Raw genomic sequence first — 72,089 nt, 5'->3', positions numbered from 1 at the left:
TGGGCTGAAATGACAAATTCCAGAATCGCAAGCTGGCATCAGAGAAAGCGAGAGAGAGAGAGAGAGAGAGAGAGAGAGAGAGAGAGAGAGAGAGAGAGAGAGAGAGAGAGAGAGAGAGAGAGAGAGAGAGAGAGAGAGAGAGAGAGAGAGAGAGAGAGAGAGAGAGAGAGAGAGAGAGAGAGAGAGTTAAATATTGTTACACCCTGTATATCATTAAGCGCCAGATAAATATGCAATGCACACTGTTTAGCATCACACTGTTTATGGTGTTGCTGTTCCACGTGCTGTTTAAATGAAATGCTTAACATCAATAATCGATTAAATGAGAAGTGTGTATTGTGCACAAACCGTGTTTCCTTGAGTGGGGTTGACGATGGAAGGCTAAGGGCTCACTTTCTGATGGTTGTAATGGACCATTGTCCTATACGTCCACAGTGGAGCACATTGATCGGTTTTCCCAGTCGCCCCCAGTATTATTCCCTGGGATTGTGATGGCGTGACAACCACAGAGTGTTAATGTATAACACTCTGTTATGAATACCTCCTGTAATGACGAAACCCGGATACAGGTAACTTTGAACATACATTTCGTTTTCGTAAACAATTTGGACGTAAACATTTTTGTTAGCTGTCTTTATTAATAACGTATTTCTTTATCCAGTGAGTTTTGTGCTTCTAAAAAGTTCGGCTTCTGGTTCTCGATGATTATCTTCTAGAACGTGTTTATGGTATACTAACACTAATACCTATATCATGAAATTACCTGAAATGAAACAACGGCAAACTGTGGATCTTGTTTCGTCTATAGTTTGAGATTAACTGTACATGTACCCAATAACGGCAAACTGTGGATCTTGTTTTACGTCAATGGCAAGCTTATAGTAGGGTCATGTTTTGTTGTTTGTACAGTACCCAACAACGGCAAGCTTATTAACTGTACATGTACCCAACAACGGCAAACTGTGGATCTTGTTTCGTCTATATTTTGAAGTTAACTGTACATGTACCCAACAACGGCAAGCTTATAGTAGGATCATGTTTCGTCTATAGTTTGAAGTTGACTGTACATGTACCCAACAACGGCAAGCTTATAGTAGGGATCATGTTTCGTCTATAGTTTGAAGTTGACTGTACATGTACCCAACAACGGCAAGCTTATAGTAGGATCATGTTTCGTCTATAGTTTGAGGTTGACTGTACATGTACCCAACAACGGCAAGCTTATAGTAGGATGTTTCGTCATGTTTCGTCTATAGCTTGATATTTCGTCTATAGCTTGAGGTTAACTGTACATGTACCCAACAACGGCAAGCTTATAGTAGGGTCATGTTTCGTCTAGTTTGAGTTTAACTGTACATGTACCCAACATTCAAGAAAAGCTTATAGTTAACTGTACATGTACCCAACAACGGCAAGCTTATAGTAGGATCATGTTTCGTCTATAGTTGATGTACATGTACCCAACAACGGCAAGCTTATAGTAGGATCATGTTTCGAAGTTAACATGTTTCGTCTATAGTTTGTACATGTACCCAACAACGGCAAGCTTATAGTAGGATCATGTTTCGTCTATAGTTTGAGGTTGACTGTACATGTACCCAACAACTGGCAAGCAAGTTTATAGTAGGATCATGTTTCGTCTATAGTTTGAGGTTAACTGTACATGTACCCAACAACGGCAAGCTTATAGTAGGATCATGTTTCGTCTATAGCTTGAAGTTGACTGTACATGTACCCAACAACGGCAAGCTTATAGTAGGGTCATATTTCGTCTATAGCTTGAGGTTAACTGTACATGTACCCAACAACGGCAAGCTTATAGTAGGCAAGCTTATATCATGTTTCGTCTATAGTTTGAGGTTGACTGTACATGTACATGTACCCAACAACGGCAAGCTTATAGTAGGGTCATGTTTCATGTTTCGTCTATAGTTTGAAGTTAACTGTACATGTACCCAACAACGGCAAGCTTATAGTAGGATCATGTTTCGTCTATAGCTTGAGGTTAACTGTACATGTACCCAACAACGGCAAGCTTATAGTAGGATCATGTTTCGTCTATAGTTTGAGGTTGACTGTACATGTACCCAACAACGGCAAGCTTATAGTAGGATCATGTTTCGTCTATAGTTTGAGGTTAACTGTACATGTACCCAACAACGGCAAGCTTATAGTAGGATCATGTTTCGTCTATAGTCTATTGAGGTTAACTGTACATGTACCCAACAACGGCAAGCTTATAGTAGGATCATGTTTCGTCTATAGCTTGAGGTTAACTGTACATGTACCCAACAACGGCAAGCTTATAGTAGGATCATGTTTCGTCTATAGTTTGAAGTTAACTGTACATGTACCCAACAACGGCAAGCTTATAGTAGGATCATGTTTCGTCTATAGTTTGAGAGTTAACTGTACATGTACCCAACAACGGCAAGCTTATAGTAGGATCATGTTTCGTCTATAGTTTGAGGTTAACTGTACATGTACCCAACAACGGCAAGCTTATAGTAGGATCATGTTTCGTCTATAGCTTGAGGTTAACTGTACATGTACCCAACAACGGCAAGCTTATAGTAGGATCATGTTTCGTCTATAGTTTGAAGTTAACTGTACATGTACCCAACAACGGCAAGCTTATAGTAGGATCATGTTTCGTCTATAGCTTGAAGTTAACTGTACATGTACCCAACAACGGCAAGCTTATAGTAGGATCATATTTCGTGCAGTGGATTTTGTTACGTTACATGTTTGTAGTATATAGTAGGAGCATGTTTCGTGTATTTCTTTGTTGTGTACATGCGTGCAACGGCAAGCATGTGTCATGTTTCGTCTATAGCTCCACGAATCGGAATGTGTGTTCATCATCATGTCACATAGTAGGATCATGTTTCGTCTATAGTTTGAGGTTCGTCTATAGTCAGCGTAGCTTAACTGTACATGTTACCCAACAACGGCAAGCTTATAGTAGGATCATGTTTCGTCTATAGCTTGAATGTTAACTGTACATGTACCCAACAACGGCAAGCTTATAGTAGGATCATGTTTCGTCTATATTTGACGTTATCTGGGTTTGTGTACCCAACAACGGCAAGCTTATAGTAGGATCATGTTTCGTCTATATTGGTTAACTGTACATGTACCCAACAACGGCAAGCATAGTAGGATCATGTTTCGTAGCTTGTTAACTGTACATGTACCCAACAACGGCAAAGTTATAGTAGGATCATGTTTCGTCTATATATCGTGTTTACGTGTACATGTAGTAACAACGTATCGCGTGTTTCAGTGTTCTTTGTTTCGTGTAGTGGTGCGTGCATGTCTGTTTGTGTGTTCACGGCATAGTCACAGAATCGGGTTTGTGTGTTTACTATGTCACGTATCGGGTTTGTGTGTTCACTATGTGTCACATGTCGGGTTTGTGTGTTCACTATAGTCACATATCGGGTTTGTGTGTTCACTATAGTCACATATCGGGTTTGTGTGTTCACTATAGTCACATATCGGGTTTGTGTGTTCACTATAGTCACATATCGGGTTTGTGTGTTCACTATAGTCACGTATCGGGTTTGTGTGTTCACTATAGTCACATATCGGGTTTGTGTGTTCACTATAGTCACATATCGGGTTTGTGTGTTCACTATAGTCACATATCGGGTTTGTGTGTTCACTATAGTCACATATCGGGTTTGTGTGTTCACTATAGTCACATATCGGGTCTGTGTGTTCACTATAGTCACATGTCGGGTTTGTGTGTTCACTATAGTCACATATCGGGTTTGTGTGTTCACTATAGTCACATATCGGGTTTGTGTGTTCACTATAGTCACATATCGGGTTTGTGTGTTCACTATAGTCACATATCGGGTTTGTGTGTTCACTATAGTCACGTATCGGGTTTGTGTGTTCACTATAGTCACATATCGGGTTTGTGTGTTCACTATAGTCACATATCGGGTTTGTGTGTTCACTATAGTCACATATCGGGTTTGTGTGTTCACTATAGTCACATATCGGGTTTGTGTGTTCACTATAGTCACATATCGGGTTTGTGTGTTCACTATAGTCACATGTCGGGTTTGTGTGTTCACTATAGTCACATGTCGGGTTTGTGTGTTCACTATAGTCACATATCGGGTTTGTGTGTTCACTATAGTCACATATCGGGTTTGTGTGTTCACTATAGTCACGTATCGGGTTTATGTGTGTTCATCATCACGTTAAAATTCGGACATTTATGTATGTGGACGTGACATTTTGCATGGAAAATACAGAAGATACCTTATCTGCTTCAGCTTCAAAGCAGACATTTTGTTTATTAAAAATGTAATTCTGTTTGAGTTTGTGGATTGTTTTGTGTCCGACCAGCTTATTTTGTATCAACAATTTAAAGCAAAAATATTTTTCAAGCTTTTTCGACAACATATGTTTTTGTCGATGAAATCCCAGGACATCCCAACCCAAACCTTTCCTGTCCAGAACATCTAAAGATCAGTCCGTTCGACCACCCTTTTCAAATACTGGAATAAAGCAATTTATTGACGTTGCCACGTTATGAAAAACACACACCAATACTTCGATGAAAATCCTGAAACAAAAGCTTAGTAATAAAAATTAGATATGGAATAGAGAACGTTTCATCTGGGTAGGTTTATGTGTATGTGCCTGTTGTTAGCAGGCAAATATAATTAAAGCTCAATTAGCCATATATAAAGACGTCAGTTATAAACATCAAGTGTGGAGTCGCGGTATTTTCATATCGGTAAGTTTATGTGCTAAGTGGAAGCGTTTCATTACCAGCAACCTATAACAAATAGAAGATCGATTAGCTGTATGTAATGAGGGGTGTGTGAAGATAGGAAATAGGAAAGCGTGAAATCCATATCTGCTAACGTTAGCCCATATCCCCGCCACATACAACACACACCTTCATTATATCAGAGGTTGGTTTCTCGGCAGGACAGAGCCAACGGATATAAACTGTATCGGTTTGGATCATATACGAATAAAGATGCAAATATGAAAGGTCAGGTAGGTGCTTTTTTTAGTGTTTACAAACAAACATGGCATCGCCAATTGTCTCTGAATTAACTATCAGGAATTTCTAAAAACGTTATTGTTATTATCATCAGAACAACAGTCTGAGATATCAAGGCTGGGACGTAAGTCATTATACAAGTTTGGGCATAAGTTGCGTAGATATAGTGAAAACACTAACTTCGATCAATACCTGTGTTTGTAGAGCTCTGATGTTTGTGTCTTTTTCTCTCTGTTTGAATTGTTAGTTTGTTCTATTTTGTTGCCGTTTGTACATCTGGCTACACTTCCACTTCGTAACATTACGACCAGCTGTTAACAGGCCCAAACATGTGACGTCTCATAGCCTTAGGTTAATCCATCTTCTATGTATTTGTTTCCTTTTTGTAGGATGACCATAGTAGATATAAAATGCATATATACACATATCAAGCAACTACTTCTTATCAAAGTATATCAGTAACTGCAAACTCTGCAATGCACTTGTTCCTTCTAGCAATAAAGTGTTTCACTTGAACATAACATAATAATACTTGAATAAACTTTACATGTGTTACTTCATGTCCCAAACATCTGGTTTTGGACGCAATCACCGAACACTAAAACGAGATTAGGCATTAACTTGCGCTTGATGCGCCATCTACAGTCAACAGTAGCGCAGTGGATTCACTTTTTGATTTCATGGCAACATTGTCTCATTGTCTGCCCAAGACACGTCAACACAGCTTTAGGAAACCTGCGCCATTGCTGTACCAAAATGGCCCCAGCTCTTGAACATTCTGGGGTTGACATCTTAAGGCACGAAGATTTCTCCCAAGATCACCCCATACGCGTTCGATGGGACTGAGGTCAGGTGATCTCGGTGGCCATCCCATGACGTCAATGCCCGCATTTTGCAGGACATTTAGCCATCATTGAGGCAGGTGTAACTATTCATTACGGTTTACCTGTGTCAGAATCGGCCCAAATAACGGCAAAAAAAGATGGACAACGCGCATGCCCTTTCTATGATGTTGACAGTTACGCGACCACGAAACAGTGTGTTACTGGATGACGTGGCGGTAGTAACACGACTAACCAAATGAATTAACCGAATTGGATTGTCCTCGGCCTGTGACGTCACACGTGGCCGTCCTATCGTTGGCGATCGGAAGCGATTGATGCCCACAGTGCCCGTCTGGTCCATCTCATGGCACGTGCAACAGCTACAGTAGACTGGCCAGCCTGGAGCATGACAATTGCACGTTTACGTTCAACATTTGTAAAGCGTGGCATGAGATTTATTAATCTCTCAAGCATTCTGTGTGGGTTTTTCTAATCACCAGCATATTCCCTCTAAAACGGTCACCATTCGACCAACTGATAAACCTTGGTTTAATTCCGAACTTCGGAGAGAATGTAGAAAAAGAAATAGAAAGAGAAAAAAGGCCCAAAAGACAAACAGTCTATAGTCTGTTTGCATTGAAAACGTACCGATGAATGTCAAATTAAACAAAAAAGTAAATCGAATAAGATGAACTTAAGATTGCGAATCCTCATAATTTGACCTTGCCAACTGAACATTTAAATCTCAGAATTTTATTCAACTTAGGATAAAAGTTGTTTAACAAACGATCATAGTTTCAAATCGCTATTATTGGTTTGTATTACAAGGGTGTATGCACATTAAATGAAACACCGGTACATGTAGAGTTGGTCTAAGTTAACGCTCATCACGAACCGCGCGTGCATTTGTTTCGCTGTTCCAGCTACTGCTCTTGCCCCCTTGTAATGCAAACCAATAATAGCGATTGGAATGTATGATCGTTTGTTAAACAACTTTTGTCCTACAATGAATAAAAGGGGTGTCCTAAGTTGTGTACCTTGTACCCAATTCTTTTCTCATAAATAAAACATGTTTAAAACAAAAACAAACAAATTCAGCATCACAGGGTGACGAAATCTCTTTCTTTAAACTTGATCTGTTTTTCATCTGGAACAATTTCTCCGTTTTCTGAAACTTGACTTGAAACTAAATGACAAAAATACTCAGGAGGTATGCTGGCATGCTGCGAAAGGAAAATACAGTATGTGCAGGCAACTATGGATTTGCCAGTTTGTATACACGCCACATTGACTGAAGAACTGCTCAGGTTGGCTTTTTGTGACCCAAATAATTATAGGGGTATATCTCTTATTGATTCTATTTGTAAAACATTTTCCTATATTTAGAATAAGCGTTTAAAATCATGGTGCGATGCACATGAAATTATTAATGAGTCCCAGGCAGGCTTCAGAGCAGGGTATTCCACAATTCATCACATTTTCACTCTTCAGGCTTTAGTTCAAAAATATTCTGGTAAAAAGAGAGGTTAGGTTTTATTGCCTTTTTATTGATTTCTAAAAGGCTTTTGACACAATATGACATGATCTCTTGCAATCTTTAGCTCAAGTTGGTATTTCTGGTAAAAAATTTAATATAATATCATCAATGTACAGCAGTTTATCTGCATGTGTTAGAACCTCAATGGGTTTATCTTAGTGTTTTACATGTGACATTGGTGCCCGTCAGGGTTGTGTGTTAAGCCCACAGCTGTTTATCATATTTATTAATAAGTTGGGTTTTTTAATGGAACAGGAAGGTGGTATAGGTGTTAATGTTTCATCTGATTTTAACACTTTGTGTTCACTTATGCTGATGATGTTTCTGCACTTTCTGATACATTTAATCAGTTACAACAGAAGATAAATGCACTTGAATGTTTTTGTAAACAAACTGGAATGTCAATTAATCTTAGTAAAACAAAAATTCTTGATTTTAGAAATGGTGGGCCACTACGGGAATATGAAAAGTGGTTATATAATGGTAATATCCTATTGAAACTGTATCCTTTTATAAATATCTAGGACTTATATTTACACCAAAGCTTGTATGGAGTAAAGCTCAAAGCTGTCTGGTATCTCAAGCTAACAAGGCAATATTTTCTGTAAATGATTTTTAAAAAAAGATGGAAAGAGTAAACTGTAAAGACTTGAACTTGTTTAAGATTTTTAACTGTATGGTTTCGCCTATTTTGTGTTATGGGTCTGAGATTTGGGGTACTAAATATTGTAGCATCATTGAATCTGTTCAGGTACAATTTTGTAAACATTTCTTGAAAGTTTGTAAATCTACCTGTAATAACATGGCTCTTGGTGATTGTGGCAGACATCCTCTACACATTACTTATATGACTGAAGTAATTAATTACTGGTGTCATCTATTGTATATGCCTTATAATAGACTGCCAAAACATTGTTATATTATGCTCAAGTCCTTAGATGATGTTGGCCGCACTACTTGGGCAACTTGTGTCAGAAATATTTTATTAAAGTATGGTATTGGCTATGCATGGATCAGTCAGGATGTTGGCAATGTTGATTATTTCATATCCTTGTTTAAGCAGAGACTTTCGGATAATCTTAAACAATGTTGGTTCACTTCAATTCAAAAAATTCTAATAAATGTTTTTATTACTCCCAATTTAAGACATTTTTAAATGTGGAAAGGTATCTAAATTCTGATATTCCTTTACATCCCAGATCTGCACTCTCTAAATTTAGATGTGATAATTTTAATTTAGCTGTTGAAACTGGAAGATACAATAAAGTTAATTACAATGGGAGATTATGTTTATTTTGTAAATTGGATGACAAAAATGTTATTGAAGATGAGTTTCATGTACTCCTTAAGTGTGAACATGTTTCTGATTTAAGGTTAAGATTTGTTCAGAAATATTTGACTGATTTTGATCCAAATGCCAATTTTATTAACATTATAAAAACACATAATGACTGTATCATAAAAGATGTGAGTATTTTTCTGTATCATGTACTTCAGGGCATTAGAAATGTTCCTCTTACACAGCATGTGCACTAAACAATCTATATCATATGCAAATGACTGTATGATGGGCCTGTGGCTTTTTACTGAATAAACTTGTCTGTCTGTCTGTCATATTAGAAAAAATAATACATTGTACTCGTGAATGCATTCCGGAATGAGCATTAATGTGCACGTGCTGAATATTTGTATGACACAAGCATATTCCTTTCAGTAGTCGAGCTCCAACCTTCGTGTTGGTAAGCGCCCTATAGTACTTATCCTCAACGATGCTGATCACAGTTGGAATGGCATCGCTGTGTGTAGTTTAGGAAGCTGTATACGTCAGTCATACTTCGACAGATTTCGAATGGGATTTATTACTATGTTGTTCTGAGTTTTGTATGTAAATAAGTAGTTATGGGTTATTAACAAGTGAATCAAAATCGGAGCATTTATCGTCATTGCACTGCGAAGCATCACTATCTTAGAAACAGCTTTCAGTCGCATCTGTGTCTTTAACTGTTACTCCCAGGACATTTGCCATCTGAAAATACACAAGCGTGATAACCCCAATCTCTACAGTTATGATCAGTTTAAGTACTATGTTTTATCATTGCTTTAGATTTCATGGGTGAAGACTTGAGGAACTGAAGAGCTGCCTTGTGGAACGCCATGGATAATCTGCTGATTATTATGATCATTATTACGTGTAACAGAGGTGAGCGTTAGGATGTCCGTTGGCTACCAGCTTTCCTCCTTAAACAATGTATCGTATTTGCAAACGTTCGTGCTAGAGCGGCTCAACGATTTGTTAATTTCATTCAATTTAATCTTTGTAAAGTCAGATGTTATTTCAAAGTGATCTCGCGGGTTTACGTGTGGCATTCGTGTTTACTGTCATCGCACTAATTCTGTCTCTTAATTCAGGGTGCTTGGTGAAAGCTGGAACTGAGTTTGTGTTAGCCTTTACACAAGTATTCCATACAAGCGACAGCCCCGACTATCTGATCTTAACACCAACCACGAATCAGGGAGCAGAGGTGAGAGTTGTCGCCCCTGATTACCCTGACCTAGTCAGCACGACCATTACCATCGACCCAGGTGAAACACACACCCTGAAAATCAACGGAGCAATGGCAATGAACTACGGATCTTACATAGACAGGAAAGCTATACAGGTGACGTCAACATATGACATAACCGTTGTAGGCATGAACACGGAGACCTGGAAAGGAGCAGGATCCAGCTACGACACGTTCCTCGTCAGTCCAACGAATCTGTTAGGGAATGAGTATTACGCTGTTTGTTACTACACCACGCACAGTGGAGCCGGATCAACGTTTGCTGTTGTTGCCACAAGTAATGATACCGTTGTTTCCATCACTTTAACAACATCGGAAGATGTAACAACAGAGTTCGACAATGTCTCATACTCTGGTGGTGACGTTATAACGAAGACCCTGCAACAGTATGACGTGCTCCAGATACAGACTCGTTCTGATCTAACCGGGAGTCACGTGATTGCAAACAAGCCTATAGCCGCCTACAGTGGAGTCAACCGAACCCGTGTTCATAGTGGTAAATGTGCGTCCACCATGGTTGACCAACTTCCTCCAGTGAACGTTTGGGGGAAGGAGTATGTGACTGTGCCGTTTCCCAACAGAGACCTAGGAGACGTCTACAGAGTGCTGGCTAGGTGGCCCAACACGGCGGTGTACATACAGGGCGTGGACCCATTCCTCTTACTCGAACCAGGAGACTGGAGGGAGTTTTACCTGGAAAACGCGACATACGTTCGAGCTAACAAACCCGTACAGCTGGCCCAACTATCGGTCAGTGGTCAATCTGACGAAGGTGACCCGTCTTTGCTGATACTGTCCCCAGTTGATGCGGCCCGAACGTCATACGCAGTTGGTGTCAGTGGAACGGGTACATGGAGGTATTACACATCAGTTGTCATTCAAGAGTCTCAAATAGATGGTTTGATCTTCAATAACCAAAATGCCAGCACATATACCGTCTCTGTGGAACAAGTGCAAGGAACCCAGTATGCCATTGTGAACATGGAACTTTTGAAATCCTCCAACCTCAGTACTGTCTCACATTTGGGGAACACGTCATTCCTGGCCTATATGTATTCAAGCTATAAGTGTAGGGCTATGGCGAACTCTTTGGGAACTGCAGCGTCAACGCTCTTTGCCGTGAGTTATTCCTGTTGGTCTCGTTTTAGAGTTGTGTGTGTGCGTTTATAACTCTTGGTAACTCTATGGTGTAGTTTAGTAATAGCCTGCGTAGTCTTTTCGTGGTATTTATGTTTTAATTGTCTGTCTTTTTCACCGGAATGACAGGATAGATTTCCATGTCCCTGTCCACTGCTCATTTCCCCTTGGTGTTACCATTGGTCGCCAGTAACGTGTTCTGGTAGTGACAGGTGGTCAAATGGTCAGACTCCGGGATTGTGTTGCTGTTGTTCCATCCTACGGCTCGGATCGTTGGTCAGATTCCAGTATTTACCGGCCGCTGTCATATAGCTGGAATATTGCTTTGAGTGGCGTTAAACATCAATAATATCAGTTTTCGAGTGAATATTTCCTGTTAATTGTGATTTGACTATCAAAGTATGTTCCGGTGCTGAAAGGTGTCCTCGCAGGTGAAGAGGATTTTTGCATTTTACCTCAATATCCAGTCAAATGACCAACCTTTCAGGCCTGCGCACCAACCTCTGGTTACCCGGGAGACGGCGCGGACAACGACTGTGACGGTGACATTGACGAGGAGGCGTGTTGTGCCAACAGAGAAGGAATAGGTAGTATTATATGCTTTATTGCCTTTGGGCAATACGTGGGAAGTCGGGCTTCAGATGTACACTGTCTATTGTCGGCACGAGGCGCTCTTCAGAACCATGTTTCTCAATTCTTCAATGTTGGCTAAAGGAAAGAATTTTACATTCGTGACGAGACTTGGTTCTCGTAAACATTAGAATGTTGGGCAGACAAGCATATCAAGAGGATTTGTTTTTCAAATTTCTGACCGGGCACCAGATCAAAATTACCTACTATAATGCCTTCAGCGCTCAATGCGCCATTTTCGTTATCGTCAGTATCTGAATAAGTGGATTGTGTCACGCTGTGGAGTATATAACATTACTTATTGTTATTCCTAACGGTTTACAGTAGGAAGTGTTCTCATACTGCACACTAATGTTTCAGATGACGACCTGGACATGGTGGTTGACGAGGATTGCTACGCACCTCCAGGTACGTGCGTGTATCCTGCCTACATTCATTCATTCAATCAATCAACCAATCTTGCTTGACAACCGTATAAGAGCCTATACCGAAACATCGCATCATAATATTATGACGAAGGACCATTCCTATTATTCGTCAACTAAAATGCCAATCAAACAACTCCTGAACACCAGTGATGACACATTGTGTGCGTCGAAAGGACAAACGAGCTTATTGAGACTATACATAACGAAAAATGTATAAAATGTGCAGTCTGTTTCCCAGACCAAAGAGAAAAGTGTTGTGTTGGTATACCATGGTCACTCTGACTTCTCCACTAATGTACTGAATAGTGAATTAGCATTGTCTTAACCTGCAGAATCATCTGTTATCATAGTACCTGTATGAGTTTATGTTACAGGTGTACAGATGGGCAGTGGCTCGGAGTATGATGTATGCTGTGAAGGCAACACAACCTATTTGTGTAAAGGTAATTCCATACACTATGGAGAACTAGGTGTGAATATATATGTCTCTCTAATAGGACAATCGATTCCTTATTATTTATATTAGAATTTTTCATTTGATAATAATATATGCTTAATATCTATGCTTCAGGCTGTTAAAGAAAACAAAAGATTATCATAGAAAAAAAACACTTATGAGTTTTATCTTATTATACACATCAAGGCTCATAGTTTTAATAACAAGAATCTCTGGTTTTGCTGCTATAGCTCAAAACCTACGTGGTGTCTGTATTTTTCGCTTTGTTTCCCATCTCAAATCTGTCCTGAATACTGAGATACTAACAACATCCCCTCCGCTGTGGAAACAGATGCCCCAACGTGAAATACTCTCATTTTTGCACATATACATCTGTGCATAAAATAAGCACCGCCCTGTATTTTTACCAGTAAATTTGGTCTGAAATGAAATTCTAAACTCTTTCCACTATAATTTGATGGCGCAAGCATTTAACATTTCTAAAACGAAAACATCATTGAAATTACCATGTACTTTAATTAGAATAATTGCCTATATTTAAAACAGGTGTTTTTCTGTCCTAAAACAAGTTACCTTATTTTGAAAAGTGAAAGTAATAATTAACTGTTATGTGGCCTATATATTCGTTATTTATTGTGAATGGATGAAAGTTTGTAAACTAAGATTTAGGAAAAGTTACAGTGAAACTAAAAAAAGTAAAATGTAACAATGCAGTAAAAGTTGCTTTACAAAGAAAACAAACGGATTTTAGCTGTAATTATCAGTATCCCGCCAGGAAAAGTGTTCATTCAATACATAAAACTCAAAATCATAAAAGATTTATTCCAAAATCTTGTTAATGTGTCCTTTTTTAGTTTTTGTCAATTGCAATCTGAATTGTTGGAAAATGGTTTGATTCTTTGACATTCGGGTTCTTCCTGATTATGCATAATTAAAGCTTACTTGATGTGTAAATGCCATCTTGGTATATAACAGAATTGTTATTTTTAGTCAAAACGTAATTTAATTGTGACGTTTGAGCAGGAGAGGAATAGTTATTTTCGGTAAAAATTCAGTCCCATCACATTTTCATCAACATATTCTTTCATACGGAATAGAAAAGGTTATGGTATTTGTAAAACTGTCAATGGATAAAGCTTCTTTAACTATAGGTTGATTAAATTGATGGCTATACCCAAACTTTTCTGTAGCATCATATCTTATTTTCAAAAATGCAGGAGTGTATACATTAAAAACCCTGATCAGCTTGATCTTTCTTCGTCAGTATTTATTAAATAATTGTTTACAAAGCAAAGCGACTCCATCTACATCAAGAGTGAATTTAAAGACTATTACCTAGTGATCTAAATGGTAAAAATTCATAAAATAAACTATATATTTAGGGCAAAACATTTTAGTTTATATCAAGAAATATAATCTATACTCCGGAAACAAGGCCCACTGTTTTAACTCTGTCAAACACAAACTTGTGACTGAAACTAGACAAACTAATACTCATGGAAATTTCCAAACTCGTATTGTGTGCATAGTTGATCAGGAAATATTGAAAGGCGTTAAGCAATACCGCAGGGTAAGAGTGGCCTATAGTATGGTTGAAATTGAATGTAGATATTAAAGGATGTCTTGTTGGACCGCCGTGATGTTGCTGGAATATTGCTAAAAGCGGCGTAAAACCAAACTCAGTCAGTCTTGTTGGAGATTATATAACATACCTTTGTTTTCAAGAATTAACCCATATTATGTTACTCAAAGACCCACGAGCTGAAACATTGCTTTGCCGACTGAGAAAAAGTCTCTCAATGAACTGTACTAACAAACTTCATGCCCACATGTTTACTTGCACGTGGTATCCGTTCCCACAGAAAACATAAGAAATGGACATTTCAAAAGGATTGGTGCCAGAAAATACTTGGCCACTAACGTGTCAGCGTCTCACTCGCGCAACAAACAGCAGTGTTTCCTTAACTGTGGGAGAGACAGGGACTGTTGGGCTGTCAACTACCAGGTGCCATCGGGAGACGTCAACTGTGAGCTACTCCGTGGATCACTGACCAGCTACTCACTGGAAGAGAACTGGTCACACTATCAGCTGGACTGGTCCTGGTCCGTGTATGTCCCTCTCTGAGCACACCCTGCACAAATAGCGTGAGGAACATCTTAGTACACTGTGCTGTCTTGTACAAAGTCCATTACACGAATATACTTGTCATGTTGACATCGCTGTTTTAGTTGGTATCATTGTTGCAGTGTTCTTGAAAAACCTCGAAGCGATATAGATCTGGAATCTTCTGCCCTCAGATCGGTTAATAGCAAATCTCGTTAGCGAAGAGACAGAAAGCAATACCAGAATTCATACACGTTAAGTATAGCAGCTTAGGTATTTCAAACCACCTATCTTCAAATTCGTGTCGATAATAATTTTGAGGGCGTTTCTTCGTACTTTGCTGCAGACTCTGGTCTCTGGTTGTCGCTTGGTATAGTATTGTTTCTGAAATCTTGCTCTGAAATAGTGCCACACTGTGGCTTATCCGGAGAAAAGGTGAACAGGATAAAATATCAACTAAAACAACCCCTTATCAAAGCTTGGTATCAGATGATCAGAGCAGGTGATGCTGATAAGATAATTAACTTTGTTTCAAAGTTTCGAGTGTCAGATGGATCATTTAGTATAAAAATAAATCTAACATGTCTAAAACTGACATTTACTATATTACCGCCTGTATTATATCGTCTAATATCGTTGCCTTATATCACTTATTTTGGTCTTGGTTTTGAAAAGACAAACTTAACATTTTCTGGATTTTAATGTTACAGGGATTTATATGTATGTACATGAATGAAAAAATGTAGACCTTGTGGTTTTCGAGATGTTTCAAAAATATTGCAACACAGTTCATGTATATTTGATCTTCAAAATTACGAAAATATCTTTTATGGCGACAGCCAAATTTGAGTCACATTGCAGTGACATTATAAAGTCATACAGCCTGGAATGTTTATGGATAGCAAACAAATAATGCACTACAGGCTATGCAATAGTTGTCTTGGGGGTTCAGTCCTGTCCAGATGCAAACCAGGAAAGTGTTGTGAACATATGATTTGGAGGATCTGTAACCAGCATAATAGTTAATATACATTAACAAATTGTCTACACTTTTGTAACTGTGAGAACAGAAACACAATAAAAAATGTAATGATTATGTCTTCTTTTTCTGTCTACTCTTCTGCCCCCAAACACAAGAAACACACACAGAGTGTGACTTACCCCTCAGGTGACAGGTATAACACCTCAGCTAGTCAAGCAGTGGTAAACAGCCTGTGACAAACTGATCACAATAGGTCTCACCCAGGTTAGCTCCAGCAACGTGCAAGACCGACACTGAAGGATATAGTGGAGTCAAGAACAACTTGAACATCTCGACAAAGTATCAACAACAGTCAGATAGTAAACTAGACTACCATCAACAGTCAGATAGTAAACTAGACTACCATCAACAGTCAGATAGTAAACTAGACTACCATCAACAGTCAGATAGTAAACTAGACTACCATCAACAATCAGATAGTAAAATAGACTACCATCAACAGTCAGATAGTAAACTAGACTACCATCAACAGTCAGATAGTAAACTAGACTACCATCAACAATCAGATAGTAAACTAGACTACCATCAACAATCAGATAGTAAACTAGATCAACAGTAAGGCAAATATGTCTGTTTCCGGTTACCCGACCCTATCCTACTTTAATTGCACTGAATTAGGGTAAAGGGCTCTCACTGACAAAACCTGCAAATAAATAACATGAATAATAATTTGATATGATAATCTTTCAATGTTTCACCACAAGGCATTGTAACAACATGAATTGGTATCCTTGAAGACATTCTCAGGTGCCTACTGTACCTGGTGATAACAGTCTAAAATATTATTATAACATATTACACTAATGAAAAAATAATGAACACTGACAAACTGTTTTAAAACATTTATTTCATTCTTAGATACTCATTTAATCAATTTCATTGAAATAGCATTGAATAGATAGGTATTCCTATTTCTTTGTATATCGGTAAACCTTCCTGACATACGGCAAACCCTTCATGATTTATTTACTGCAACATCATGTCATGTAGTATATTCCCGACATACGGCGAACCCTTCACGATTTATTTACTGCAACATCATGTCATGTAGTATATGCAAGGTCAGGACAGCTGAGATCAGCAGAAAAGTCAGAAAAAAGCAGATCACAGATCATCTCAACACCTCTCACAGATATGTTGGGAATAAACATGTTGTCATTGAGTAACTTGCCACATATCAGAAAACTATCTTCATTGATAAGGAAGGAAGATATGGGACAGTGGCAAGACACAAACCTGAATGACTTCATCAGTTCAACCAGTCTCCTGTTACCACCACCAACTACAAGTTCAACACCTTACTAGTGGAATTCTCCATACACAACACCCAGAAACTAACATTAGAAAACTGCAACCATTTGATGCTTTTCCTATAGAAACATTAATAGAAGGATATGGAACAGCAAGTTGACCATTTGATAAACACACAAAGTTTATTGTGCTTCAACTTCTTTTTAACTAACCCTGTCATTCATTCTCCAGTCATTTGATACATATACACATATAAAGCTCAAACAATCATTGGCGTGTGGGAATTCATTTACTTTAGTGAGTTAGGTTTAATACTGCTTTTAACAGATATCCATTATATCAGATTGTGTAAGGTTATTGTCAGTGGAATATCCACAGAGAGGCAGGTCTGCTTTTACCACTGCAACAGAACCCAAAAGCTAGATATGGGTCCGACAAGCCAAGAAACATAGTCAGGGTGATTTGTCTGGGGGGTGTTCTGGTGGTATCTCTTTTCCACCAACTTCTAGAATGCCACTCAAACAAATCATTCGTCTCCATATAGTTTTGTCATCTCTATAATCAGGGTGAACGAGGATTCAAACCTACAATCATATGTTCCTGGCTCACCCAAGGGACGCAACTCTGCACAGGGAATTGCAGTTTCAGATGACAGTGCCTAATCATTTTAGAAAAATGTAACTGTCTGATATATCATGGAAGAAAAGAAAACAATATGCCTCATGATAAAAGTGTAATAATTGGCAGTCTGCTACACCCCGCAAGCTATTTACAAATAAGCATAAAATTGTATTTTTCGAAAATTACGTGTCAGAAAAAACATGCTGTCATTGTGTCAGTGTATGTGCTGAGGGTTCACGTAACCCAGGTTCGCTGTGGGTTCACGTAACCCAGGTTCGCTGTGGGTTCACGTAACCCAGGTTCGCTGTGGGTTCACGTAACCCAGGTTCGCTGTGGGTTCACGTAACCCAGGTTCGCTGTGGGTTCACGTAGCCCCAGTTCGCTGTGGATTCACATAGCCCAGGTTCGCTGGGCTACTGTAAACTCCAACCGGGTGAGGATTCTGGATTAGACTAGGCCCCCAGCTTACGTCAGTCACAGGATTGTCTGGCCCACACTCATATATATATATACAATCTGTTGTCATGATGATTAACATTGACATTCACATAAATATCTATTTTGTAAAATAAAAATGATAATAAAAGTAGATGCCCTAAATTGACAGCAAATATCAAACACACATCTTCAGTGCTTGGTAGGCAAGAGCTAAATTTCTTGAAAATACATGACATGTTTTTACATTTGTACATTCCATGATGTTTCGATATAAATGAAATCTACAGTATTGTATTCAGGTAATTCTAAAAAGACACTGTGACTGTAAGAATGTAGTGAAGTACTGGTGCCTCTGTCAAATGATCTGTCGTTGGGTTCTGGCCTGCCCAAGGGACACAACTCTGCACCATGATTTGCAGCCCCTCAGATGACCAGGTCAACTCACTCTAAATGTATGAAATATAATTACATTTGACTACAGTGAAGTTAAAATGAGTGAGTCGCCTTCACAGTGAATTTCTTCGATCAACAAATGAACAGACAAAATAATCACAGTGACGCTGAAAAAACATATTGGGTTCAACTGTGCGTGATGTGTGCGATGTGCATGAGGCGTGCGATGTTCGTGAGGCGTGCAATGTGCATGAGGTGTGCGATGTGCGTGAGGCACGCGATGTGCATGAGGTGTGCATGAGGTGTGCGTGAGGTGTGCGATGTGCGTGAGGCGTGCGATGTGCGTAAGGCGTGCGATGTGCATGTGGTGTGGTGCGATGTGCGTGATGCAGCAGACGGACCACTAATGACGAGTGGTTGTCTGGCTGTCAGCAGGAAACCCATGTCCCGCCCAAATAGCTATCTTTGTGATCGATGCAAAGTAATAATACTACTTGTCCAACATAAAATCTGTATACAGATATACCACCAACAGACCAGAGATGCAGACCTGGCTACAATTGCGCTGGAAGTCTGCGGATGAAGTGCTGCTGGCCCGATCCCACAGCTTACATTACCATAAGTCTCTTCAACATAAACAGCAACACTAAAAGCATCCCAACTATGACATCTGATTTGAAGCACAAGGTAAAACACAAATCATGTGAGGACTGGCAATGGAGACGATATATTCCATGCAACCTGACATACAGCATTCACCCCTAATAAAAACATCCAAACCAAACAGTTAATGATGTAACTCTCTGCAATACTCCAATTCCAAAAACATCACATGCTGGAAGATACAAGATACACCAGCCACTCTCCGCCATTACTGATCTCAGCAGTCTGTCCTGTCATGTCTTCAATGACAGACCCTCCATATTTCACAGGTTATAATGCATTATAAGATATGTATAGCTAGCCCTCAGCTTCAAACACATTGTAAATGTAGTTCACGCTGAGAGCTGGCCATCCTCCAGTTTGGAGGGCTTGTGGTACTGGGTGGTTGTCAAGGTGATCACACCTGGTATCATGGATCAGTCTCATCAGCATCCCAGGATATCCTTCACTAGCACTTCTCTGTTGGTCTTTTCAGAACAGCCTGAAATATAACAACAGATATAACAGATAAATCTTCCTTAAACAACCTGTTTTGTATTCCAATCCAGTTTATGCTATTGCATTTTATCACTATTTCGTTTTGCAATGCCACAATGTCATGTCTCAATATCAGAATACCGTGTCGTAATTTGTCACAGTACCACCTGGCTTTTCAGGGCAATATGGTGATGGCAATAATCAGCCACCATAGGGGTCTGTACAATACTGATGACACATCCTGAAATATTCAGAAGTCATGTCATTAATGAACAACCTTCAAAGCAACATCGTCATCAGACAGTGTCATGACATATGAAAGTGACCTCCACAAAAGTGAGAGTTTTATCATTGGTAATTTGTAAATATGTAATTTTTAGAGTAAAATTGATATTTTATACTTATCCTGACTCATGCTCTTTTTGCTTGTCTTCTTCTTCTTGCGAACATAGTGGAACACTTGTATCTCCCTAATTGAAGCTCCCTTCAATGTAAAATCACTAATTAGTACTCAGCACGAGTTACCTCCCTTCCACAAGCGCGGGAACGAGGGCGCCACCTCCACCCATGTGCCTCACTCTCTCCTCATATACTGAGCCCAACATTTGAATTTACAGGGAAATCCAAAGTGTTATGTGGGGAGGATGGGAGGGCTTACCTCATGAGTCAGGATAAGTATAAAATATCAATTTTACTCTAAAAATTACATATTTTTCCTTATCCTGACTCATGCTCTTTTTGCTTGTAGACTCGGACGGAAAGGAGGTGGGAAATATATAATACTTTGGATTTTAATAATTAGTGATTTGAACTGTGATGATTGTAATAACCCTATGGGAACTTCATAAAGGTACTGAACTGATGAATTCCTGCTGCTAACTTATCAGCTGCCATATAAAGGTTATTACAAAGTACTTATTATGATAAAGTATATATAACATTAATACAATGCTTAAGACTAATAGACTTAAGCTTGTTAATATGCTAGTATAAACTCCTTAGAGTTTGTTAGCTAAAATACTTTAAGATATAAACATAGTACTAAGCTTAAGATATGATTAAACTTAAGCTAATTATATAATAGCAAAACTCTTTAGAGTTTGTTAGTTAATATACTTATATGATATAGATATAATGCTGAGCTTTAGATATAAATAAGCTTTAGCTACATATATAATAGCAAAACTCTGTAGAGTTTGTTAGCTAATATATTTTTTACAATATGAGTATAGTACTGTGCTTAAGATATAATTAACTTAAGCTACATATATAATAGCCAAAACTCTGTAGAGTTTATTAGCTTATAGATTAATAATGTAACCATAGTACTAAACTTAAGATAAGATTAGACTTAAGCTAAATGTATATAGCAAAAACTCCTTAGAGTTTATTAACTAATATACTTTTATGTTATAACCATAGTACTGAGCTTAAGATATAATTAAACTTAAGCTATATATATAATAGCAAAACTCCGTGGAGTTTTGTTAGCTAATACATTTTATAATGTAACCATACTGCTTAAGATATGATGAAACTTAAGCTAATTGTATAATAGCAAAACCCTTTAGAGTTTGTTAGCTAAAATACTTATATGATATAAACCTAGTATTGAGTTTATGAAGGAAACCTTAAGCTACATATATAATAGCAAAAACTCCGTAGAGTTTGTTAGCTAATATACTTATATGATATAAACATAGTATTGAGCTTTGAAGGAAACTTTAAGCTACATATATAATAGCAAAAACTCCGTAGAGTTTGTTAGCTAATATACTTATATGATATAAACATAGTATTGAGCTTAAGATTTGAAGGAAACTTAAGCTACATATATAATAGCAAAAAAACTCCGTAGAGTTTGTTAGCTAATACAAGTTATAATGTAACCATAAAGCTTAAATTATGATGAAACTTAAGCCAAATATATAATAGCAAAAAACTCTTTTAGAGTTTTGATAGCTAAAATACCTATATGATATAAACATAGTACTGCGCTTAAGATATGAATAAGCTTAAGTTACATATAGCAAAAAACTCCGTAGAGTTTGTTAGCTAATACATGTTATAATGTAACCATATTGCTTAAGATATGATGAGACTTAAGCCAAATAGCAAAAACTCTTTAGAGTTTGTTAGCTAATATACTTATATGATATAAACATAGTACTGAGCTTAAGATATGAATAAGCTTAAGCTACCTATCTAAAAGCCCAAACTCTGTAGAGTTTGTTAGCTTATATATTTTAACAATCTGAGTATAGTACTATGCTTAAGATATAATTAAGTTAAGGTAAATATATAATAACCAACTCTGTAGAGTTGTTAACTTATATATTGTATGATGTAATAATCATAGTACTGTGATGATAAAAAGAACTTAAGCAAATTATATATAGCATGTAGCTATTTAGTACTGTTATAAGATAAGTAGAAATCTGTAAGATTGACTTATCTTCTCCGAGGAACTGTCAACTGTAGTGCGAGGACCATGGGATCGAATTGGTGGATACCTGAGACGTCCTCGGTGATGATATCTCTCAGATAATGGTTGGCAACCACCATATCGGATCTCCAGAAAATAAACCCTCCATTATTTCAAATAACATTGTGTAGCTCAATGCAGAAGTTAGCGCTCTAATATCATGAGTATTAAAAAGCTCATGGAGGGTCGGATTGGGTCCATCCGTCTTGTATGCACGTAGTATGACAGTTCTGATCCAAACGGAGATATAGTACGTGAGATTTCATTCTGCGTAAGTTGATGATAGAGGAAATAATCTGTTGTATTATTCCCTTCTGTTTGGTTCGGTGGAGATAAATTTACAGTGCTCTTGCCAGCCATCGTTATAGAATCATCGTATCATGAAGTCCAAGTATGTCATCCAGGCGTGTTCATAAACCTCACTTGTGAGGTGTTGGAGCACTATATTCAGATCCCCAAGTTGGAGGGTGAAACTTCCGTTTTAATTCTCAAACTTATACAAACCTGTAGAGGTTATGAATTCTTTGAAGAAAGTCCTCCTTGGGGTACATATAAGCATTAAAATGTCCATTTTAAATCCTACGACAGTTGTAACTATATTTTTAATAAAATATTTACAAAACAAAAACTCGCTTTGTCTTGTGAGACCACCCCTACAGGGCCCCACCGACCAACACAGCCAAGAGCAGGTAACTCGCCGCCTACCTCGCACTCTCACTTTCATGCTGAACGGTCAGACAGAATGAGGGGAGGCGGGAGTTTTACCTCAAGGAGGACTTTCTTCAAAGAATTCATAACCTCTACAGGTTTGTATAATTCTTTTTCAGAAGAAGTCCTCCTTGGGGTACATATAAGCATATGACAGACTCCCAAAGATATTTGAGACGGAGTGGCATTCTGTCTGGCAACAACTAAACCCGTGGTGGAGGAAATCTACAACCGATAATGAAATAGAAAACACCGAGCCACCTGACCGCTGATGTCAATCAGACGGGCGGAACTAGAGAGCCCAAGCTTATATGTCAATTGGCTCAATATCAATGACATAAAACCCCGCCCCCAACCATTACAATGGAAGGAATGTATGGGGACATGTCGAACAACTCCCAACCCTAATATAGCCCCAGCCAGACAATCGGCGAGAGGTATAAGGGTAGGGAAAGCGTAAAAAAATTTAAACGCTACAAAGCCAATAACCCAGGAGTCGAGCTAATAAGTACTGCAAACTAATGCTCGAATGCAGCCCCTGTTTGGAAGAGGGCTAGCCGACCTCGATAAAACCCAGAGAAATTATTAGCCTCGCTAAAACTTTCTGAGGAAATCGAACGAAAGTACAAACGCCATGCATTGTAACGAAAGTGAAAACACCCCCACCAAACACTCTCGGCGCGGAGGAGGGTAAGTGTAGGCCACCATCCCACAAAGCTGATTAACACAGACTCCCAAATAACAAGGCTCGAAGAGGGAAAACTGTAAGCCGCACAAAAATCCCCTGAATAGCTTAAAAGCGAAAGTCAACATATGTTGGCTCACCATTACACTAACCTGGTCACGCGACATGCGGCTCAAGAGAGGCATACCAAACAGTGCCCCGCGGGGGTTCGCGACCCAATTCGCCGCAAGACGGGTTAATAGCATATGACTGGTTAAAGCGCTCAAAACGGACCTCGCCTCGAAGGGGACGAAGGGACGATGTACACCCAAACCCCAATCCAACCCGAAGGATGGTAAGGTTAATAATGATGTAGTGATATGAAATATATCGACATTGAACACAGAACCGATACCAATGACCAGTTACTAACTTGGTCAGGGTGGCAGGTCACTCTCCACTGGAGAGAACCGAAGATCTAACCGAAAGCACTCCATCCTTAGAATGCGGTCAAGTTGGTAATGGCGAATGAAGGCGCTCTGCTGGCTCCAAAGAGTTTACAGAACCGATCTTCATTGAGCAGTGCCGCTGTGTATTGTCAACAAAGCCGCATCTGCCCTACCCAGTCTGCCTTCAACCCTCGGGGAGGTAAACCGTATCATTGTAACCATACAACCACGGAAACAAGCCAACGAGATAAAGTGCGCTTTGTTAGCAGACTCCCCAGTCTTCCGCCACCAAACAGCACACATGGGTACCCGTGACGGATCCCTTTGTTCGCTCGTTTCGCGACAGGCACGGGTGAGCAATCGAAAGATTGGTCCCCAGCGGAAGGCTGGTAGTAGTGGAAGTGCGATATGAGCAGTCACGGAAAGCAATATCGCGACTGAGAGTGGTAGGTATCCGAGTCGAATACGGACATGATCAGTATAAAATACTGTCAGTGTCGGGTCAGTGGGAATCGCATGGATGTACCCGACCCTTCTACCAGAGTTCACCACAACAGTAAAGTCGCCTTCCACGCCAACAAGTGAAGTGAGAGAGACGATATACTTGAAAAATTAGGGCCAGACAGCCATTTGTGAATAAGTGGCAATTTTAAGGTGGGCTGGTCGCCGACGAGGCGGTCGAACCCTGCTCATGCCAGCTACGACGCCGATGTAATGAGAGGATGCTGCCTAGGCAGAGCACCATCGAACGAGGTGTGAAACGTGGAAATAGCCATGGAGTACCCGCAATGGTGGAGGTCATAAGGCTCTCAACCAAAACGAGGTTATAGTAACTCCAATATCCGAACTAAGTCCGCAGAATAGGGATTATGAAATCCCCCTTTCTGCACACCAGCGCGCCCCACCTATCAACACACTGAACGGGTGTCAATCCCAGGCAGAATTGTGTCTGCAACGGTTGCAGGAATTCGCGGTGTTATACCCGACAGAGGCCAAGCCACCCAGTGAATGGAGGATTCGTGTGGCGCCTCGCAGAGTGAGAATGTCTGGTCGAAGAGGTAATTCAAATCCGGGCGCAAGGGATCGAACACCAACCTGACTGCTGTCAAATCCAGCACATTGATGTGCAGGTTGTGACTTCGCCTCAAGAGGCTGCAGGTCACCCAGAACATCGCCTCTAACCCGGTAGGGATGTATCTGGCTGGACTGAGAGCGACGGTGTCTCCAGGGTGGGGACCTCGAGAGACGCTTGACGCCTGTCCATCTGACTGCGTGAGGTTGACAATTCCGCCCAGTTTCAGAACTGATCGCGGAGGTCCCGAGACTCAACAGTTATCTGAAACCACGATGAGTCAGTCGCCTATGTAACGGGTGACAACACCGCACCGCGATCTGGCTATCTGAGCTGTAATAAACCTCAATTTGGTGAACACCCTTGGCACCGTGAATGTAGCCTAAGGAGAGAGCACACCTAAACTGGTAGCACGCCCCGCCAAACAAGAAACCGAAGGTAAATCTTGAAATCAGGGTGCAATGGAACAAGGAGGTACGCGACTCGGAGGTCGATTGACGGCGCCAATCCCCTGTCTCGCAGATGAGATCACCGAGCTGTGTCTCCATCTTGAAGGACAGTACCTCTATAAACTTGTTCAGCTCTCAGATGAGAATGGGTCTGAACATTCCGCTCAGAAATGGCAACTATGAAATAAGTGGAGTCAAACCCCACATATTCCTGACCATTGAAACCACCACACTGGTTGCCTACCCCAGCAAAGACTGGATCTCGCACGAGTATTGTCGCCGCCTCCCGGAAGCCAACACAGGAGTGTGTCGCCCGCCGGTGTTTGCGCAGAATATAGTAACTCCCAGCAGTCGGCAACTTAACGCTTGCCGATGCCTGGGCACCTGAGGAAGTAACGAAGCTCAACAGACTTCCGTGATTCCTCGAAACTGTCCCGGCGATATGCCCATAACCGCCTCATCATTTGACTGGCACAGCTACAAAGCAGTCCCTAGCCAGATGAGAGTTGCCCCGCCAGATACCGCCCCAGAGTCGCCGAATTTAAAAATTCCACCGGCGCTTCCCCTTTCCACCAGCTCCCTCAGCAGCGCTGAGAGATGCCGAAAGTGGAGCATACAGCTTGAGCTGTGAAGGGGAAACAACGGCAGACTGACGGTAGAGTGTGAGGCCTTGTCCCGATGCCGCTTGAAGCAGGCTTTCTCCGGGAGGCTTAACTCCAACGGTTCGGTAGTCGACATGGACAACACCTGCGGCAACACAGCCGCGATTCTATCTCGCGACTTGCCCTCAGGGACGAACCTACTTAGTGGTAAGTTCAAAGTAGCTTAAATGAGCCGAAGCTCAAATCGACTTGTCCACTGTAATGAGCCTGAACCCCGATTCCGAGGCACATGTGAGAAACCTGACAATCAAGGTTTCACAAGCACTCAGACAGACCTCGAGCGCGCGAGGTGACAGTCACACCCGCACACTCAATGGCATCTAGGTCAATACGCCGATAGACATCAGGCCGAGACCTGAACTACCGGGCGCCGACCTGAACTACCGTTGTCGGAATCTGCGCCCTACCAGTGCCGAAGCCTGGTCGGCGCTTACCCACGGGTTCAGAGAATCCGCAGAGCCGAAGCTCAGCTGTTCTAGACCGAACCCCGATCCCGACACGAGGAGTAGCCTGATAAATCAGGTTTCCCCAAGTACTCTCCAAAGCGCACTGAGCGTTATAGTCAAACATAGCCTATAGCGCTTATATAAATACCCATACATACACATGTATGTATCGCCAGTGCTCGGGTCGGCGGTTCGAGATCGAACCCCGATCCCCAACACATGGGAGTGGCCTGACAATGCAGGGCTCCCCTGGTGTAAGTGCACGGTAGACCTCGGCGGCCGAGGTGATCGGCAGCTCGTCACACTCAACGGCCGCTTGGCCAGGGCATCGATAGACATCAGGCCGAGACCTGAGCTAACAGCCGGGATCTGCTCCGCATCGGGCAAGCCCAGGTCGATGCTAGTCCGATCTGCAGTCCCGGACACAAGGGAGTAGCCTGGCAATGCAGGTTGCCCCTGGTGGACACAGGTAGACTTTGAGCGCCGAGGTGATCGGCAGCTCAGTGGAACCCAGACCGGGCCGAGAGGAACCTGCCGCTATACAGGTTTCCGGCAACCCCGACTGACCCACGCGCCCGAGGTGTCCTCGAAGCTGGTCGGCGCCAGGCTTAATCGCCAGTCAGGGCACCAGGGCAAAACCTGCAGGGCTTAAACCTGCATCGCCGGGCGCCAGGCGCTCGTGATCTAACCTGAGCCCGGCTAGGTCGCCACAAGGTGCCGCCGGGCCGAGGTGTCCCCGAAGCTGGTTCTGCTTCAGGCGATCGCCAGTCAGGGCACCAGGCTAAGACAGGGCAAAACCTGCATCGCCGGGCGCCAGAAGCTCGTGATCTAACCTGAGCCCGGCTAGGTCGCCACAAGGTGCCAAGGCACACCATCACCAGAGCCGGGCCAGGATCAAGCTGCCTGGGAGGAGGCGCCGTTCTCCGAGCCAGAGCTCGGGCCGCAGCCAACCCCCAGATGCGCCCGATCCACCCCGACGACAGGCGTGTTGAGCTCCTTTGCGGAACCCAGACAGCACCGGTCAATCGGGCGGAATTTCACCACAGACGACACCTGGTGAACTTACCTTCGAGATCAACACTTTATAGCCGAAGCTCCTTACGGAGCCCGACATCGCTTATCAATCATCGAATTGACATTATGTTGAAGAATATGTTGCTGCAATAGTGAAGCAAATTGAGTCATATTTAAGTCAGCAACATTGTTTTGCGGGGAAACGATAAAGGATTTCCTTAGAAACCTTTTATCAAATATTATCCCCGCCTGAAGCAGATTAGTGAAAACATAAAATCTGCGCGTGTCGGAAAGAATGCGCCGTGGAGGCTTAGAAACCCAGACAAAAACACAACCTCGCCTATGAGCCACGCGCTGTGTGTAAACGTATGAAATATGTACATAATACAACATAATGTAACAGTAATATTGACGCTAAGGGCTTATTATGAGCATCCTTGATCGTCGTGAGCGCCCACGCTAAACACCGAGGCACACTTTATAACCATCCTGTGGCGGTAGTGTGCATGGCACAACGACAGGGTGTAAACTGCAACAAACAGAACCACGCCAGTGTTACTAGCAGGAACTGTGAAGCAGCAAACACATAAACACAAGTAATAGCAAGAATAATCCGCGACGGGCTTATATATAAATGCTACAAGCTACAGCCATTTAAATACTAAACATACAATGCAAAGCAGAAAAAAGGCTAGCCACCCCTGCGCGGTACTAGTGATAGAGTAAAGTTGAGTGATACCAAAACGAACACTATCAAAATTACTCAACAACGACTTACTTACCAAATTCGCTGAAAAGAAAGAGAATTTAGGCAAGCCTACCATATAATATGCAAACATAATATATGAACTCCCTACTACAAGCTACCAAGAACATATAGCAAGGAAACCACGATCGCTGGGTCCGCCATTTTGCCTGCCACATGGCTGGAAAACAGAGAACCCACGGCAAAGTTACAACAAAAGATGAATGAAAATATCCACATATGACGCCCATCTAACGCCGATGAGAGAAAGGAACCATACATACAGATTGAGACTCTTTACACTCATCGTCGATCGGTAGGAGAGCAAACTCGAAACTAACACCACGCACGCCTATTCAACAGAACGACAGCATGAAAAGTGAGGTACGAGGTAGACGGCGCAGAGTTACCTGCTCTTGGCTGTGTTGGTCCGTGGGGCCCTGTAGGGTGGTCTCACAAGACAAAACGAAGTTTTTGTTTTGTAAATATATTTATTAAAAATATAGTTACAACTGTCAAGGAGGATTTGAAAAATGGACATTTTAATGCTTATATGAATGTATCGCCATAATTGTAGAATTAAAGCTGAACTTGTTGTACATATTTCTTCTCAGAAACTTTGACGATTATGAGTTATACTCGCTGTAACAAGGCTGCTGTTCAATTTCGATATTGAATTGTCTGCAGATCTGCGTAATGGTCACGCATGTAGATACTCGTGATCGTAGTCGGGATTGCATATTCTAGCAATCTATACGGAAAGGTTTATTTCTGTGAAGATCTATGCAACGCCGCTGATTAATTAATATAGCGACGCTTGTGTTGTAAATAGCCTGTGCAATTGTCTTCGCGTAGGCTTATAGACGGCATATGGCATACAGTTGATAGACAACTTATGCGATGTCTTGAACGGACTGACGAAAGTAGCTATATATGACGAAAGTGGCTAATATATGGAGACCTTGGAGGAGAATTCCTCGGTGGACGCCGGAGATTTCGCTAAGCTCTCAAGTATCCAATCTAGATTTCCTGTGTGAGGTAGACTTGAGAGCCACTTTAGCCTTCGCGACCTTCGCCAGCGAAGGTATTGAGTCAGAGCCCCGATCAGTATATATATAATATATGAGCTTGCTTCGCGAATCCACCTCTGTGTTCAACAGGAGTGAGTGAGTGAGTGTATTGTTTTACCGCGACTCAGCAATATGTGGGGTCGGTGAAGCTACTCCTCCGTGACGCCCCTTGTAACTGGTGAGGCTCTAGCTCCTTCGCCAGGAGGTGGCCTGGGACTTCCTAGGCGAAGTGTCTAGAAACCGATCAATATATGAGCCGCTAGCTTCATACAGGGTGTGGTTCTTGCTGGTTCTGCATAAGTAGAGCCGAGTAGATCATCCTATCATCTTCAGAAGTCGTGTCACGCGAAATCTGGTGATAAGAATCTCATTGATCGTTCTAGATCTATTAATGCCAATAACATACTTCTGGCGCTTGAACTGTTATGGCTTTATGGTAGGCTGTGTCCACATACTGTGGCACCGCAGCAATCGAAGTCGATTGGAGGTAAGGTGATGGCGCCTGCCTCGCCTTCCTTTATCAGGTATGTTCGCGCCGAAGTTGCCACTCTTGGAAGGTGAAGAGAGATCTAGGTTGTTTACCATCCAATATCGTGATCTCAGCGCCTGAGAAAATGATGCCTCCATCATTTTCTATCCCAGCATCACTGATGAGAGGTTGATGCTCTTCTGATGGTGGACTGTGTATTTCTATCTCTATGTCGGGTGACGCTCGGGGAGACCTGACTGTAGACTTGTGTGCAGACTTGTGTGGTGACCTGTGAGACGATCGACGTGGTGATGTACGAGGAGATCGGGCGCCGTTAACGGCGCGGAGATCGTGGTTGGTGAACTGCGCGCCTATGGGTTGACCTTCTCGGAGACCTGTGAGGAGAATGTTGATAGCTTCGCGAAGCTCTCGTGTAGTCAGGTGTCCTTCGCGAAGGCCTTCGCGAAGCTTCCTCTGCGTCCGGTCCTGGGGAACGGCGATTTGACCTTCGCGAAGGCTTCCGTGAGGTCTGACGGTCTGAGTCCGCATCTAGGGATGAAGCCGAGGAATGTGATGATCTATCCCGCCTTCGCGAAGGCTGTACATCTGGGTCCTTCGTGGAGGTGGTCTGCGACTTCCTTCGCGAAGGTGGCTTCGTCGTGGCTGCTACGCTGATGGGGTGCCTCTGGGGTGTCGCTCTGCGCTGGAACCTTCGCAAGGCTCGGCCTTGGGCTGGCTGCTTCCCAGTCTGTGGTGGCCCTCCATCATGATCATGATTTGCCGCAACAGTTCATCTGGGATGGTCTGCGATTTAATTAGTCGGTGCCCTCTCTGCGATGTTAGCGGCGGGACCCTCAGGGAAGTCGCCTGACGCCAGTGTAGAGACATCAGGCTGCATGGCGATCTCTGCTGATGTCACTGTAGCTGTCTCCGGTCGCTTCTTGTGGCGACGCCGGGATGATGATCAGCTGATCATCGAGAGGCCCAGTTCAGCGGCTGGAACAATCTCGCTGAGAAAGTCCTAGTAGACTTCGCTGATTTCCCTCAGAGGTCGACGCTGCCCTGGGGTGCTAAGTCTGCGCTGAGTGTTGGTAGCGACGGACCCTCAGGAAGATCATAGAATATCAGCGCTGGTACATCAGGCTGCATGTTGATCTGGCGCTGACATCACTGTTGCCGACATCGGTCATTCTTTGATGTATTATCAGGTATGATGATCGGCTGATCATCATACAGGCCCAAATCTCGCGACGGGAACAATCTCGCTGAGAAAGTTCAAGTAGACTTCGCTGATTTCCCTCAGAGGTCGCTTGAGATGCAGTAGAAAAACTCTAGTCTTCGCCGCGACGATGGGATGTCTGGGGAAGCAGGACGCTCTTGGAGGCGGGCGGACTACGCCCCACGCCTCTCCACCACTCTAGCGAACACCAGACGGAGCGGGTCGAATTCAACAGCAGTAGACTGGCGAGGGGTTCAGGTGTATCAGTCATGGCTAGACTCTGCATACGCGACCTATCTGCGCTGCGCTGCCTCAAACGCAAAGTAATTATTTATTAAAGGCAGAAATGGATAAATTAGTACCGCGAACTGCAACGGAATAAAATGAACATGGCGCAGTACAACTAGGGCATATTAAATGCGGATCAGCAGCAGAATAAAAACGAATCTGCAACAGAACAGAATTTTTATCAACGTAATCCACTGAAACAAACACGGCCCCGTGAATAAACAGTAGAAACACGACTAAATATCAATATATAATTGTTGAAGGATACTAGCTAAACCTCTATAGATGTCTATAATACGAGGTAACTAACTAAATATAATCAAAGGATATAGTGTGTCGGAGACACAGGTGCTCTCACGCCCAGCTCACTGGGCTAAGAAGGAGAGAGTGAGGCACATGGGTGGAGGTGGGCCCTCGCTCCCGGCTTGTGGAAGGGAGGTAACTCGTGCTGAGTACTAATTAGTGATTTTACATTGAAGGAGCTTCAATTAGTGGAGATACAAGTGTTCCACAAGCAAAAGAGCATGTTCGCAAGAAGAAGAAGACAAGCGTTTGAAAAAAGAGCATGAGTCAGGATAAGGAAAAACTGTGACATTTTATGGCAAGCTTGTCCGTCAACGAGCACGATGGAGACGCCATTGATCCGCTATTTATATGACTGAGTTCTGTCTTTAAGAAACGTTTGAGCATCGTGCAGGGGAAGAGGTTTTAGTTTTCCCGAAGCATACAGAAATTACAAAGACCTTGCGAATGATCACTTTTGAAACAACGTCACTGATTGCACAACTAAATCTGATTGCAACCAATCACAAATCCTGAACACCCACACCATGAAAGGGACGTATTAGAACAGATGTTCGTAGAAGATATGACAAGTAACCTCTGTAGGAAGAGAATGCAATCACTGGTGACATGTATGTTCCAGCTGCCTGAAATATGGCGCCTACTTACATCACAGTAGATACGCTTGGAGACTCCAAACTTGAGAATGAAGACATCAAAGGAATGATCCATCACCCCCATTATCATCGCCTGCTCTTCAAAGGGGCCAACCTCCTGCAAACAAAACCACAGTCATGTTGAAGGTCAGCCAGTCAGATTACCTCCTGTCCACCATGAACATCTTCCCTCTCTGGATCACCCCATGCCCCTTGTCTGTGATGCCTCTCTAGATCAAACCATGCCCCTTCTCTCTGATGCCCATCTTCCCCTCCCTAGATCAAACCATGCCCCTTCTCTGTGATGCCCATCTTCCCCTCTCTAGATCAAACCATGCCCCTTCTCTGTGATGCCCATCTTCCCCTCTCTAGATCACCCCATGCCCCTTGTCTCTGATGCCCATCTTCCCCTCTCTAGATCACCCCATGCCCCTTGTCTGTGATGCCCATCTTCCCCTCTCTAGATCAAACCATGCCCCTTCTCTGTGAAGCCGATCTTCCCCTCTCTAGATCACCACATGCCCCTTGTCTGTGATGCCCATCTTCCCCTCTCTAGATCACCCCATGCCCCTTCTCTCTGATGCCCATCTTCCCCTCTCTAGATCACCACATGCCCCTTGTCTGTGATGCTCATCTTCCCCTCTCTAGATCACCCCATGCCCCTTCTCTCTGATGCTCATCTTCCCATCTCTAGATCACCCCATGTCCCTTCTCTGTGATGCCCATCTTCCCCTCTCTAGATCAAACCATGCCCCTTGTCTGTGATGCCCTTCTTCCCATCTCTAGATCACCCCATGCCCCTTGTCTCTGATGCCCATCTTCCCATCTCTAGATCACCCCATGCCCCTTGTCTGTGATGCTCATCTTCCCCTCTCTAGATCACCCCATGCCCCTTGTCTGTGATGCCCTTCTTCCCCTCTCTAGATCACCCCATGCCCCTTGTCTCTGATGCCCATCTTCCCATCTCTAGATCACCCCATGCCCCTTGTCTGTGATGCCCATCTTCCCATCTCTAGATCACCACATGCCCCTTCTCTGTGATGCCCATCTTCCCATCTCTAGATCACCCCATGCCCCTTCTCTCTGATGCTCATCTTCCCCTCTCTTGATCAAACCATGCCCCTTCTCTGTGATGCCCATCTTCCCCTCTCTAGATCACCCCATGTCCTTTCTCTGTGATGCCCATCTTCCCATCTCTAGATCACCCCATGCCCCTTGTCTGTGATGCCCATCTTCCCCTCTCTAGATCACCCCATGCCCCTTGTCTGTGATGCTCATCTTCCCCTCTCTAGATCACCCCATGTCCTTTCTCTCTGATGCCCATCTTCCCATCTCTAGATCACCCCATGCCCCTTGTCTGTGATGCCCATCTTCCCCTCTCTAGATCACCCCATGCCCCTTGTCTGTGATGCCCTTCTTCCCATCTATAGATCACCCCATGCCCCTTGTCTCTGATGCCCATCTTCCCATCTCTAGATCACCCCATGTCCCTTCTCTGTGATGCCCTTCTTCCCCTCTCTAGATCACCCCATGCCCCTTGTCTGTGATGCTCATCTTCCCATCTCTAGATCACCCCATGCCCCTTCTCTCTGATGCTCATCTTCCCATCTCTAGGTCACCCCATGTCCCTTCTCTGTGATGCCCATCTTCCCCTCTCTAGATCACCCCATGCCCCTTGTCTGTGATGCCCATCTTCCCCTCTCTAGATCACCCCATGCCCCTTGTCTCTGATGCCCATCTCCCCATCTCTAGGTCACCCCATGTCCCTTCTCTGTGATGCCCTTCTTCCCCTCTCTAGATCACCCCATGCCCCTTGTCTGTGATGCTCATCTTCCCATCTCTAGATCACCCCATGCCCCTTCTCTCTGATGCTCATCTTCCCATCTCTAGGTCACCCCATGTCCCTTCTCTGTGATGCCCATCTTCCCCTCTCTAGATCACCCCATGCCCCTTCTCTGTGATGCCCATCTTCCCCTCTCTAGATCACCCCATGCCCCTTGTCTCTGATGCCCATCTCCCCATCTCTAGGTCACCCCATGTCCCTTCTCTGTGATGCCCATCTTCCCCTCTCTAGATCACCCAATGCCCCTTCTCTGTGATGCCCATCTTCCCATCTCTAGGTCACCCCATGCCCCTTGTCTCTGATGCCCATCTCCCCATCTCTAGATCACCCCATGCCCCTTCTCTGTGATGCCCATCTTCCCATCTCTAGATCACCCCATGCCCCTTGTCTCTGATGCCCATCTCCCCATCTCTAGATCACCCCATGCCCCTTGTCTCTGATGCCCATCTCCCCATCTCTAGATCACCCCATGTCCCTTTTCTGTGATGCTCATCTTCCCCTCTCTAGATCACCCCATGCCCCTTCTCTGTGATGCCCATCTTCCCCTCTCTAGATCACACCATGTCCCTTGTCTGTGATGCCCATCTTCCCCTCTCTAGATCACCCCATGCCCCTTGTCTGTGATGCCCATCTTCCCCTCTCTAGATCACCCCATGTCCCTTGTCTGTGATGCCCATCTTCCCCTCTCTAGATCACCCCATGCCCCTTCTCTCTGATGCCCATCTTCCCATCTCTAGATCACCCCATGCCCCTTCTCTCTGATGCCCATCTTCCCATCTCTTCATCCCATCTCCCATCTCTTGTCACATTTCGTTTCCAGAGCTCATAATTCCTTTTTCTTAAAGTAACCTGCCTTTAACTGGTTCAGTTTTGTTACCTAAGATTTTATTCAACTATTCTGTTTACATTTTTCATGGCAACAATTTTGACTTGGGTTGGGGATTAGGGATCGTTTCTGGGACAGAATTCATAAACTGTTTCTCATTCTTAATGAAACTTTGCATGCACACAGGTCCAACATTACACAAATATCCCCCACCTTGACAAATGCAGCAAAGAACATGTCGGAGCTCATCTCCTGCACCCTCTTGGACATGTACTTCTTGTCGTTACAGTGGTCAGCCTGCTTGTGCAGCAGACGGTGGTCCTTGCTGGTCTCTTGGCAGTACTCTGAAAATATCACCAATGGCTACAGATTCCCACATCAACACTGAACACATCACCAAGGTGGAGCAAGAAATAGCGAGATACATTTTTCTGGTGGACATAGGCCATGCCGAGTCTGAGCAACATTTACACAAATCTATGATAATTTCAAATGTTTATAATATCTCAACACCTCAGTGACACAACACATTGTTTTGACAGACTTTCTTTATTTCCAATATTATAAAATATGGATGGTATGATTGTGTTTGTTTCATAAGACTGGATGGCATGATCATTTTCTTTTTCAAGAATGGATGATGTGATTGTTTGGTTCCCAAGAATGGATGATGTGATTGTTTGGTTCCCAAGAATGGATGATGTGATTGTTTGGTTCCAAAGAATGGATGATGTGATTGTTTGGTTCATAAGAATGGATGATGTGATTGTTTGGTTCATAAGAATGGATGATGTGATTGTTTGGTTCCCAAGAATGGATGATGTGATTGTTTGGTTCCCAAGAATGGATGATGTGATTGTTTGGTTCATAAGAATGGATGATGTGATTGTTTGGTTCCCAAGAATGGATGATGTGATTGTTTGGTTCCCAAGAATGGATGATGTGATTGTTTGGTTCCCAAGAATGGATGATGTGATTGTTTGGTTCCCAAGAATGGATGATGTGATTGTTTGGTTCATAAGAATGGATGATGTGATTGTTTGGTTCATAAGAATGGATGATGTGATTGTTTGGTTCATAAGAATGGATGATGTGATTGTTTGGTTCCCAAGAATGGATGATGTGATTGTTTGGTTCATAAGAATGGATGATGTGATTGTTTGGTTCCCAAGAATGGATGATGTGATTGTTTGGTTCCCAAGAATGGATGATGTGATTGTTTGGTTCATAAGAATGGATGATGTGATTGTTTGGTTCATAAGAATGGATGATGTGATTGTTTGGTTCCCAAGAATGGATGATGTGATTGTTTGGTTCCCAAGAATGGATGATGTGATTGTTTGGTTCCCAAGAATGGATGATGTGATTGTTTGGTTCATAAGAATGGATGATGTGATTGTTTGGTTCCCAAGAATGGATGATGTGATTGTTTGGTTCCCAAGAATGGATGATGTGATTGTTTGGTTCATAAGAATGGATGATGTGATTGTTTGGTTCATAAGAATGGATGATGTGATTGTTTGGTTCCCAAGAATGGATGATGTGATTGTTTGGTTCCCAAGAATGGATGATGTGATTGTTTGGTTCATAAGAATGGATGATGTGATTGTTTGGTTCCCAAGAATGGATGATGTGATTGTTTGGTTCCCAAGAATGGATGAATTGTTTGTCCCCAAGATGATGATGTGATTGTTTGGTTCCCAAGAATGGATGATGTGATTGTTTGGTTCCCAAGAATGGATGATGTGATTGTTTGGTTCATAAGAATGGATGATGTGATTGTTTGGTTCATAAGAATGGATGATGTGATTGTTTGGTTCCCAAGAATGGATGATGTGATTGTTTGGTTCCCAAGAATGGATGATGTGATTGTTTGGTTCCCAAGAATGGATGATGTGATTGTTTGGTTCATAAGAATGGATGATACAATTATGTTTCATTCATAGGACTGGATGAGTGAGTGAGTTTAGTTTTACGCCACTTTTAGCAATATCAAGGTGGGGAACACCAGAAATGGGCTTCACACATTGTACCCATGTGGAGTATCGAACTGGGGCCTTTGGCATGACAAGTAAACGCTTTAACCACTAAGCTACCCCTTCACCCCAAGAGTAGATGATATGATTGTGTTTAGTTCATAAGAATGGATGATGAGGTGAGGTAGGATGAAATGGGGTTTAACATCTTACTTCAGAACACTTTGCTCACATGACGATGTGCATGCGTGTGTAAGTGTGGCTGCTTGTACTAGCCCACACTTAAGCTGATTTTATAGTGCCAGCTCACTGAGATACCAAGCCACAGTTAAGCATGAATATTGAGTGAGTGAGTGGGTTAAGTTTTACACCACTTTTAGCAATATCACAGCAGGGAACACCAGAAATGGGCTTCACACATTGTACCCAAGTGGGGAATTGAACCCGGGTCTTCAGCGTGACGAGCGAATGCTTTAACCACTTGACTACCCCACCACCCTGTTAACCATGAATACCCCACTCAGACACATTATACTGACTCCAAGCCACCATGCTGTACCCATTAATGCCGAGAGCCAGGCAGGGACCAACAAGTACCACATTTTAACGTCATTTGGTATGATGCGGCCGGGAATCGAACCTGCAACCTTCCGCTCTAACCACTACACCCAGGAGGCAGTCAGAATGGATGATGATTGTGTTTAGTTCACAGAATGGATGATATGGTTGTGACATGCTAGTATAAGCCATGAATCTGATCTTACTCAGAGAGGAGGCCAGCAGTCGGTGCACCAGGACGTCTGCGTAGCGTCGGATGGGGGACGTGAAGTGTGTGTACAGCGGAACGTTGAGTGCGTAGTGGTGGTACACCGCAGGGTCGGCAATCATGCCACTACAGAAATACTTGGCATTCTGAAACACAAGGTGAGTTACAATTAACACTCTGTTAGAAGATTAGAGGAAAGTATGGTCAGAGCAGAAGTCAGGAGTACTCATCAAGCCAGCTCAATGTATTCCTCCATTCTATACCACCACACTTCTGTTAACTTCAGAAACTTACCTGCATAGGTTTAGAGCTGAGAGCCACCAGTACCTGCATTCTCGCTGCCGAGAACTCATCAGTGCCTTGGTAGCTGCTGAGAGATTGCTGCAACAGACATATACAGTCTGGTAACCATGACAACAGGAACTACAGGCAATAAACAATGTTTTAGTTCTATCACTTTCTCAAACTAAGATCTCAGGCTTCAAGCTAACTCTTACTGGGAAGAGTTCTGGGCTTATTTGCAGAAAATATTTACACCATGTGAGCATATAATGTAGAGAAAATGTCATAGCTTGTTGTCAGTCTATCAGGAGATATTTCAAATGCTTGGTCCAAGAGTATTCATGGATGTTGTTTAAAGGTAAACATGAGGGTTTAGTGCTAAAGTAGATTGCTAGATCATGACACCAAGCCGTTGACTGCATGCATCATTAGTCTATGCGTGAAGTCACTTGTTTTTCAAGGTCCTCCCTTCATTGTGTACTTCAGAAAGGGTCAGAGTGAATATCTTCCACCATGGACAAGCAGTAAGAAGTCACGATTACTTCCAGTGACTTAAAGGTCTAAATGATCATGGACAAAGATTGTGTCTGTTGTGTCCACTTTATATTCAAACACTGTATGAAGAAGTGTGTTTGTGTGTGCAGCCAGCAGACACACCTACCTGCCATGTCTGACTGTTGGACAGGTCGACCGCCAACCCCAGCTGCTCACACAGGTCTTTCTGAAACACACCAGTCACGCTGTTTAACACAAATAACATGAACAATCTGTGAGAGAAGGTGAATATACACTGTCCAAGTTTGGCAATTTAATAATATCTGATTGATATGCAAGTACAACTCAAGCCAGGTATTATGACTTTATTGAGGTGGGCTTGTTGGATCCTTTTTTCTCAAGAACAGGACCCGCATGCCGCATGCCACATAGGCTTCAGTCACACCAACTGTCCACCCACTACACACAAGCTGTCCACCCACTACACACAAGCATACAGAATGGATGCAGACAAACATAACACTGTGTCCTGAAGGATGCACAATGATATTCATTGAACAAACTTCTTGACAAGAAATATGAGGTTCCTGTAATTAATATAACGGCTCTGTACACTACACTATTTCACCTCTCTACGAGACCCTCATACTTCCTGTAAGAACCCTTGAAATAAGCAGCTGGGACTCCTATGGTATTACACTGAGATGTATCGAGGACTTACCAGGTCATCCACCATCTTGGACTGTGGTGGAGGGTGGCGTCGGAGCACAGCCTTTTGTGGGTAGCTGTCGTTATATCTTGTGGGCCACCGCCATATTAGCCAATAGCATGAACTCCTCGATCAACCTGGAAGTAATCAAATGTTTTCAAAAGATCTTTTCTCCGTATAAACCAATCTCTTTATGCAAACACCATGTGAAATATACTTGATGAAGCAGTTAACCAGTCACTACTACTCCATCAAAGACAACAGTTCCTTGACCAGAACTGCACTAGCCTCTGAATGTTGTTTTCCTGGACCAGAACAACATGAGATACAACATGTTTCAACTGTCTGGGCAAAACAACACATACATCCACAGAACTACAGAAAAGTCAAAGAATTTGTAAATTTCATTTAAAACTAATTTTTGTTCTCACTTTCACGAAACAAAGAAGTGGAATCTCAATAGGGGGTGACTTGAGAATGACCTTTCACCTTTGACTGACCAATGAAATGACTAACAAGAAGTCAATATTAGTTAACCAGAAAATAGCTCTCTTGAGCTATATGTCGATAGTTTTAAACCTTCATTTCCATACCAGACTATGCTTTGAACAGAACTGATTCAAAATTTGAACATGGAACAAAAGAAAATTCTAGAATGTCTGTCACTTTCCCATCTGGCAAGCAGTGCTCTGATTGGTCGAATGATAAGTCATTCTGCTGTAAGACTTAATGGGATCTTTGGCCAGCAGCAGCAAAATCTATGCTCTGATTTTAATGAGACTGATCTGCTTTCAACTTCAACAAAATTACAATTGTGGTGAAATGTTGTACTTTCATAGTCACTCACTCATTGTAACTACCCTATAGTTTCAGTCACCTACTATGGTGTCCATATAGAAGAGGGTTCTCCACGTTCCACCTGACACCATCAGACATCTGTCTGCCATCTACCTGCTGCTGTAACTACCCTATAGGTTCAGTCACCTACTATGGTGACCATATAGAAGAGTTTTATCCATATATAGGTTCAGTCACCTACTATGGTGACCCCACCTGACACCATCAGACATCTGTCTGCCATCTACCTGCTGCTGTAACTACCCTATAGGTTCAGTCACTACTACCATATGAGTTTTATCCATACCTATACCTGCTTTAACTTATTCCACCATCTACCTGCTGCACCTATGGTGACCATATAGAGAGTTTTATCCATATCCCACCTGACACCATCAGACATCTGTCTGCCATCTACCTGCTGCTGTAACTACCCTATAGTTTCAGTCACCTACTATGGTGACCTACTATATATAGAAGAGAAGACAGTTTTATCCCCTATAGGTTCAGTCACCTACACCTGTTTTATCCATACACCATCAGACATCTGTCTGCCATCTACCTGCTGCTGTAACTACCCTATAGTTTCAGTCACCTACTATGGTGACCATATAGAAGAGTTTTATCCATATCCCACCTGACACCATCAGACATCTGTCTGCCATCTACCTGCTGCTGTAACTACCCTATAGTCACCTTAAACATTTACCTGTTGCTATCTTTCTGCTCGTAAACAGAGTAGCCATTGGGCATCCCAGAATCCTTGTCAAGGGAAAAAGTCAGCTTCACTTGGTCCAGACGCAGAGCACCACTGTCAAACCGCTTCTTCCGCAAGCACTTGGCAATCTGGAAAATAAATTATTGTTATATACTCGTCTTAATTCTCTTGACTAACAGATGTGTATCAGATGCCAGATCCGAGTGTCTAGCAGTAATATCCTACCTTATCAAGCTGCAGCACTCGCTTCCGGATGTCTTCAACCACAAACCCATTGGTGATGGGAGGTAACTCTTCCTGGCTCCACTCACGATCTGGATTCTCTATGAACCCCTGCAATCAATTTATCACAAAAATGCTTTTACTTTGCCATTTCCCATTATCAAGAAAGAAATGTATCACTGACAAGGTGAAAGTATATGCTGAAGAACATATTTAAAATCTCTGAAAGCAGACATTTCTGTAGTATTCATAGTGCTGTTGAATGGTTCAATGTTTAACTATTTTCAATTGATTTTCTAATATTCTTCTTCATTTCAGATCATGAAAATGCCAAATTGCAGTCTTAACAGAATGACAGGAGGAGCTATTAGGAGTCTTTCCACAGTAAACATCAGCACACGTTTTTACCAGGGGTCAAAGGGTCATGTACTTGCATCAAGAAGGAGGACCCTCCAGGAGAGCCTGTCAGACACTGGCCCTCACCTCCACTACACAGGCAATAACTGTTCTGGCTTTGACACACTTGTGAAACTGGCTACAAGACTGGTCCATCATTCACAGATGTCACACAATGTAAGACTGTGAAACTTCTGCTGGACCATCCTCACCTAATGTTCCTCAAACTATTTGTTTGAAGCAGAGCTCCAGATAAGCTTTAGCTCATGTGGGTACTGTACCCACTCTATTTTATTGGAGTGGATATTGTGAATGTTGAGTGGGTATTTTATTTTCCTTTACCCACTGCTTTCAAATATGTGCGTATTTCAGTCATTTTACTCACCTAAGTATTATGTCATTGAATAAGTTTACTAAGCAGGTATGTTCTGCCTTATGTCATACCTAATCGAAACCAATTTAAATATAATGGAAACGATTTCATAAAAAATCACTTATCCTGTACTGACAGTACAACACTAATCCTATACTAACAGTACAACTTGATAGCAATCGATGTCTTTTTCATTATGCAAGGGAATTTTATAAATATATTCCGTACGCATTTGTTTTAAACTTTTTGCTTATCTAACATTTTAAATGCGTAATTGGTACGCAACAATTATTTTTCAATGCGTAGTTGGAAATTTTCTATGCGTATCTTACCCGGATACGCAGCTTATCTGGGCCTCTGGTTTGAAGTTCAGTTTCCATCACAACTATATGCGAAAAAGTATTTTCTGTCATTGCTCCCTACTGTAAACAAATAATGTGATGCAACACAGAGTCAGGCTAGTATCTAATAGGGTCTAATATGTGGTTTCTAATATGGAACCTAATCTTTTATTTTGTAAATATGATAGCCATATATATAAACAAATCAAAAGCCTGTGAGGAGGTTGTGAAGACATCATAGCTGACATTTCTGGGAAAGTATCAGCTCTGGAGGCCTGAAGGATTGAACAGACCTGATAGACAGACAAGAACATTATTTAGATTGAAGGACAGCCAATGAACAACAACAAGAGATGACTTGAATTTGATTCAGGGGAGCTAACTATACAAGCAAGGGAAACAACTCCTTACTAGACAATGTAATTTGATGTACCTGTGCATGATCATAGCTCAGCTTCACACAGGACCTGATGACAGTCCTGCCAAACCATTCATCTTCTATCTGGAACAAAACAGACTTTCCATAACTCTCTTAAACTCTCAAAGGTGACCACAATAACAAATACAAAGTGAATGAACAAGATGTGAGCGTCTGTACAAAGATGTGAGCATCTGTACAAAGATATGTGTCTGTACAAGATGTAAGTGGTTGTTCAAAGATTTGAGTGTCTGTACAAAGATGTGCACCTGTACACAGATGTGAGAATCTGTACAAAGATATGTGCCTGTACAAGCTGTAAGTGGTTGTTCAAAGATTTGAGTGTCTGTACAAAGATGTGTGTCTTTGCAAGATGTGCGTGATCATATACCTCGCCATTGGCATCCATTGTCCAGATGACAGAAAAGGTCAGCCTGTCCTGGTCTGGGTTCAAGCTGCAGAGTTCCTCACAAAGCAGTCGTGGCAACATTGGTACCACCTACAACATGAACAACACTCTGTAGTCGTGGCAACATTGGTACCACCTACAACATGAACAACACTCTGTAGTCGTGGCAACACTGGTACCACCTACAACATGAACAACACTCTGTACACACAGCTCAATGACTGACTTACTTTCTGGACCAAGTACACACTGGCAGCCTGACTTACTTTCTGGACCAAGTACACACCAGTGGCCTGACCGACTTACTTTCTGGACCAAGTACACACTGGTGGCCTGATTGACTTACTTTCTGGACCAAGTACACACTGGTGACCTGACTGACTTACTTTCTGGACCAAGTACACACTGGCAGCCTGACTGACTTTCTGGACCAAGTACACACTGGTGGCCTGACTTACTTTCTGGACCAAGTGCACACTGGCGGCCTGACTTACTTTCTGGACCAAGTACACACTGGCAGCCTGACTTACTTTCTGGACCAAGTACACACTGGTGGCCTGACTTACTTTCTGGACCAAGTACACACTGGTGGCCTGACTTACTTTCTGGACCAAGTACACACTGGTGGCCTGACTTACTTTCTGGACCAAGTACACACTGGTAGCCTGACTTACTTTCTGGACCAAGTACACACTGGTGACCTGACTGACTTACTTTCTGGACCAAGTACACACTGGCAGCCTGACTGACTTTCTGGACCAAGTACACACTGGTGGCCTGACTTACTTTCTGGACCAAGTACACACTGGTGGCCTGACTTACTGTCTGGACCAAGTACACACTGGTGGCCTGACTTACTTTCTGGACCAAGTACACACTGGTGGCCTGACTTACTTTCTGGACCAAGTACACACTGGTGGCCTGACTTACTTTCTGGACCAAGTACACACTGGTGGCCTGACTTACTTTCTGGACCAAGTACACACTGGTTGCCTGACTTACTTTCTGGACCAAGTACACACTGGTGGCCTGACTTACTTTCTGGACCAAGTACACACTGGTTGCCCGGCTGGCTGCCTTTATGTCCAGAGGTGTTCCTTCCTCCAGGAAGAAGCTGACATCAGCTATGTGCACCCCAACTTTTAAGCAGCCTACACACAGGAAGAAATACATCCATGTTTTAATGACTAGAGACTTATGATGAGGTCTTTTGAGGTTCATCTTTAGTGTTATTGAATAATTGCCATGCCATGTAAATAGAGAATACTAAACGATGTCCCGATGTATAATACCATATTTATGAAACGAGTGAACGGTTTGGTATCTAACGAGCGAAAACGAGTTAGATACCACTACCATTCACGAGTTTCATAAATTTGGTATTACACGGGACATAGTTTAGTATTTTATTTATTACTCAACCAACATTAGCAAAATAATTTCGAGCGAAGTACTTCTGTCCTAAGAATTCAACGAGTGTGATGACTCTCAGCTTTCCGCGAATCAAGCAAGGTCTAGTACCTTTGTGAAAGAGGTATTAGCATTGTGATGTCATAACTGTAAACCACTTTAACGTCATACGTATGGCATCACGCGATGTTATTACACAATACACCATATTACACAATATGTAATAACATTGTAAAATTATTAAACAGTGACTTCTTCAATGGGTGAGTAATAATTTGGTTTTCTTTACCCCCTCTACTAAATGGGAATATATCAGTGAGTTTTGTTTATCATTGGTTATAATATACTTTCAGTTACTTTCAGCTTGTCATCCCTATGCAGGAGGAACAACAAAGGACACAGCCTGTAGACAGTCACCACTTGAGTGAACATGAGTTGGCTATCATGAAGAAACCAAGGATGAAAATCAGCTCAACTTGAATTGCAATCCAGAACTTGTGGATGCTGGCACTGTCTTTGATCATTCAGCGACTTTTGCTGCTCATTAGGGATAAGCTTGGAAAAGGCTCTCAAATAGAAAACCATCATGAATAAGCATCCGTTGAAACTAGCTACATTCATGAGTGAAGCATCATATTCACTGCAACACAACACACGCCCTAGGAGTTCCAGATTTCACACCATTACTTACCATTCTCAAGTTCCTCTATAGACACAGCATCATCCAGATCTCTGGCAGTTGCTGGATCTATTGTGAAGATACACTGTCTCCGTAAATCGTTCCGATATTCAAATTCAGATTCTGGAATAACCCATGGGGAGGCAGGTAGACATGTCAGCACCTGTAACATCATCAACATCACATCTTGATGTCGGAGTATACTGTGTGGACATACTGTCAGTTTGAAAAGTCAGCAATGACAGCCATAACATTTATAATCAAATAGAACCAAATCTAATCATTGCATGGTATCAACAGTTTACACAGTGTGGCAGTAGCAGAGTACATCTTCCCTCAGGTTTGAGACAAAGAGAGTCCACAGTATAGTGACTTACAGAAAAACTGATATGATTCAGTTACAAAGTCAGGAACTATTTCTGTTACCTTGTGCAGGGTGTGCAAACAGTAATGTTTTGAACAAACGTGGATCTCAATATTATCATCATATTCACAAAACAGTTCTCTATGGTTTCTCCAAGAACAAGATCTGTAAATATATTTTTTTATAAAATTAGATTTAATTTAGATTTAGATTATAGTGCATGCTTACAATAACTTATATATAAGAAGATAAGAAGTCTTCAAAAGAACAGATTGATGAAATGGGCTTCACACATGGTACCCATGTTGGGAAAAGAACCTGAGCCTTACACCATGATAAGCAAATGCTTTAATGACAATGCTACCACGACACCCTTATCAGCTGAAGAATATCCTGCATGACCTGCCCAGCTTTACCCACTGGACAAGCCCACCAACCCCGTCTTTTGTTTGGTTTTGGGATGGTTTTCAGGACACACTGTGTGAGTCTAAATCCAGAACACCAACCTCTTCTGGAAAGTCATCCGACTCCACATTATGTTCAAGAAGTATGGCCTCAGTCTCTGGCTCGATCTGGCCAGCTTCTCCCAGGCTCCCGGGACAGGTGTCTAGAAGAAGTAGAACACTGATGCAAGCTGGCAAGCATGGTCAATGTTTCTAACAAACTCTGACAATCATTTGAAATAGTTTCAAGCCAAAGCTGTTTTGGTTAGTAATTCAGGACAACGGGTCTCTTTGCCATGCATTACCCCCACTTTTGTCCTGAACGTTTATTAAATGACCATTAAAACTCTTGTGAAAACAGGTGAAAATGAACTGCGCACCCCACCTTTCTCAAAAAGCTGTATCCGCCCCTGCCTATTGCTGAGCAACCCCACATCTCAGATTGCAGCGTAAATGTCATGGAAACCCCTGACCCCAGCTCACCACACCAGGTGTGTTGATATAGCATGACCAGAAATTATTGAGAATTTCAGGAATATGTTTAATTGGATTTCTAGTATAAACAACCTTGACCAGCTATCAAGTGCTTGGTTTCATTCAAGAGAGACAACTCCGTTAATCCTTTTTCATTAGTTTGTGAAGAGTTATCCACCTTTGTTTACTTGCTAGCAGACGACATTTTCAGTGATCCTCAGTATGGATGATTTAGAGGAGAGGAAGTTGATTTTAGAGTATTATAACAAGGACATCAGATTAGCTAAAGTGATTTCAAGTAGAAAAGGCATCCCTTTGTCCATTGTTTATCGTATTTTGAAAAATATTGCAAATGGATATGGCATTGAGCACCAGGGAGGCGTAGGTAGGCCCAGAAAATTGACTGTCGGTGACAGGAGGCGGCTTGGTATTCTTGTTTCTAGACACAAACGAAGGAGTTTAGAAAACTTAAGGCTGGATATGATTGATAGAGGAACTGTGGTTGTCTGTTAGGGGATAATTAGAACTGAGCTGCATGCAGTGGGTTGGCAGAAAAGTCGAGGAATTTCATCACCGATCATGAAACCTGAACAAAAGGAGCGAAGGTTGAACTGGTGCTTACAGCATAGAAATTGTAACTGGGACAGTGTGATTTTCTCAGATGAAAGTTCTACGTGGCTGTTTCCTAATACACTGAAATTCTGGACCAAACAAACTGAAAAACCTTTGTATCAGCGTTCAAAGTACAGTGCGAAATTTAACGTGTGGGGTGGCATATCTGTGTTAGGGGCAACGCCCCTCTGTGTATTTAAAGGGAATATTAACAGTGAGTGGTACACAGATGTTCTCGAGGGACATTTACTTCCATCTGCTCACGTGTTCTATGGAAATTTTTGGATTTTCCAGCAGGACGACCAAAAACATCGTTCAAACCATTCACAGGCCTGGTTTCGAACCCAAAACATGACATTATTAGATTGGCCAAGCTATAGCCCTGACCTAAATCCAATGGAAAATGTTTGGGGACTTATGAAGGAAAGTGTCAATAGGAAAAATCTGACAAATATCACTGAAAAGAAAGAAGAGGTGGTCCAATATTGGGACAGCATGGACCACGACTTTCTAACTTCTTTGATCAGTAGTATGCCCCGCCACATTGAAGCCTGCATTGCTGCCCATGGTGACTTGACAAGATACTAACTGTTCACCTGTCTTTGAATCTGCTAATATTCACATTTAATACCTGAGTAATGAGTGATTTTTTTTTTTTAAATTACAATTTAGCTAAACCTGTAGAGGTTTCCAATTCTTTGAAGAGAATCGTCCTTGGGGTACATATATGCATTTTCTGCGGCTGAAAATGTCATGTGACAGTTGTATCAATGTTTTAATAAAAATATTGTACAATAAATAAAAATCTTTTTTATCTATTATACAGCCCTTCTCTTCAAAGAATTGGAAACCTCTACAGGTTTAGCTAATTCCTTTTCATAGAGATCGTCCTTGGGGTACATATATGCATTTACTCAGACTCCCAAAGACCGGAGGCTACGGAGGAGGGAATTCTGTCAAAGTACATATAAATAGCGACCGTTAGGAAGAATGTAACAGATGCCACAACACTCACCTGTCATGTGTCCCGAAGCTTCCGCGAGAGGCATGAATGGAGGGTAACCGACAGGGAGGAAAGTACTGAGACCTGACCTCACAGGTTAAGCAAAGCAAAGCGCACACAGTGCGAAAGTAAAAAACCCTGCCCACATCGTGAATCTATTTAAGAGCACCGTAAGGGGGAAAACCAACTCACAACCGACCATAATCTCATGAGAGAAACTCACAAAAACTCTCATACTTGGACTAAATCCTCAGAAAAGGGATCTGCGATCCCCCTATCTGAACACCAGCGCGCATATTGAACGTTTGTCGAATCCCGCCCCGAAGCCAGAATTGTGTCTGCAACTGCTGCAGGAATTCCGCGTGCTTCGAGGCTAGACCTGACAGAGGCCAAGTGACCCACTGAATCCTTGGATTGGGGTATGGCGCGCCGTTCTGAGTGAGAATGTCCGGTCGCAAAGGTAATAGAACAGGAGGCTGAGCCAGAAACCTGAGAATTACCAGAAACCAGCTCTGTGACGGCCATAGCGGTGCCAGTAGCACAAGTAGCCGAGCTGGCTGGGTGGACAGCTGGGCGAGGACCCAGGGAATGAGTGGTAGAGGCGGAAACGCCCACAGCACCTTGCCCGACCAATCCAGCAGGAAGGCGTCAGAAGCCAAAGCCCTCTTATCCGGTATTCGAGAGCAGAACACGGGTATCTGATTCGTCCCGCTGGACGCACACAGATCCACCTGGAACGATCCGTACAACGGGTAGATAACTCTGAATATCTGCCGGTCGAGCATCCACTCGTGCGGGGCCAGGATCCGGCGAGAGAGAGCGTTGTTCTCCAGCCCAGGGAGATAAACAGGAATCACCTGACAGTCGCACTGGTCGCACCAGAGGAGAAATTCCCACGTCTCCCGAAGGAGCGTTAGGGACACCGTGCCCGCCTTGCTTCAGGATGTACGTCATGGCCGTACAGTTGTCCAACTGAAGACGAACCACCTGGCCCTGAACATGCTCCCGGAAGCGCTCGAAAACCAACCGCACAGCTCTCAGTTCTAAGACGGTGATGTGAAGGCGGGCTACGGCTTCGGACCAGAGTCTGGACACCGACAGACTGCCCAGAACAACCCCCCATCGGTTTGAACTGTAAGAGCTGGCGTCGGGATTTCCAAAGGGACCCCCTTGGAGAGATTCCCGACATTGGTCCACCACTGTAGGTGGAGAGACAACCACCCAGGGACTGTGAGACACTGCTCCAGATCCTCCGAGTGAGCCCACAGACGCGCCAAAGCTTGCTGTATAGGGCGCATCCTCAACCGCACCCGTCACACTACAGAGATAGTTGCCGCCATATGACCCAGTAGACAGAGCCAAGTCCGCGCTGGTGCCTGGGGCTGGGAAAGGAACGAAGACACCATCTCCCGTACTCTGGTGACCCGGTCGGGCGACAAAGAGACAAGACCCTTGTGAGTTGTGAACCACGGCCCGAGAATAAACAATTCCTGGGTGGGTACCAGGTCGGATTTCTTGAGGTTTATGATCCACCCCAGCTGAACTAGAATGTTTATCACCGTGTGGGTAGAATCTAGGCTCACTGGCTGAGTTAGAGCGCTGAGCAACCAGTCATCTAGGTAAGGGTAACAACGCTTTCCTTGCGACCCTGCGAGGGTAGCCGGCACTAACATGAGCTTGGTGAACACCCTGGGGTCAGTGGATATGCCGAAGGGGAGCACAGTGATTTGTTAATACATCCCGTCGTAAGAGAACCGGAGGTACTGTTTGAACGATGGATGAATTGGCACATGTAGATACGCATCCTTTAGGTCGATCGACATAAGCCAATCGCCGGGCTGAACAGGGGTGATCACCGAGCGAAGTGTCTCCATCTTGAAGGATGGAACCTCTAGCATGCGATTCAACCCCTTGAGGTTGAGAATTGGACGGAATCCGTCGTCCTTCTTCGTAACGAGGAAGTACGTGGAATAAAACCCCGCCTGTTCCTCACCCGGTGGTATGCACTCTATTGTGGACTTGTCCAGCAAAGCCTGAACTTCGTCTCGCAGTATACCCACCTTGACCGGACATGACGTCACCGGAGTGCGACGTATGCTGGTGAACTCTGGCGGGCCTCGCTTCCACAGTGGTAGATGGCCGACACTGACGGTGGATAGCACCCAAGTGTTGCTGGTAGCCTTCTCCCACTCCGGCGGCCCCCCACTGGGACGTGTGGTAAGAGTGCGTGAGTGGTCCCCTGCAGATGAACTGACTTGGACGGACCCACGGGGACAGCCTGCAGGTTTAACGAGAGGTTGGGGCAGACCCCCCCGACCGCGAAAAGGCTGCTGGGAGCCAGACGAAGAGGCCTGCTCCTTGCCCTTACCTTTGGCGGGACAGCTCCTCCTCCTACCTCTACCCAGCGGCCGAAGCCAGCCGGCAGAATCAGGCGTAGGCTGCACCCCGGAGGAAGAACACGCTACGGGAGCACGGGAGCGAGAAACCCGCGATTGCTCCAACAAGGCCTTAGAATCATTGAAGGAGGTAGCTGACCTGCTGCGCCCCCGGAAACAATGTCGCTCCCAGCCGAAACGGAAGGGCCAGCAAGGTCTGCTGTGTTGCTGCCGAATAATGGGATGTAGACAGCCACAGCTTGCGCATCCCCATGACTGCGCAGACCGCAAAGAGTCTTGCATCAGGTGGGCCTGCACTTCGGATAATTGGCGAAGCAGAACAATATTCGGGGAAACGTCTCCTGTGCTCCCTTCCGCCTCCAGAGCCAACCTTTGGATAGAGGAAATGTAGGCCTCGTGGACCACTACCCGCACCTGCTGCATGGCATTCCAGTAGACTTCCTTGTAAGTATGGTATGCCTGCTGTAGGGGGGCAATACCATACTCGGCAATACGTTGCCTAACCTCCCGGAGAGCCGACAAGAAACGGAAAATACCCTCCGACTCCTCGACCTCCCCAACCTCCATAGACATGGCATCCGAGCCCGAGTCAGAATTCGGGTCTCCACGTGAAGAGGAGCCGAACCCCGACCCGGTGGGAGGCCAAGCCACAGACGCCGTGGGAAGGGAAGAGCCCAAGGAACTCTCCGCTCCGGCAACCGACACGACACTCGAACCCCTGTCCCGAGACACAGAAGGAAGCCCGGACAGAACCGGCTCCTCCGCTCTCCTGGGGCTGGGTGGTGCAGGGACTAGAACCCCAGGAATCCTCAAGGGACCCTGCGCCAGCACCAAGAGGGGGACTGGGAGCGAACCCTCCCCCTCCGGGGTAGCCGGGGCATCTGGGCCCGAAGCCAAAGGCAAAGGATCAACAGTCGCCTCCAGGCCAATGGATCGAGCCGGACTCTGCAATCCCACCCCCGGACACTCGGTCCCCCGTTCAGAGTGGGCGAGGAACTCCTGGCGGAGACCTCCAACGGACTCATGAACAAGGGACTTCACGGAGTCCATATGCTGCTGAAACAATTGAGTGATGATTGACATATCAAAACCACTAGATTGGCATTGAGATTGGGAATGCAACTTATGCGAAGACCTAGGTTTAGCTTGTTTAGCCTTTTTGGCTTTGGACGGGGGAATCTCCTGGGTCAGTTCCCCTTCCGCCTCCCGCAATTCCTAATAAAAAAGGAAATCAGCCGCCCTTCTCTTCTGGGGGGGAAATGCCATACACAGTTCGCAGATTTCAGGGTTATGCCCTGCTTTCTCTAAACAGCACAAGCATTTGTCATGCCTATCAGCTCTAGGGATATTCTGCCTGCAGACAGTACACCCAGTAAACGCCTGAAAGCAAACACGCAAGCATGTAGCTAACGGCTGAACACAGCAGCATAAATATACACGTACAAAACATTGAAAATTACGTGAATGCGACCACGCGACATGAAATACTTGGTTAATAACGCAATATGACAACCACGTGGCACGCTAAACTTCCCGCCATGGAATAGCAACACGTGCGTAAACCACGGGAAAGCTAGTGTAAAAATTTAATACAAAATCACATAAATGAGAAATAACAGACTGCAAAGTAAATAAAACTGTTCTTTTTCTTTCTCAAGAACGAATAAAGACCATACATACAGTTGTTGAAGTCTCAGACATTCTTCACAAGAGAAGTAAATCAGCTAGTAACTCGGAACACGTGTGAACGCTTGAGTGACAGCAGAAGGAATGATGATACGGGCCTAGGTGCTTACCTGGTTGGCTGCGCATGCATAGCAGGGAGGTAACTCCACGTGGTGAGGGCCGTATAATAGATGAGAAAAGATTTTTATTTATTGTACAATATTTTTATTAAAACATTGATACAACTGTCACATGAAATTTTCAGCCGCAGAAAATGTATATATGTACCCCAAGGACGATCTCTATGAAAAAGAACTTTAAATTCTCAATAATTTCTGGTTGTACTGTATCTTATCATGTTATACATGTTATCGTCACCTGCCACTGCACAGGTTGGTACTTGGATAATGTTCATGGTGCAGGCTTCTACACTACAGAATAAATCAGTCATGTATGCTGGTCCTTACCCCTTGGCAAACATGGAGTTGTCCCACTCTGTGATTCTTGCTATGAATAGCGTCTTGGCATGGTCATCAGGACGCTCAAAAAAATCTGTACAAAGATTGAAAAATTATAAATAGTTGGAACACATTGTTAATCCTGACATTGAACACGAGATGACATTGAACATATCTGTGCAAGGACCATGTTTATCTTCATTCAACACAAACTATTAATGAAACCTCACAGAACTGACTGAACACGTCAACAATCACCCGTACTGAATACGTCAACAATCACCCATACTAAACACTTCAACAATTACCTATACTGAACACGTCAACAATCACCCATACTGAACACGTCAACAATCACCCATACTGAACAGGTCAACAATCACCCATACTGAATATGTCAACAATCACCCATACAGAACACGTCAACAATCACCTCTACTGAACATGTCAACAATCACCCATACTGAATAAGTAAACAATCACCCAAAAGCATACACACAAAATGCCCTTTACCTGGAAAAAAATAATTTATTGCCCCAATTTACAAACTCAGTCTTAAGTAGCTTCATGAAACTTCAGTAGTTTCTGAAAATATTTGTCCCCATTCAGACACTGAGTCTATCACTGAATATGCCCGAGATTAAAGAAATGTGTAGCAAGGGAAGTAATGATGGGAATAACATAAGGTTTCGGTCAGATTTCATTAATGCAACTTGTGTAGTTCCTGAGAAAAGGACACAAAGACAGACAAATGAAGCCCTTACCTTTGGGACAATCTGACATGGGCACCTGTATGCGGGGTACTCTGGAGTCTGACGGTGAGAAGAGCGCCACCTCTCTGTTCCGGTCCTGCATCAATTTGATATGGCCACTACACACACGGGAGTGCTTAGCCTCGATGACAGCCACGACCTGCAAACACATCAGTATATTTGGAATGTCATGATACAGGTGCCTCATGATATAATACACATCGCGATACTGAGGTCACGATGCGATACTCAAGGCAATACTGCATTTTCTACATGTTACATGAAACAAGCAGCCATCACCTGGATACAGAGTGTGAAATCCATCCAAAGGTGACAAAGAGACACTAAATTAAGTGGGTTCTCAAACTCAAAGTGTTTTGAGATGGGCTATGGTCACAAGCATGGTCTGGCCTTATCCAATCATATTTGGCGCAATGTAGTTTATTAGGGCAAAAAGTAAAGCAAGCAAGACTTCTTGTCAGGGCGGTCTCCTATTTGTCATAGGACCAAATAGATTACAAACAGACTTTAGTAAAACTAAAATATATATGACACATTGATGAAACATTAAAATACTAATCGATATTCGACAAAATTTGAATCGATAACAACACAAATGAATTGTGTATCATATCGTACTACAGTTCATAGTCACACAACACTACCCCCACCACTGCCCCGACCTGACAACACAACAGTATATAGTCACACAACACTACCCCCACCACTGCCACAACCTGACAACACAACAGTATATAGCAACACAACACTACCCCCACCACTGCCATGACCTGACAACACAGCAGTATATAGCGACACAACACTACCCCCACCACTGCCACAACCTGACAACACAACAGTATATAGCAACACAACACTACCCCCACCACTGCCTCGACCTGACAACACAACAGTATATAGTCACACAACACTACCCCCACCACTGCCACGACCTGACAACACAACAGTATATAGCAACACAACACTACCCCCACCACTGCCATGACCTGACAACACAACAGTATATAGTCACACAACACTACCCCCACCACTGCCACGACCTGACAACACAGCAGTATATAGCGACACAACACTACCCCCACCACTGCCACAACCTGACAACACAACAGTATATAGCAACACAACACTACCCCCACCACTGCCCCGACCTGACAACACAACAGTATATAGCAACACAACACTACCCCCACCACTGCCCCGACCTGACAACACAACAGTATATAGCAACACAACACTACCCCCACCACTGTCCCGACCTGACAACACAACAGTATATATAGTCACACAACACTACCCCCACCACTGCCACGTCCTGACAACACAACAGTATATAGCAACACAACACTACCCCCACCACTGCCCCGACCTGACAACACAACAGTATATAGCAACACAACACTAACCCCACCACTGCCATGACCTTACAACACAGCAGTATATAGCAACACAACACTACCCCCACCACTGCCACGACCTGACAACACACACAGTATATATAGCGACACAACACTACCCCCACCACTGCCACAACCTGACAACACAACAGTATATAGCAACACAACATAACCCCACCACTGCCATGACTGACAACACAACAGTATATAGCTACACAACACTAACCCCACCACTGCCACGACCTGACAACACAGCAGTATATAGCGACACAACACTACCCCCACCACTGCCACGACCTGACAACACAACAGTATACAGCAACACAACACTACCCCCACCACTGCCACGACCTGACAACACAACAGTACATAGTCACACAACACTACCCCCACCACTGCCACGACCTGACAACACAACAGTACATAGTCACACAACACTACCCCCACCACTGCCACAACCTGACAACACAACAGTATATAGCAACACAACACTACCCCCACCACTGTCACGACCTGACAACACAACAGTATATAGGTACACAACAATACACCACCATTGAGACGACCAGTTTTGTCAAGTGTACCATCGCATTTAACAGATAATCACTTAATTCTCAAATCCACACAATAGTATACTATATCATCTATTAGTCAACAAGACAACAAACTCTCACCTTCCCTGTTTTCTGCAGCAACTTGCCTCTGTCAACAGCATCTCCCTGGTCCCCCGGCCCGCCCATCAGGGCCTTAGCCACGGGGCTTCCCTGGGTCATCACTTCTTTCAGTGATGTGTACGTCTTGTGTGGAGTAGCATCCTTCTTCTTGTGGCTATCACTGTCTTTGGCTTCTGTCAATGTGTCAATAAATCAATAAGTCAATATGCATGGTGATTGATTAAAGTTATTAGAAGGGCGAAGATAGGGTCAGAAGAGAGATTCCTCTCAACCTCATGTGTACATATTGTACCCCTGAGTCCCTGGTGCTCGGCACAAAGTAATCAGTGCTTTAAGTTTGACACTGAAAATAACAGCAAGGCTTTCACATTCAAAAAGCAGGACAAATACATCAGATACCCAGAATAACATTAAGAAAAATTAGGGAGATAGTTGTCAGCAATTCTGGGCATCACTTTCAGGCAGAGAACACACATGTGTAAATGCCAGATAACTTACAAATAGAATATCAATTCAATATCAAATATCAATATGAAGAACAAATTAAACCTTTGGTGGTTTGAACAACTTCTTCCACAACAACATCCGGCCCTGAATCACTGCCATCACCTCCTGCCACATCTCCTTCCCCTTGACCCTGATGTGGCTTCACCTTGGCCTCCAGGTTTTCAAGGTCAGCTATATAGACCTTCAACATATACAGAATGACACAAGTTCAAAGTTCTGCATTTGAACACATGCTGGACACATGCTGGACACATGCTGAAAACAAGTTCATGACCTAACAGCACTTACAGAAATAGGCTCTCAATGTATATGGAGCAGTGAAAATTTCAGCATAGAGTAAACTACATTTATAATCAAAATGCTTATTACGAACTGACAAATATAACGAAGTGGGTTTGGCTCTCCTCTCCACTTGTTGTACATTATAGTCAAAATGTATACAATGAACTACTGTTGTAACAGACTACAATTCATTTTTTATCTGTGAACAACAGTCTGTACCATAAATTGTGGGATGCCTAATGAGGCATATTTATAATTAGATAAAGAGGCGTCACCAAAAGAATGCATGAATGTTGGAACTGGAGACACCCTAAACAAACAACCTTCACCTTCCAGTCTTGTTCGTCCAGAAGCTGCACAGCTACGATGTCACCATTCAGGGCTCGATTCCGATTGTGCAGACCAGAAATATAGATATCAGCTGTCCCATCCTGCCAAACAACATACAGCCAGTTGTAATTTCCGAGTTTTCAATATTCTCTATACATGTTGTAGCTGTCTATTATTGGGACACATCTTCACATTGTTGTTGCTACATATTGTAGCTGTATATAATGATGACGCAACCACACACAGTTGTTGCTACATGTTGTTGTTGTTGTTGTTTATTTTGGGAAACATCCACACAAAAATTGTTCATGTATATTGTAGTTTATTATGGGGACACATCCACACACAGTTGCTGGTACATGTTGTTGTTTATTTTGAGAAACATCCACACAAAAGTTGGTGGCCATGAGTGTGGTCACATTACTTACAGGCAGTGGAACATAAGCTTCTGAATAATTCTTCTGGTTTACTCTGATCGGCCCCTGAAACAATGTTAATTAAACAAAAATCTTCATTGTGGTGATGTTCACTGTACATATAGCAAGAAGGGAGAGAGAAATAGTCAGTGATAATGCATACAAACAAACAGGACTATCAGGCACAGGCCCTAGTGTCTTTGCGAGGATTAATGATTAAAAAAATATTGTTTTTGAGATGACCCCCGACTCGAAATGCTTCACAGTACAATACATCATGACAAGGCCGAACACTTTGGTGCACCCCACCCGACAGCTTTGCCGATGGCTACACTACCATCGCATGCAATCGATTAAAACTTAATGTAAACATAATCATGGATGATTGGCCTATCGAGCACCACTCGTTATTTCTGCAAGTCGATTGAAACCCGATTTTGTGTCAGCAGCCATTTGTGTCAGGATCGTTTTGTTGAGGGTCACAAACATGGCTATCAAACCAGCCCATTTTCATCTCACACAATTTGTGAAGCTTAATTTTATATGTCATAAAATGTTTATTCAGAAGAATATATAACAATCATCACCTGAATGAAGTTCACTTCAGTGAAGAGTTTTTAAACATTTTGGTTTGACTTCCCAAACAGGAATTGTTACACTAAATCACATCTGAACATATGCACGTATACCCCTTACTCATCCCTCACTATCACAAGCACCAGCCCACAAGCACCCTACAAGCACCCCACAAGCGCCCTATATGCACCAGCCCACAAGCGCCCTATATGCACCAGCCCACAAGCGCCCTATATGCACCAGCCCACAAGCGCCCTATATGCACCAGCCCACAAGCGCCCTACAAGCACCAGCCATCAAACACCCTACAAGCACCAGCCGACAAGCGCCCTACAAGCGCCCTACAAGCACCAGCCCACAAGCGCCCTACAAGCGCCCTACAAGCACCAGCCCACAAACGCCCTACAAGCGCCCTACAACTCGTACAAGCACCAGCCCACAAGCACCCTACAAGCACAAGCCCACAAGCACCCTACAAGCACCAGCTCACAAGCACCCGCCCACAAGCGACCTACAAGCACCTGCCCACAAGAACCGGCCCAAAATCACCAGCCCACAAGCGCCCTACAAGCACCAGCTCACAAGCATCCTACAAGTACCTGTCCACAAGAACCCTACAAGCATCGGCTCACAAGCGCCCTACAAGCACCGGCCCACAAGAGCCCTACAAGCACCGGACCACAAGCGTCGGCCCACAAGCACCAGCCCACAAGCGCCCAACAACTAGTACAAGCACCAGCCCACAAGCATCCTACAAGCACCAGCCCACAAGCACCCTACAAGCACCAGCCCACAAGCGTCAGCCCACAAGCGCCCTACAAGCACCAGCCCACAAGCGACCTACAAGCTCCAGCCCACAAGCGACCTACAAGCACCAGCCCGATGCACAAGCACCCTACAAGCACCAGCCCACAAGTGCCCTACAAGCACTGTCCCACAAGCACCAGCCCACAAGCTCCCTACAAGCACCAGCTCACAAGCATCCTACAGGCACCAGCCCACAAGGGCCCTACAAGCATCAGCCCATAAGCACCTGTCCACAAGCACCCTACAAGCATCAGCCCACAAGCGCCCTACAAGCACCAGCCCACAAGTGACGCTACAAGCACCGGCCTACAAGCACCGGCCCACAAGCGCCTTACAAGCACCAGCCCAGAAGCGCCCCACAACTAGTACAAGCACCAGCCCACAAGCACCCTACAAGCACCAGCCCACAAGCACTAGCCCACAAGCGCCCTACAAGCACCAGCCCACAAGCGCCCTACAAGCACCAGCCCATAAGAACTGGCCCATATGCACCGGTCCACAAGCACCAGCCCACAAGCCCCTACAAACACCAGCCCACAAGCACCAGCCCACTAGCACCGGCACACAAGCACCGGCAGACAAGCACCGGCCCACAAGCACCGGCCCACAAGCACCAGCCCACAAGCACTAGACCCACAAGAACATACACATTAACCTCTTATAAAACCTAATTCAGACACGTCCTGCCTAAAACAAGACAAACATTTGATGATCCTATTACATGTATGAAGTCACGATTGCGATAAGAGCTGTCCACCAAATGAACAAGTGTTATGAGTAAAGCTCTTTAAGTGCTGCATACCTCTATCAATGTCCCTCTCTTAAGGCCATCAGCTACTTCTTCTTTGGACAAGTGAGGTTCAAACTTGGCCTGAAATATACAATGTTTAATCCATTTATACTGTCAACTGTGATTTGGAATGATATTTCTTTAAACACTTTGCAAGAAAATATTGCTTACCTGCTTTGGTTTTTTTGTCCATTTTCTCCTGTCCTTCTGTCCCTGATTTTGACGACCTTCACTTGTCTGCTGACCATCAACTGAACTGCCAGTTCTACCTTGACCTTGACCCAAATGTGACCTATTCCTGTTGCCATGACTTTCATTTTCCAGCTGCTGAACATTCTGGCCCATCCTAGAACTTTGGGGGTGGCCTGTCATGGCTCCAGCATGGAAATTAGGGTGGTTCCTCCTTCCAGGATGACCTCTTCTGCTGTGACCTTGATATTGCTGACTATGTTGGTCTTTACCTTGGAAATGTTGACCATGAAATACATTGCCCTGACCATGATGCCCTTGATTTGACCTTGGCGACATTCTATCAGTCCGTCCATGCGGCGGTCCATCTCCAGAATAATGTCTGTGTTCATAGCTCCCACTGTCATTCCTGCTGCCTCTCTTCCCTCTCCTGCTATCTCCACCCCTGCCCCTTGAACCCCCTCTTGTATTAGCTGGCCCCTGGTGAGATCTTCCTTGTGGTGATGGTGCTACCCCTCTGTCCAAATCTACAAGGAATACATTTCAGGCTTGAGACACTGATAATCATCATACATTAATGTCATAATTAAATTTGTTATCATTTGAAATTAATTAAACACACATTGATAAAAAGTTGGTGTAAAAAGTTATGAAATCATGAGTTGTCTTGACAATACGCTATTTTATACACTTTTAAATTTGCAAATTAAGGGAATAAAAAAAGGCACATTTAGGAAGACAACTATATATAGTTGGGTCAACATGGTAGCGTAAGTTAGTTAAAAAAAGAAACCTCTTCCATTAAAATCAGCACTCACAGCAATAATAATCAAATCAGATTTTCAACAAAATAAAACCAATAAGGGGAGTCACATGGCTCCAAACTCAGCTGATTAATTTTCAGACTATGGACAGTGTAAGTAATTCCATTCAAAGATTGAGTGAGTAAGTTGAGTGTTACGCCGCTTTTTGGGCAATATTCCAGCAATATCACGGCGGTGGTCACCAGAAACGGGCTTCACACATTGAACCCATGTGGGGAATCGAACCTGTGTCATCGGCGTGACAAGCGAACGCTTTAACCACAAGGCTTCCCCAACGCCCCCATTCAAAGACTGACCTTTTACGGTTGTCTTCAAGTTTCTTGCCAGTGAGTGGCCCTATGCACTTATTACCCAAACTGAGGCTTGAGTGAATATGTTATTGTTGGAAGCCAGCAATGGTAAATCAGTTAACACATTGGTGCTATCTTGGTTTGTTTCTGTTGTAGAGAAACCACACAACACTTTTTGACATGTCGACATGTGATGATCACAAGGGCACATGTGGACTTGACTGATGACCTCAGAGGCACATGTTGGCAAGTGATGATCTCAGTTGCACATGTGCACATGACTGATGATCACAGGGGCACATGTTGGCATGTGATGATCTCAGTTGCACATGTTGGCATGTGATGATCTCAGTTGCACATGTTGGCATGTGATGATCTCAGTTGCACATGTTGGCATGTGATCACAGGGGCACATGTTCACATGTGATGATCACAGGGGCACATGTGGACATATGATGATCTCAGTTGCACATGTTGACACGTGATGATAACAGGGGCACATGTTGGCATGTGATGATGACCTCAGTTGCACATGTCGACATGTGATGATTACAGGGGCACATGTTGGCATGTGATGATCTCAGTTCCACATGTTCACATGTGATGATCACAGAGGCACATGTTGGCATGTGATGATCACAAGGGCACATGTGGACTTGACTGATGACCTCAGAGGCACATGTTGGCAAGTGATGATCTCAGTTGCACATGTGCACATGACTGATGATCACAGGGGCACATGTTGGCATGTGATGATCTCAGTTGCACATGTTGGCATGTGATGATCTCAGTTGCACATGTTGGCATGTGATGATCTCAGTTGCACATGTTGGCATGTGATCACAGGGGCACATGTTCACATGTGATGATCACAGGGGCACATGTGGACATATGATGATCTCAGTTGCACATGTTGACACGTGATGATAACAGGGGCACATGTTGGCATGTGATGATGACCTCAGTTGCACATGTCGACATGTGATGATTACAGGGGCACATGTTGGCATGTGATGATCTCAGTTCCACATGTTCACATGTGATGATCACAGAGGCACATGTTGGCATGTGATGATCACAGGAGCACATGTGGACATGTGATGATCACAGGGGCACATGTTGACATGTGAGGATCAATGTACTACTTCCCCATGTAAAAGCAACCAAATTGATGGCACTTCCATATGAGCTAACCTACACACATCCAATAACTGGTTAAAACAACTTGTTAAACATGAAAGTACTAAGTTTAAAACTGAAAGCAACCTAAACATCACTAGCCAAACACAACATGTTAGTTAACAAACAAAAAAACAATTATCTTTAATAAGAGTTAGCCCTGTATGTCAGTCAACGAGATCGGCACTACAATTAGAAGCTGAGCTAAACAAAACACATACTTAATACAGGACTGTAGTAAACCACCCATCATTGCCAATACAGGTCCAAATGGAAATGTCACACTTGAGCTATTCATTTCATTACAATAGTTTCTGTAATATATACCAGCCACATGAAGAAACTCTGCACACAGAAAATGCCTTCAGAATTGGAATACAACACAGCAAAGACGAAATGATGTAGACACTTTATAAGCTGAAGTATCGGACCACAACAACATGTCAAAAGAACATGAACAATATCTGTATCGATGACGTCAGAAGTTCAAAATCGAGTAGGGGGTCACACGACGAAGTCACAAAGTCAATAACGGGTATGACCACTGTGTGCGTGAAGCACAGCAGTGCATCGAAGACGCATAGAGGCTACCAAATGAACATTGAAGGCCCGGGGAATGGTCTGGGATGTGATCACTGCCGTCTGGAACCTGTGTCTGAGATGAGTCACCCGAATCCATCTGTCCTGTCTTGGCGTCACTACGTCGTGAACGCCCAAAACGTGGGTGGTCGGCGACGGCATTACTGTTTCGATAACGCCTGACCAATGCAGATATCGTGTTACGATGGCATTGGAAATGTGCTGCCACCTGTTGTTGGCTCTTTCCTGCTTGAACCATTCCAATGGCTTCATGACGCTGAGCAGATATTAATCTTAGCATGATGTGCATGTGACTTCTCATGTGAATTTGTGAACATTTGAATGTCAAAAGATCAAGCTTTAGACAGTGACAGCAATTTCAGAGTTTCACATGTTGTGTGCAGCTGCACGTGCAGTAACACATTGCAAGGCCATAGGCCACCGTCAATGACATCACATCGCCTGGCATGTGCATGAGCGTTTGATTGTCTCCAATACTTGCTATGTTCACAAATGTATTTATGTATAAAGACGCTGTGTGCCTATATTTATATTTTCTATATGCACAGTTTCTTTATGTGGCCAGTAAATTATTGATATTCAATTTTCATTTTGGTAGTCATTAATAATCTTCTCAACAATATTTCCAATTAGCCATCCCTGTATATTCTCCATATCCCTGAGAATATGTGAAGCGTGAAATATTACGAGAAGTTTTAGTGGATGTTATTGCCAGAAACACAAGATACAGAACTAAAGAAAGGACAACTTAGTTCCCTATCTAGAATCAGAGTGTTTCTCCAGTGGGACTCACCAGACAGCCCTCTGTCACTCTCCTCAATGTGGGATCTCTTTTGTTCCTTGGGCAACTGCTGGGCAGCAATCTGACCTTCAGGGTCATCCAGGGGTCCTTCACGGTGGTCTCCATACTCCTGGAAACTGCCCGAATAGCCATAGTCCTCACTTACTTTACTTCTGGCCTCTGACTGTCTCTGGTACCTTTGTTTATTCTTTTGCTTTCTGGACGGTTTTGGTTCTTGAGAATCATGGCTAGTGGCATCTCGGTCATATTCCTGATTCTGATCAAAAGAGCCTCCTCCTACAAAATGTGAACTGTCCTTTGCATACAAGAAATTACTTTCCCTTTCACCACCATCCTTCTTCTTCTTCTTCCTTTTGTCTTTCCTCTTCAAAGGAACTTCTTCCAGATGTCCCTCCATGACCTGACCTTCAGGATATCCTTGGTACTGAGCATGCATGTTGTCCACATCCTGAAACCTTTCATCGTCACTTATCTGGTTTGCATAACTGCTTTTCTTGTTCATTGTCTTCTTATTGTCCCGTCTCCTACCACCAGAACCAACACTGTTTACAAAACTACTGTAGCAGTCTTTTTCCACACGCCTTGTCCCATCTCCGGAGGCAGTTATTGTCAGATTCATGTACCCTCTGTCCTGTACATTTTCAAATGACCCGCTATCATCAAGCACACGCACACTCTGATTGGAGGACTCTGACACTGATGAATGAGATCTTCTGACATCCTGTGTGGAATATTCTTCTGGTTTTTGTCCACTATGACTGGAGGAATCGGATCTATCTGTCCTTGTCCTCCTGAATTCCCTTGACCCCCGTGCTCGCCCCCTTCCTCTTCCTCCTCTCCTGCCACCCTCATCATAAACTTGACCTCTTCCACGACCTCTGCTCCTTCTTTTGTTTCTTATTCTGTTTCCCCTTATCATTATCATCATCGTCATCATCATCAACATCATCCATAAACTGGCCTGGCATTCCAGTGATGTCATAATGAACACTCCGTGAATTGTTAACATCATCCCATTCATTTTTAAAATATGGCATTGCTTGTTCTACAAGTATGTCTTCTTCTCTCCTTCTCTCTTGCCTGTCGTGTCTGTTGAATTTTTTCTTGTCCCTCTTTGTCCTGCCACCCTGCTGCCGCAGGTCACCTGGGTCCTCATCTACACTCCCATCATCAAAGTCCTGAAGTTGTTCCACACGCTCCTCATCAGCTGCGTCGATCGCAGGGAAGTCTTTGTTCTGTTTCTTTTTCTTCCTTCTGTTCTTTTTTCCTGGTCTAGTAATTCCTGCTGCATTCTCCTCCCTTCCCTGTTCCTCCCCATCACATCCCTGTTCCTCCACCTCCCCTCCCACTTCCCAGTCTCCACCTTTCTCTGTGGTCTTCCTCAACAGACTACTGTAACCCATTCCTGGAGGGTTCCTTGACCCTCTACCAAGCCTTTTCCTGACAGATTTCCCTGGTGAAACAGATCTGACATCACTTGCAGACTTTTGTCTAGTATCTCCACTATTAGCACCTGCAGAAGCTTCTTCCAATTCATCTTCTCCACAAGCGTTATGTCTTTCTTCACTTACCATCTCTGATGTAAACTCTTCTGGTATTTCACTTTGAATTTGTTTTGCAGAATCTGTTCTGTTTATCTGGTCATTATTAGTGGACTTGGTTTGTCTCAAGTCAGTTGTGTTATCTTCCAAATGTTCTTTGGCATTGTGCTCCCCATCAGCAAAAATACTTGTGCCATCCATCTTGGTGTCACAAGAAGCACTGACTTCACTTGTGTCAGGAACACAGACTGGCTGCTGGCTGTCCTTAAGTAAATGACTGTCAGAAATACTCTGATTTTGAGATTCGGATTTGATTTCAGTCCCAATCATGGCTGATACATCTCCTTTACATTCACCGCTCTCTGCATTCCTTGTACCGGACTTGATGTGATCCCCATCACACACAGATTCAACACCTCCTTCATTCCTTGTACCTGGACTGACTTGATCCCCATCACACACAGATTCAACACCTTCTTCATTCCTTGTACCTGGACTGACTTGATCCCCATCACACACAGATTCAACACCTCCTTCATTCCTTGTACCCGGACTGACTTGATCCCCATCACACACAGATTCAACACCTTCTTCATTCCTTGTACCCGGACTGACTTGATCACCATCACACACAGATTCAACACCTTCTTCATTCCTTGTACCCGGACTGACTTGATCCCCATCACACACAGATTCAGCACCAGGAAGGGAGGGATCAGTGGTCTTAACTGACCCAGTCACAAATGACTCTTCTGGTTTCACACAATGTCCAACATCAGCGGGCAATGGAGGTGTTGAAGGAGTGATATCAGCCTTGGTGACACCATGAGTAACTGTGCATGTTTCTTCTGATGATTGTGGGTCAAGTTGGGCAGACTTGTCTGTAACTTGGTCTGTGGTGACATCGTCAGTGACAATCTCATCTACATCACTGTTGTCCTCAGACTTCTCCTTAAGCTGCGCTCTCACTGAGTCTTCGGTCGGCTGACAACTGCCTTCTTCCACATCCACTCCTTCACTTTCCTCCTCAGATGCTCTCATTATTTTAGGGGGATCATCTACATTTTCCTCTGCAACAGTGCAAGGTTGTGATCCATCTGTGACACAAATGTTGTTATTGCCCTGACATTCTACATCAGCAGTGTTAGTATCAGAACTCACAATGGGGTTATCTCCCTTTGCATGCAAGTCCAAGTTATTTTCCTCACTTCCATGCAATAGGGTTGTGTGTCCATGCAAACTTGTGGTTTGTGAGTTACTTGTTGATCCATCATCAACCACATCAGACATCAGATCATCACTACTGTCCTTACCTGATCTCACTGATGCATTCGGCTGGGATTTACCTGAGACATCTTGGATATCTTTCCCTGTCCCGCTTGACTCTCTAATACTGATAGATTTAAGCTGATCCTCAACACTTTCAACATCAGCTATCACTTCCGAGTGTACACTTTCAGATGATGCCATGGAAACGTTTAATGTTGCCTGGTTGACACTAAAACAATCTGAAAAATATAACATTCAGTATATAAAAAACAATACATCCCTGCAGCACACTTGAAGTAATGGCTTTGTAACAAAATGACAACAAAGGGTGATCACCTCAAACTGAACAGGCTTCATCATCCAGATCAATATTACAATAATAAATAAAGCCTAAGTACAAGAGGGGATACTGCAAGGTCAAGATACAATATGTATCGTGACACATAGGTAATGATACAATTAATCTTGTTATATGAATATTGACATCAAATCACAATGAAACTTACTAAAAATAAATCTTTCATCACTGGTCCAAAAGGAAAAGCTAGCTATCAACACTTTTTTCAGAAGATATTTGTAGTAGTGAAGCTGAAATGTTAATTGCAATATATTTGACAACAGGACAGAAATGAGTCAAAAGTAATTTAGTATAGCAAGTGTATTGTAGTGATATAGAAAAAAGTAAACAAGCCCTCCTCCTGTAGAAGTGGGACTATGTATAAAGCTAGCCATCCTCCTATAGAAGTGGGACCATGTATAAAGCTAGCCATCCCCCTATAGAAGTGGGACTATGTATAAAGCTAGCCATCCCCCTATAGAAGTGGGACCATGTATAAAGCTCGCCATCCTCCTATAGAAGTGGGACCATGTATAAAGCTAGCCATCCTCCTATAGAAGTGGGACTATGTATAAAGCTCGCCATCCTCCTATAGAAGTGGGACTATGTATAAAGCTAGCCATCGTACTATAGAAGTTGGACCATGTATAAAGCTAGCCATCCCTATAGAAGTGGGACCATAGCCATCCTCCTATAGAAGTGGGACCATGTATAAACCTAGCCATCCTCCTATAGGAGTGGGACTATGTAGCTAGCCATCCATCCCTATAGAAAGTGGGACTATGTATAAAGCCAGCCATCCCTATAGAAGTGGGACTATGTATAAAGCCAGCCAGCCATGGACCATGTATAAAGCTAGCCATCCCCCCTATAGAAGTGGGACCATGTATAAAGCTAGCCATCCTCCTATAGAAGTGGGACTATGTATAAAGCTAGCCATCCTCCTATAGAAGTGGGGGACATCCCCATGTGGGATAAAGCTAGCCATCCCCTATAGAAGTGGGACTATGTATATGCTAGCCATTCTCCTATAGAAGTGGGACCAGGTATAAAGCCATCTATAGAAGTGGGACCTATAGAAGTGGGACCATGTATAAAGCTAGCCATCCTACTATAGAAGTGGGACCATGTATAAAGCTAGCCATCCTCCTATAGAAGTGGGACTATGTATAAAGCTAGCCATCCCCCTACAGAAGTGGGACCATGTATAAAGCTAGCCATCCTCCTATAGAAGTGGGACTATGTATAAAGCTCGCCATTCTCCTATAGAAGTGGGACTATGTATAAAAGCCATCCCCCTATAGAAGTGGGCTATCCTCCTATAGAAGTGGGACTATGTATAAAGCTAGCCATCCCCTATAGAAGTGGGACCATGTATAAAGCTAGCCATCCCCTATAGAAGTGGGACTATGTATAAAGCTAGCCCACCCCCTATAGAAGTGGGACCATGTATAAAGCTAGCCATCCCCCTATAGAAGTGGGACTATGTATAAAGCTAGCCATCCCCCTATAGAAGTGGGACCATGTATAAAGCTAGCCATCCTGCTATAGAAGTGGGACCATGTATAAAGCTAGCCATCCTCCTATAGAAGTGGGACCATGTATAAAGCTAGCTATCCTCCTATAGAAGTGGGACTATGTATAAAGCTAGCCATCCCCCTATAGAAGTGGGACCATGTATAAAGCTAGCCATCCCCCTATAGAAGTGGGACTATGTATAAAGCTAGCCATCCCCCTATAGAAGTGGGACTATGTATAAAGCTAGCCATCCCCCTATAGAAGTGGGACTATGTATAAAGCTAGCCATCCTCCTATAGAAGTGGGACCATGTATAAAGCTAGCCATCCTGCTATAGAAGTGGGACTATGTATAAAGCTAGCCATCGTACTATAGAAGTGGGACTATGTATAAAGCTAGCCATCCCCCTATAGAAGTGGGACTATGTATAAAGCTAGCCATCCTCCTATAGAAGTGGGACCATGTATAAAGCTAGCCATCCTGCTATAGAAGTGGGACTATGTATAAAGCTAGCCATCGTACTATAGAAGTGGGACCATGTATAAAGCTAGCCATCCTCCTATAGAAGTGGGACTATGTATAAAGCTAGCTATCCTACTATAGAAGTGGGACTTTGTATAAAGCTAGCCATCCTCCTATAGAAGTGGGACTATGTATAAAGCTAGCCATCCCCTATAGAAGTGGGACTATGTATAAAGGTAGCCATCCTCCTGTAGAAGTGGGACCATGTATTAAGTTAGCCATTATTTCCCCCAAAATAACAAGTATTCAACTGTAATAAATGATACACACAAAAATAGACTGTATCCCTTGGGCAGCCTGAGAGGCTGTGTTAATGTGTGTTTACTGTGGCAGCTAAATTGATAACTGTGTGAACATCTATAGGAGCTGCCTGAGTAAATCCGCAACGTAAACACACACACACACACACACACACACACACACACACACACACACACACACACACACACACACACACACACACACACACACACACACACACACACACACACACACACACACACATACATAACATATTTACGTGACCATTCCTCACTCAAAACATACCTGTCAGTACAAAAGTGTTCAGAGACTATGTTAACACATATGTATTGCACCACAAAAACACATACTCGCAATTCTCACAACACCCCAGACGCATAGAATGCATTGTTATCATGGTTGTCACACGGTCAGCAAGGAACGGGACAAACAAGACTTATAGTACTTGCCGCGCGTGTGAGCATAGGAAAACTAGATTACTAAATTGTGCACCTTTTGTTTTTGGAAACGTCAAAAATGCCTTCTGATTTCGCTGTCACGCATTCTGTAGTTGGCTTTCAGTTTACATATACCGCGATATTGCACGAGATTAACCAAGGGAGGCCACTCCAATATAACTTGGACAAAGCATAAAATGACATTTGGTGAATCTGCACGAACAGCTTGAACAGTGTTCGTAACCACATTTTATTTAATCTTTTTTCTATGCTAACGCGATTATTATCTACATCAGGAAACGTGCAACAAGAAATGGTACATGCGTGTAGAGAGTGAAAAATAAATCTGTTAAGTACAGACATATATATCTGGTGGTGATCAATTTCAAAGTCCCAAATTTAATTTCGTATAAAGAAAATTATACATACGTACCACTGATTTTGCGTTTCTAAGATTCCTGAAACCTGGATGATTCAATAACAAGTAACATATCTGCAGTTATTCCATAAATACTGACCCGCTACCCAAATACAATGCCGTCAATCAAGAAAAATATTGGTATTGGCAGAAATGTTTGTTTTCTGTTCATCTGTCCCTTTTTCAGTTATCCAGAATAATCACTTTGCCCATTTTTCAAAATTAGCGTTCAGACACTGTACAAGTATGCACAGGAACATTGGGATAGCCGAGTGTTTAAAAATTCGAGTTGGATTCCCTACATAGGATCACAACGTGAAGCCAATATTTGGTGTCCACCACCGTGGTATTACTGAAAGATTGCCAACCATACTCAGTCATTCGTATGTAGGTATCAACTGCACATCCTGTACAATAACACATGCATTCAAAAAAGACAATCTAACTTTTGTCAACATCACTGCATCTGTACATAAAAAGCATGAAATTACCTGTGTAACATCTGATGGCGAACATTTTGTTTACACAAAGTCTATTGTTAGCCTAACTTTACGCTCAGTCAAAGACAGTAAATATTCTCAGTACTGTGCAACATTTAGCTTTACGCCGATGAGGGGACACAGATCATGATGTGTGGCCGACGGAAAGGTCGTCTTGGCCTTGAGCCCCGGGATAACTGACACCTTTATACAATTGGCAAAATTGCTGCTTTGCCATCTCTGCACAGGTTTTACTCACTCTACACAAGCGTCTTCGTACTTTAACTATAACAGTTCAGGGCAAAAGTGTACTTTATCACTCGCCCGCTCGTGGAAAATACTGCAGTTTATTATATTCTTAAGGGTGAAATACTGTAAGTTAATATTGGTGAAAATAAAAATGGTATTTTCACTGAGTAGAATAACATGTTATTTCACTGAGTAGAATATCACCTTTGCCTGGAACTACGTTCTGCTCAAGGGCTAGACTGTAGTTGGGTTGCGGAATAAAATGCAGACTTACTCGATGTCTCGATCATTTATAAACAATGATCAAATTATAGTGAGTGAGTGAGTGAGTTCAGTTTTACGTCGCTTTTAACAATATTCCAGCTATATCATGGCGGGGAAACACCAGAAATGGGCTTCACACATTGTACCCATGTGGGGAATCGGGTCTTCGGCGTGACGAGCGAAAACCACTAGGCTACCCCACCGCCCGATCAAATTATAATGAATAGAATATTTTGTTAATGTTGTCAAATAACATATCAACTTTGTCAGACCACTCGATGAAAATATACATGCTATTTGACATTCTAAGATGAAAGATCAAAGGCGCCGACAGTACTTTATTTAAGAAATACACTTCGCTCTACCACCATGTATAGTGTATTCTAAGATGCCTAGCGGTTAGAACAATCGAAAAAAAAACATTATCAGACAATAAAGGTATAGTTTTTTGATGACGTAACAATTGAATGACGTTTTCCCGTCACTGCGCCATTCTAGTGTGCCCCCCTCGTAATCGAACTATTTTACATTACGTCACAATGTAAGCGACGTCACGATGCATGTCAGTTGTCATCGCCTCGTACGGCCTCCTACAGTAAACTACACCGTTGCATCCAGTTTCTTGGTTTGCTGTTGCTTCACGCAGCTAACATCACTGGTGGAAACATTACGTTTATGTTTTACGACGGTTAAAATGTGTCATTTCGACTCACAAGCGTCCTCGTGCTTTAACTGTAATAGTTCAGGGCGAAAGTGTGCTTTATTACAATTTAATACTTTCTAAGGATAATTACGATTAATCTAAGGCAGAAACAAACGACGGTGTCGGTGACCTAAATTAAGAATCCTCGCACAGGGCTAACTGGCGCGCTGTTCTATTGATGTGTCTGCCCCCTACGTGAAGACGAACGTTATCAGAAAAAACAACAAATGAAAAACAGTTTGATGACGGTTTACGTTCGGTTTAAATATCTTCTCTAAATTATTTTAATTACATCTGTGATTAACGTAAACCATACGGGGCAATATGAACGTCGCATTTCTACTACCAACGTAAGTTTAGATCAGTACATCCAGATGAAGCTGAGTAGTCAAGACGACATTCCACAATTGCATTGTGGGAATGTAAACATTACGAACGTTACCGTGTCGCTGAAAATTTGTCAGTCGAATCAAGACATTTAAAACGTCGGAAAACATAAACGTAATGTTTCCACCAGTGATGTTAGCTGCGTGAAGCAACTGCAAACCAAGAAACGGGATGCAATGGAGTAGTTTACAGTAGGAGGCTGAACGAGGCGATGGCAACGGACATGCATCGTGACGTCGCTTACATTGTGACGTAATGCAAAATTGTTCGATTATGAGGGGGCAGACTAGAATGGTATTACATTGTGACGTAATGCAAAAAGTGCACATTATCGTCTGTTCTAAGATGCCTAGCGGTTAGAACAATCGAAAAAAAATAATTATCAGACAATAAAGGTATAGTTTTTTGATGACGTAACAATTGAATGACGTTATCCCGTCACTGCACCATTATAGTGTGCCCCCCTCGTAATCGAACTATTTTACATTACGTCACAATGTAAGCGATTATTATAGTTAAAGCACGAGGACGCTTAAACATTCATCGCCCGATAAAGTACTGTCGGCGGCTTTGATCTTTTAGAGAAGCATCTTAGAATTCGCTATGTTTTCTTTTTTCATAACTATATGTGATAACCTGGTTGTTTATCATTGCTCCTCGGCTGAGGCGGCAGGCAACCGAATTATGCCGGAGTATTATTATCAAAAGTGACACCTTTAAAGGTCACATGCAACGTAAAACACAACTTTGCAGATTCTGATACCTTTCGGTATGGACTTACCGAAACAAATCATCAAAAATGCAAATTCAACTTATAAAGTTGAAAAATAACGCGATGAAAAAAAACGCGCGAAATCGGAGTTCAAACGTTTCCCTA

The 72,089-nt window shown here is 43.2% G+C and overlaps 3 protein-coding genes and 1 long non-coding RNA gene across 7 annotated transcripts; 1 reads left to right on the top strand and 3 right to left on the bottom strand.

Moving 5' to 3' along the window:
• The first annotated feature begins 457 nt into the window (after positions 1-457).
• Positions 458-15,812, top strand: LOC124279717 (IgGFc-binding protein-like). Its single transcript, XM_046715577.1, has 7 exons — positions 458-569; positions 9,501-9,596; positions 9,806-11,079; positions 11,585-11,684; positions 12,088-12,135; positions 12,530-12,598; positions 14,475-15,812. Exons 2-7 carry the CDS (start codon positions 9,551-9,553, stop codon positions 14,735-14,737), a joined length of 1,800 nt encoding a protein of 599 aa, XP_046571533.1. The 5' UTR covers positions 458-569; positions 9,501-9,550; the 3' UTR covers positions 14,738-15,812.
• Positions 15,813-16,585: 773 nt separating this feature from the next.
• On the bottom strand, positions 16,586-19,962 carry LOC124279715. Its single transcript, XR_006899459.1, has 2 exons — positions 19,769-19,962; positions 16,586-19,605 (listed from the first exon to the last, which is right to left on the bottom strand). It is a non-coding gene; the product is annotated as an uncharacterized LOC124279715 (long non-coding RNA).
• A 12,000-nt stretch (positions 19,963-31,962) lies between these two features.
• On the bottom strand, positions 31,963-63,667 carry LOC124279714 (DIS3-like exonuclease 2). The gene is given in 25 exon segments (XM_046715576.1): positions 31,963-32,397; positions 35,162-35,292; positions 37,689-37,836; positions 37,985-38,071; positions 38,634-38,693; positions 39,189-39,260; positions 39,262-39,313; positions 40,723-40,859; positions 40,957-41,064; positions 42,497-42,565; positions 42,873-42,980; positions 43,929-44,041; positions 44,992-45,142; positions 45,850-45,934; positions 48,860-48,868; positions 48,975-49,007; positions 52,431-52,488; positions 53,159-53,306; positions 55,236-55,408; positions 55,785-55,923; positions 56,354-56,455; positions 56,783-56,836; positions 58,956-59,024; positions 59,115-59,659; positions 62,819-63,667. Coding segments are annotated over 25 exon segments (3,549 nt in total). The 5' UTR covers positions 63,447-63,667; the 3' UTR covers positions 31,963-32,127.
• Positions 63,589-68,864, bottom strand: LOC124279713. 4 transcript variants are annotated; one of them, XM_046715572.1, is made up of 3 exons: positions 68,768-68,864; positions 64,842-65,876; positions 63,589-64,784 (listed from the first exon to the last, which is right to left on the bottom strand). In XM_046715572.1, exons 2-3 carry the CDS (start codon positions 65,836-65,838, stop codon positions 63,679-63,681), a joined length of 2,103 nt encoding a protein of 700 aa, XP_046571528.1. In that variant the 5' UTR covers positions 65,839-65,876; positions 68,768-68,864; the 3' UTR covers positions 63,589-63,678. The 4 variants fall into 4 exon arrangements, with proteins under 4 accessions (XP_046571528.1, XP_046571530.1, XP_046571531.1 ...); XM_046715574.1 differs by having other exon boundaries at positions 63,589-64,955; positions 65,013-65,876; XM_046715575.1 differs by having other exon boundaries at positions 63,589-64,859; positions 65,031-65,876.
• Between the last annotated feature and the right edge of the window lie 3,225 nt (positions 68,865-72,089).

Source organism: Haliotis rubra, unplaced genomic scaffold (genome assembly GCF_003918875.1).
Source record: "Haliotis rubra isolate DU_JTF1 unplaced genomic scaffold, ASM391887v1 Scf255, whole genome shotgun sequence".
In the NCBI taxonomy this organism is placed as follows: Eukaryota; Metazoa; Mollusca; class Gastropoda; order Lepetellida; family Haliotidae; genus Haliotis; species Haliotis rubra.
This window is presented reverse-complemented; position numbering and strand designations above follow the sequence as displayed.

Excerpts from the sequence above, each read along its gene's own strand:
- LOC124279713 (XM_046715571.1), bottom strand. The coding sequence starts at position 65,838 with ATGGCATCATCTGAAAGTGTACACTCGGAAGTGATAGCTGATGTTGAA.
- LOC124279717 (XM_046715577.1), top strand. The coding sequence starts at position 9,551 with ATGGATAATCTGCTGATTATTATGATCATTATTACGTGTAACAGAG. Across the intron at positions 11,685-12,087 it reads TGCCAACAGAGAAGGAATAG|ATGACGACCTGGACATGGTG; the intron begins GTAGTATTATAT and ends CTAATGTTTCAG. Across the intron at positions 12,599-14,474 it reads CACAACCTATTTGTGTAAAG|AAAACATAAGAAATGGACAT; the intron begins GTAATTCCATAC and ends CCGTTCCCACAG.